The sequence below is a fragment of the Embiotoca jacksoni genome, unplaced genomic scaffold (assembly GCF_022577435.1).
Source record: "Embiotoca jacksoni isolate LCO1_2020_lvr unplaced genomic scaffold, fEmbJac1.0.p SCAF_22, whole genome shotgun sequence".
NCBI lineage: Eukaryota > Metazoa > Chordata > Actinopteri > Embiotocidae > Embiotoca > Embiotoca jacksoni.
In genome coordinates, this window is record NW_027185363.1 from 8159583 (window position 1) to 8221401 (window position 61819).

At 39.3% G+C, this 61819-nt stretch overlaps 4 protein-coding genes across 8 annotated transcripts; 3 read left to right on the forward strand and 1 right to left on the reverse strand.

Moving 5' to 3' along the window:
* Positions 1–2190: 2190 nt before the first annotated feature.
* On the forward strand, positions 2191–8587 carry tcea1 (transcription elongation factor A (SII), 1). Of its 2 annotated transcripts, none has more exons than XM_069157712.1 (10): positions 2191–2621; positions 4020–4082; positions 4169–4274; positions 5281–5380; positions 5543–5688; positions 5769–5825; positions 6170–6324; positions 6423–6569; positions 6749–6820; positions 8167–8587. In XM_069157712.1, the coding sequence occupies exons 1-10, from the start codon at positions 2547–2549 to the stop codon at positions 8173–8175; spliced, it is 930 nt and encodes a 309-aa protein (XP_069013813.1). In that variant the 5' UTR covers positions 2191–2546; the 3' UTR covers positions 8176–8587. The 2 variants fall into 2 exon arrangements, with proteins under 2 accessions (XP_069013813.1, XP_069013812.1); XM_069157711.1 differs by having other exon boundaries at positions 2193–2621; positions 5540–5688.
* A 1769-nt stretch (positions 8588–10356) lies between these two features.
* Positions 10357–22739, reverse strand: rgs20 (regulator of G protein signaling 20). The gene is given in 7 exon segments (XM_069157713.1): positions 10357–12966; positions 13622–13856; positions 13952–14026; positions 15040–15051; positions 15963–16129; positions 19062–19089; positions 22561–22739. Coding segments are annotated over 7 exon segments (885 nt in total). The 3' UTR covers positions 10357–12777.
* A 1658-nt stretch (positions 22740–24397) lies between these two features.
* On the forward strand, positions 24398–45931 carry atp6v1h (ATPase H+ transporting V1 subunit H). Of its 2 annotated transcripts, XM_069157714.1 has the most exons (14): positions 24398–24473; positions 25192–25350; positions 26242–26341; positions 27019–27108; positions 27897–28010; positions 29059–29163; positions 30385–30444; positions 31402–31499; positions 32461–32653; positions 35974–36152; positions 36570–36695; positions 38362–38463; positions 40063–40176; positions 45539–45931. In XM_069157714.1, the coding sequence occupies exons 2-14, from the start codon at positions 25247–25249 to the stop codon at positions 45606–45608; spliced, it is 1455 nt and encodes a 484-aa protein (XP_069013815.1). In that variant the 5' UTR covers positions 24398–24473; positions 25192–25246; the 3' UTR covers positions 45609–45931. The 2 variants fall into 2 exon arrangements, with proteins under 2 accessions (XP_069013815.1, XP_069013816.1); XM_069157715.1 differs by lacking the exon at positions 30385–30444.
* A 137-nt stretch (positions 45932–46068) lies between these two features.
* oprk1 (opioid receptor, kappa 1) lies at positions 46069–60605 on the forward strand. Of its 3 annotated transcripts, none has more exons than XM_069157719.1 (4): positions 46069–46081; positions 54574–54897; positions 55904–56256; positions 57855–60605. In XM_069157719.1, the coding sequence occupies exons 2-4, from the start codon at positions 54653–54655 to the stop codon at positions 58391–58393; spliced, it is 1137 nt and encodes a 378-aa protein (XP_069013820.1). In that variant the 5' UTR covers positions 46069–46081; positions 54574–54652; the 3' UTR covers positions 58394–60605. The 3 variants fall into 3 exon arrangements, with proteins under 3 accessions (XP_069013820.1, XP_069013817.1, XP_069013818.1); XM_069157716.1 differs by lacking the exon at positions 46069–46081 and adding an exon at positions 53481–54410; XM_069157717.1 differs by lacking the exon at positions 46069–46081 and adding an exon at positions 53481–54410 and having other exon boundaries at positions 54577–54897.
* The last annotated feature ends 1214 nt before the right edge of the window (positions 60606–61819 follow it).

Genomic DNA, 61819 nt, shown 5'->3' on the forward strand with positions numbered 1-61819 from the left:
AGACTTTGAATTTTGGCCTTTTAAACCGTGGCTAATTGCATCAGGAGATGAGAGGTGTGTCACTGTACTGCAGTGGACGGACAGCCATGCCAGTTACCAACTGGCCCTGACTGATAGGAGCTGCTAATTCCTCCCATCAACATGTGCAGTGTCCTGGATGATGGGGGAGGGATTTGTGTTCAAAGGAGGTCCTGTTCAGGTCACACAAGGACAATAAATAACCCTTTATATTATTTGTTCAGAGAATGATTGATCATAAAATAAAAGTGCGACTAATATTTTTTCAGGCGCGTTACTATTACCTCTTGCTTAAAAACAGTATGGATTTCTGTTAGAAAAATTACTCAGAGGCTTGGTTCAAAATCAAACACATCGGACATTTATTCTTGCAAGAAGGAACACATACATGCACCCTCAAAGAGAGGTGTCCAGCAAAAAGGGGGGGCCTTCCCTCCTCTGTAGGTCAGCTTCTATACAGTGGGACAAACAGTAGATCATCACACCCATTCCCTTTGTACCTGCTTTTGTATGGTAATACAGAGTTGGTTGTAGGGCACAGGGGAGTCGTCAATTAGATGCGGAAAGAATCACTTGCAAATAAGACAGAAAACGAAGGAAACTTTTCGGGGCCTGCTTGACAAAGAGCCAGAATGCAAACAAGAGGAAGAGACAAATCTTTCCTTTCCATCATATCCCTCCTGTTTATACAAAGTATAACATAACATGTACATAAAAAGGAAAAAAACAAAAGAATCTTTCCATCATATAAAAGAATTTTTCTATCAATTTGCCACAGTATTTGACCATTTGGTGATACTGTATTTTTTATTCACTGTAATTACCAGCGTACTACATTTTTCCTTGGTTAAATTATTTAAATCATTTGCGATGATTTCCTTACCTTCAATCACATGCTGATATGTTTGGATTAGGAAGATCCAAATTAGTGAGTCAATCAGTGCTACATCAGTGCAGTATAAGATCAACAGTGTGGCGTCACTGTGGCCTGGATCCTTACTCAAAGGTCATTGGTTTCATTTTTGCCTTCATCAAAAGCCAGAGTCCAACCAAAGGCTCCCTGAACAAGACAGAAGCTCTTTAATGGACTTTTAATTACACTCAATGATACATTGTTAATTGCTGTTTGGAGCAAAACTAACACACACTGTATATTGATCTGTTTAATTTAAAGAATAAAATTGTAAACGGCACCAAACTGACAACATAACTGTCAAAACAAAATCCTAAATCCCTGGTTATCGTCTTTTTGGCTTAAAATGAAGCCATGTACAGTTGCGATTCATTGTCAGCAGTTTCCCATGTCCGCTCAGTCCTACAGAATATGATGGATTTTTATTTTTCTTGTTTTTTGATTTGATCTTCAAATGAATTTACCTCCTTAGTCCCATGAAAGTTATTTAATGGATTATCTGAAAAAATACATATAACTCTGCATTGATGTTTTTTCTTTCTCCTCTGAGATATCCTGTGACGCCTTATAGGGATCCTAAACTGGAAATGGTATTTTCAGTTTGTGACAATACTCGGGCTTCAACTTGTTCTTATTTTTCTACTGATTATCTTAACTATTTTCAAGTCAAGTATCAGTATTGTCATTATAACAACAGTTACTATTAGTAATAAATAGATATTTATAAAAAAAATTAAAAAAAAAAAAAATCTGAGTGAGTTCAAAGCCACTGTGTAATACTTGCTTGGTAACACTTCTCAAGTGTGTAGTTGGTAATTGAAGAGAAAATAGTGATCCACGTCCTGTGGCAATTTCTGAGAGCTCCAATTAATATTTTACAATTGGTTTCTTCACCTCCAAAATTCTATTTAGTACTTCAACTGACTTTTAATAAGAACAAATATTACATTTGAGAAGCTTAAGTCTTTGGATTTGGGCATTTTTGCCTAATTAATTAGTTAAAATAATCATTATTTCTATGCTTTTTGATTTTCTGTCAGTGGACTTATCAATCAATCAGTACTTTGTATAGGCTCTGGATAGCAACCATACGAGTAAGTCTTTTAAGCGTATCCAAGAGAAGAAAACAGCCATATTTGTTTGAAAAGTTGAATGGTCTTCAGCAACAGTCTCTTGTTTGAACCAAGATCCAAGTGGTACTTTGGCGCTCTCTATCGACAGTCTGCGATACTGACAAAAAAGAAAAAAAAAAGAAAAATGCAGGCTTTGTGTTGGTAGCAGGAGAATAGATATTTGTACAGAACTTTACAAAGTATAGATTTCAATTGAGGTGCTCTTAAAAACGTAGTCTGATGACGACAGTTCCAGGTGGAGGGAGAGGGGGGGATCTCTGGTTCAGAGCTCGATTCATTCCCCTTGATCCCCCGTCTCGTGCCATCATCATCTAGTTGGGTCTGCTACACAGCGTAGGGGCCAGTGTGCGGTCCCGGTCCGCCAAGTAGACGCCGCCGCCGCCACCGCTTTGACTCCAGCGGCGTGGTCTTTTGTCGCTAATTTTCTTCCTGGTTCGCTCCAAATACTTTTTTTTTTTCACTGCACCGAAATCAAGTCCAACATGGGCAAAAAGGAGGAAGAGGAGATCATCAGAATTGCGAAGAAGATGGATAAAATGGCGCAGAAGAAAAACGGGGTGAGATGACTTGAGAGGAGCGGGGACTTGAACGGTTTACCTTGCCCCGCCGGCTCAGCCGACCCGGGCTTGATGTCGATGCGTTTTGAGTTTCACTCCTTTGTCAAACGCAATTCTGCATCTGTTTGTCATTTCACCAGAGTCCCGGTTCAACCATTTAAGATCGCCAGTTAGCTCCGCGGCTAATACGCCTGCAGTTTATCAGAGCTAGCAGGTCTGTTTATGTTCTATGGGTTGCTAGGAGTTAGCTACCTAGCATCTGCTAGCTTTGTGCCTCGCATTTTGTAAATTGTCAGTTTTAGATTTTTTTTTTGTTGTTGTTTTTTTAAATGGCTTCGCGTCGCATCCTTAAGTACATTGGAGTAAAAAAAAAAAAAAAAAAGTACCCCGTCACTCTTCTGGTGTAAGCGGTGTTTGGGGAGGAGGGGGGGGATTGTTTTTAGCGGCTAGGTAGCTAACCCATGTTGTGTTTACGGTTAGCCGCCTAGCTTCTGTAACTACTACGTTAATGAACGCGTGTGTGTGTTGTATCAACTCATTTATCGATTATTTCCCCCCCAGTTATTCATTTGGTTTTAAAATGTCAGAAGATAATGAGGAGAAAAAAAAAAAAAAAAAAAAGTTTTTTTTTTTTTTTTTTACAAATTTATGGAGCTCAAAGTAAAAAAAACTTGGGAAAGCACCAAATCATCACAACGATTAAACTGTTGTTGTTTTTACAATTTCTCTTATTTATGGTTGTAGAATAGTTGTTTGCCAATTGACTTAATTAAATGTGTTGGTGTTTCCCCTTTTAAACATAAATGTTGAACACTTTACAACCACATATCGGTTGTTGTTGTTGTTTTTTTTGCCCGAATAATAACTTGTTTATAAATCTTTGAGGGCTCAGTTTAGTCCAGCTCACTTGCATCTGAAATATTTCTGCAGTAACTCTATGAAGAATATTGCAGTATCTGTTATACTGATGCAGTAGATGTTATCTAGTATTGATGGAGCAGCTCGGGGTTTGGGGAGGCTGACATGCTCTATACTTTCAAGACTAAAGCTTATAACTTGGCTTTAAGATGAAGCTTAGAGTTAGTGCAGACTTTAATGACTTTGAACCCTCACCTCGCTTTCCGGGCGTTGAACACGAGTGCGTGTCGTTTTAACATTTCCGTTAATACTGACATTTAATTGGTATTGATATTTCTGTTCTGAAATTGATATTTTAATGACGTTCTTTGTTTTTGTTTGCCACAAATGTTATTTTAAGATGTATTGGGACTATGTACCATGGTGATTTTACACTATAAAAAAAGAAAAACAACCTGTTGAATTGAATTACTTAGTGTGTGAGATGGGTTAAAATGCACATACCTAAAACATCCTCCCTCCCTCCCCTCTCCTCTGCAGGCAGGGGCTTTGGATCTATTGAAGGAGCTGCGCAGTGTCCCCATGACTTTGGAGCTGCTTCAGGTATCTTCGCTCACTTGTTCTGAGGCCTTACTGTGGACACAAGCAGCGCTGAAACTCCCAGGCTCTGACACAATGTCTCTCCACAGTCTACCAGAATTGGGATGTCCGTTAATGCCATCCGTAAGCAAAGCACAGACGAGGAGGTGACGTCCCTAGCCAAGTCTTTGATCAAGTCGTGGAAGAAGCTTCTGGGTGATTATCATTTTTCGATGATAACCATACTTAAAATTGTGTGATTTACCGGAGAGATTTTTGCGTGACTCAAGCTGCCTCATTTTATCAAAGCCAATCAAGGTATGTTTTTTTTTTTTAAATTTTTATGGGTAACCTGTAATCATAATGAAGCCAAAGCCAGTTTTACATGTTTTTTTTTTTTTTTTTGTAACACATTGCACTCCAGGTGCACCAGCTGTCAAAAATATATTGTGGCTCTTTATTTAACATTTGCTGACACCTATTCTCAACCCACGGCGTTGAGTAAGTGAGCTGTTCAGCAGCACAAACAAATGAGCAGCAGCCAGCAGTTTCAGTCCAGATTTCAGTGAAGACTTCTCACCAATAGCAAGCATCAGCCAGAAAAGGTCAGAGATAAAAAAAAAAAAATTGGTTTATGAGGTTAAATCTACGTGTGTGCAGGAGGTTAAATTGTACTTTTATGCAATGCAGGGGATTATATTCAAATCTCCTCCATTTTCATTTGGTTTTCACCACAAATGCTTTGTTACTGTATTAACTTCATGTGCAATTTTCAATTACCAAATTACTAAACCGACACATATCGCTTATAATACCGTGTCAGCTTTTAAAGTCATCATGCTTCAACTTCAGTGATATTTTACAGCTGGATTTCAAAGTTTCTTCTTTTGTGAAAACACTAATGCATATTTGCATATGCTGGTTTGATTCTTGGACCATTGTTACATACCTCCCCCTCTCTCTTCGTGTTTAACATTGATAAATCTTTAAGAAAAGATCCACGCTGACAATTCTGTCTCCACAGATATCATAAAGAAACACGTAACACTATTATAAAAAAAACAAAACGTTGAAGGCTTTTTTTCTTCTTTTTTTTTGTAACACAGCACTCTTCAGCTGTCAGGTCAATGAAAATGTTGACGTTTCTAACTTTGCTGTCATTTGTAACAGTCTCACTTAGTTTATATTGATGCCTACTTGATTTCTATCACTTGTGCTCCAGATGAGCCTGGAGGTGATAAATCTTCAGATGAGAAAAGGAAAGAGCAAACAACGCCTGTAGTTTCTCCCTCACAGGGAAGCCCGGAGGCAAAAGAAGAAAGGTAAGGAGAAAAAAAAAAAAATATCGCTTTTATATACGTTTAGCATCGTTGACCATTTGAATGAAGAAATGGAAATACACTTTCTATACTTTTGAAGTTTTGTTTTCAAATGTGTTTTGCTTCATTAACTGATTATAAAGTCTGTTATTCCTCCCATAGCAGCTCCAGCAGTAATTCCAGCAGCAAGAGCGAACCCACCGAAGTTGCTCCCAACACGTTAATCAACACCTTCCCTCGTGCCCCGGGCACCTCGGACTCGATCAGGCTCAAGTGCAGAGAGATGCTGGCCAATGCTCTGCAGACTGGAGGTACCAGACTCGCCTATTATTGTTTTACGCATGGTTTCTCCACTCGTTTTGTCCACCCTCTGATATTTTGTCTTTTTCAGATGATCATATTGCTATTGGTGGTGATTGTGACGAACTTGGAGCACAAATTGAGGAATATATCCTTTACACTGAATGCGTTTCAAGTTGATGCTTGTATTTTTTCAGGATGTCATGAGATTCTGGAAATTGTTACTACGTTTTCAGTGACTATTGTTTGTTTGAATACCAAACATGTGAAGAATTGATCAATTTAAGAAGCTAAAAACAAAGAATCGTAATCATGATTGGTAAATGATTAATCATTTATTGAAACTGAATAATGAACCTGTTAATCCACTGAATGTATCAACACGAACACCTTAAAGGCCGGATTGTCCGTGTAGTTTTAGGTCTTGCTTTTTGTAATTAGGCATGAAAAAAAATATCATTGACAGAATTGAATTCTTTGACTTGCCATCACGCATCTTCCAAGAGTTTAAGAACACAGACATGAAATACAAGAACCGTGTGCGGAGCCGGATTTCAAATCTGAAAGATGTAAAGAACCCTAATTTAAGGAGGACCGTGCTATGCGGGAGTGTAACCCCCGAGCGGATGGCTAAGATGACTGCAGAGGTCTGTTGGCTGTTGATGGACTCGATACTCGATCATACGTTTTACTTTCAACGTAGACGGGTTTAAATTTGTTTACTAAAAGAGTTTCTGCTGCGTAGGAAATGGCCAGCGACGAGCTAAAAGAAATGAGGAAGAATTTGACCAAAGAGGCTGTCAGGGACCACCAGATGGCCACCACTGGAGGCACTCAGACGGATCTATTTACCTGTGGCAAATGCAAGGGGAAGTGCTGCACCTACACACAGGTAGAGTTTGCCATTTGTGGTAGCCTATATGCTTGATGGCAAAAATTAGTGTGCATGTAAAATGTGTGTATTCTGCGATTAGGTTACTATTCCATGACTTAAATGGACTAATGAATGACGTTGATAATTTAATTTATTGGAAAAAAATGGTTTATTCTTATTTCTTTTGTCATTCCCAGGTTCAAACTCGCAGTGCTGATGAGCCAATGACCACATTTGTCTTCTGCAATGAGTGCGGAAATAGATGGAAGGTATGTGTCCTACTGCAGGTTTTCTTCACGCAATCTTTGAAGCCATTATCCCGTAGACTTCCGTCACTTATCCGACTTTAGCTTGTACTCCTGAAGTTGTAGTGAGTACAATCATTTCATTTAGCTGACGCTTTTATCCAAAGCGACTTACAACACTAGGGTTCAGTGTCTTGCTCAAGGACACTTAGGCATGTGGACAGGAGGAGCTGGGGATCGAACCACCAACCTTCCGATTAGTGTGCAACCCACTCTGCCGACTGAGCTACAGCCTTCCTACCGACCATCAATAGTTTTCAAAGTTTTAGGTTCAAAACTCCAGTCTGGTCTCTGTCCACCTTCGATGCAGACTGTTAACCTGCATTTACATTCTAAACCACCCGCCATGTTGAGCATATCAATGTTTTATGAGTTTGGGGATCTTGATGAAGGACATACCATACAAACACAATCTGCCTGTTGTGGTTTTATGGTATGTCATAACATTCTCTGAGAAAAGAGAGGACAAAAATCGAATGTGGTTGATTTGCGGGGAGGCTGTGGCTCAGTCGGTAGAGTGGGCTGCACACCAATCACAAGGCTGGTGGCTCAATCCCCAGCTCCTCCCGTCCACACACCCAAGCGTCCCCGAGCAAGACACCGAACCCCAAATCGCTCCCGATGGTGTGTTGTAAGTCCCCTTGGATAAAAGCATCAGCTAAATGAAATGTAATAATTTGTTGATGGAATTTCTTTCTTGCCCGCAAATGATAATAATTTGATGGTAATGAGTCGCCACTTCCAAACATGGATTTATTGACATCATTAATCAGATGACCAAATATAAATGGTCAAAGGATACACACACTAGAGTTCTCGAGTCTGTCGTATGATAAACATTTAGATGCATTTTGAATAAATAACTGAAATGAAGCAAAGAAAATAACTGCAACTTCCTTCGCCAAAACCAGCTAGCTTCTACTCCATTCAGACCAACACAGGATGTGGATTAAACCTTCTTCGGGGTCTGCCTGTCTTGTCAGCGTCGCAGCGAGTTGATTTTTGCATGAATGGGGTCCGTGGTGACGACGTGGGTTTGACTTATATCTGACGTGAACGTGCACCACCGATTGAATGCGTTTGCAATGCTTCGCATTGTTCAACGCTCTAAAAGCACGCCTTAATTTGCGGTCATCTTTTTCAATTTACTGAATCGATATTTGGTTTTAAATTGAGACCAATAATTGAAATCAAATTACAAGTTTAGCAAAGCCTCACGACTATACTTTTGAGCTGCTTTTTAGTGACATGATCTTTAGCGACCAAATATTTTAATATCTGGGTATTCATTTGTGGGTTTTGTGTCCTAGTTCTGCTGAATCTGCACGCCTCATCGACGGCACTCTGACAAGTAGCAAAACTCCCGGACCAGGTTGTGTCTATCTATCTGCAACAGATTGGAGCTTCGTATTCTGTGGTACATGGTACACAACATGCCATACAACAATGCCACTGCAGTTACTGTTTGAATAAATACCTTGTTCATAGATTGAGCTCATTGCCAGTTCCCCAATGCCCCTCCACCTCAAAATCTTTTACTATTGTTATTAGTTGTTTCTCACTGTCAAATATATGCGATCGATCTTGTCTCATTCTCTTTTATCTGCATTTTTTATATGTAGTTTTAACACTTTGGACAATGTTGTTTTGCTTTCCCCTCACAACATTGCGTTGTTTTATTTAATTTCCCAATAAAGTGTAATCCATTTGATTAAAAAGAAGTGCTTTTCACTAGTTGTCTTTTATGATGCGCCTTCAGTCTCTTCTGGTTATGTAAATCTTTAACATTATACTAATGCAATTACGGATCTGAGAGCACAAACATTTTGTGTGTGTGTGTGTGTGTGTGTGTGTGTGTGTGTGTGTGTGTGTCGGGGAGTATATGTTTGTAATTGGTGGAATATTCATCACATCAAAGTGAATGCTGATGTGTGCATATTAATCTGCCCAGTGACAGGATAATGTCATTGGCTGGACCAGGGACGATGCACAATTGTTTCCTCTTTCCTCATGTTTTTTTTTTTTTTTTTTTTTTTTTTTTTTTTTTTCAATGGCCAGGTGCAACCACTCTGTGTTGTTGAGCTGTTGTGCTGCCTTGCTGTCACACAAACTGACCAGTTATACAAGATTAAGACAGTTTTAATCATTTAAAAATTTTGATAGTGAGAAAGACGTGTTGATCAAAATGTTGTCTAATACCTACTCATTTAACACAAGAACAAGTGTGCAACATGATTTTTCTAATTCTGTTCATGTTAACTGCCTAACTTCACCTGTTTGTGTGTATTATCTAGGGTCAGCTTCTTGATGAAGTAGATGTACCTCACGTATTTCACAAACAACATAAACTGAATTGTAAATTTCTTCACCTGGACTCACCTGATGGACCAGTTTGTTAAAATACAAACTAACGTGCTTATTTTCTCTTTATTTTTCTCAAATCTTTTTTTATTTTTTATTATGAACTGTTGGATAGTCACATTTCTTGAGACCTCTGACGAAATGAAACACATTACTCTTAGGTTGAACTGCACATAATTCAGACATGTACAAAAAGGGCTTATATGGATATCTTTTAAAAGTACACTGCAATTTACAACTGCTCCATTACAACTAAAAGCCATGCATTAAAATATTCTACTAATGTAAATGAACAGAATAATTATTTGACCAAATTTATTTCCGTGTATGCAGTGGAAGCATTGATGTCTGAGCAGCATTCGCCTGTTAAAAGTTGCCACGGTGGAGTTAGTTTTAGGAAGGTATATGTCGTGCTTGTAGGGTTTCGGGAATCTCTGAAGTATCACAATATAGATGTGAAAGAAATATAGATGTGAAAGATCATGAGATGGATTTTATCTTTTGGCTGAACCTTGTTTAAATGAAACCTTCTCAAAAGGTAATAAAGGGAAATGTGATAAGAGCAAAAACTATAAAAAAAAAAAATTCAAAATGCCATGCCTAAAGGTTGGACACATACAGTATATTGTATTTTCTAATGTTAACATGTGTTTTTATGCCGCCAAGCCGGAACAGCCGAAGCCGGAGTTTCTGTGAATTGAGTTTGAGCGTACGTACTTGTGTTCTATGATCGTAAACGTTATATCTCAGGGAAGCATTAAGGGAATTTCTTCTGTAATTTGGTACAAACATTTACTTGAACTCCAAATGTTCTCCAAAACCACTTATCACATCCGAGCCATTATTCAACACCATAACTCGGGAACAGAAGGGGAGATTGTGACCCAATTCCAGAAGTGGTTGGATACCTCATCGGTGACACTAATCTTTTGTGTCCGGGTTGAAACTGGTGATTGTTTAGATTGTAGAGAAACATTTTGCTGATTATCTTATAATTTATTTAAAATCTCTTTTATTACCGATACCATATGTGATTTGGCTGGAATTTCTACAAGGACAGTAAATGAGTCAATTTCCCAGGTATTCTTTAGTACTTACTTGTGTTATGCGGTTTAATGATCAAATCATTCCAGAGTCAGTAAAATTATTGTGCTTTATTTTAGCTTAATCGAAATGCCCACAAGTCATTATTTTCTTGGAGAGTAGCAGAAAAAAAACTAAACCATATACTGTAAACATTCACATTATTTGTCTTTTCAAAAATGTATTCTTCAGTAAACTCAGCGCAAAATAACACATTTCATATAGTAAACAGAAAAAGAAACAACATTTATAGGCATCACTCCAAACCATTGGCTTAGATTGTGTTTTGAGGTTGATCTGCGCGGTGTACCCATCAGCTCAAATTGCACATAGTAAGTTAAAGTTAACTCTAAGACAAGTAGGAGTGCCACCGTGAAGCAACCAGCCATATCCACCGATCTTTGTTTGTCCTCAGCAAATAAAGATGTGCTGTCGTCGCCCTCCGCGCTACCAAAGTGAACTGACGTAGTCACGACTAAGGAATCAAGACAAAACACACATGATAATTTGGCCAATGAGAGGGACAATTTCCAGTAAACTGGCTTCGTGCTCCAGTAACCACACTAATGGCAAGAGCCTGAAACCAACTGTTGCCCATGAGAAAGATGTCATAAAACTGAATGTCAAGGCACTTCCCCATGTGAGGATCTTGTCTTTGAGTGACATTTTTGTGAGGCAACAAAGTAATTCAACTAAAACTATCAAGAGTACGTAAAAGTATTTAACACTTGGCAACTCCAATTTTAGTCAATGGAAACACTCTCAATAAACATATGAACACAGTTTACATGGTAGCTTTGGTGTTGCTGCTAACCTGGCCTGACCCCAGTGTCAATCCTGATCATAAGTCAATTTTATTTACAGGATTACATTATTTATCCTGTGATTTTGAAGTCAAAATCTTCTGAGATGATTCAGCTTGCTGTTGAAAAGAATCTGACACTGATGCTTTAATTTAAAGGTCTGCGATGTCTTACTAATTTCCAGCAGGTTCTCTGAAAATAACTTTGTTTCGTAGTAATTATTGCCAGAATAGAGAGTTTAATTGGTACTCTTCTAATTAATCAATTCCAGTTAATTGCCAGCTTAACCTTCAGCTCCATTAGTCTGCTCAGCTAAATGTGTCCACAGGCAAAACCTTTAAGTATAAGCGGAGAATGAAATACTCATATTCACTTTCTAGCAGAGCAATTGATGAGAAGTTCAGGCACATCCCTTATCTTCTCATCTTACTCTCTGCATGGAAGCAGATCAGACTATTTCTAAAAATGCTCAACTTTAAGTTTCCACTAACATATAAATAATGAATAAATTATTATTTGGGTTTAAAAGAAGCAGTTTCAATGAAATTATATTTTTTTTTACAGGAAACATCTCGGAGTTATTAGGAAATTACAGACCCATAAAATATATATATATATTTTTTTTTTTTAATAATTTCTTTCTCCATTTTCCTGACAGTGTAGTATAGATTACTTAAATAGAATCTATACTTGTTTTTGTTTTTTTCTGTATTGTCGGTAGATATGAATAAAGAAAAATACTCTCTAAGGTAAATATAATTACTTCGGTTCTTATGTCACACTGGTAAAATTATATTAAACTATAAGGTGTGCAGTAACACCTGATTGAAAAAAAAAAGAAGTGTCTTAAATAGGCAGTCTTCTGTGGTTAGGATTGAGTAACGAAAGTTAAAACAGCCTTCCATCATTGATTTGAGTTTCTTGAGGAAACAAATTGCACACCGTGACAAGAGCTGGTGTCCTTTCCGTTACTTCACTGATAACCACACTTGGAGTATTTTCAGTCACGTACAGGTTCTACGTGAACTGGAGTTGCCAAGTTGCTGTCACAGGTACCAAAGTGTGAGGTTAGGGAACGAAACGTGGAAATCAAGGGAAAATCGTACAGTACCCCACAAAGCTGCCTGCAAGTAGAGCTAACACGTAGCCTTTGACTTGAGCTTTGATTTTCATACGCAGTAAATAGAACCAGGCGTTTCCACATAAAATACCCACAATTCCATTTTTACTATTTACAAACTCATAAATATATAGCCTACAGTAGGATTCATCCCCCCCACCCCCTCCCCCCACCCCCAAACAATCATACAAAAAAACAACAGACCATAAAAAACTCTGAACACAAATAAAATAGATTATTTCTATCAAAAGAAAGAAAAAGAAAAGAGAAATAAAATGTATTCATATTCCTTTGGAGAGTTTTGCTATGTTGATCTGTAGCAGTACTTGTGATGTCGAGCCCTCGGGAGATTTTGAGACCTGAGTGTCTTCGGTCAGGTGCAGATCACAATAGCGCTGAGATCCCTGGGAGGGGCCTGGTTCATGTAATCCTACACTGAACATACAAAGAAAATTTAAAAAAAAAAGGGGGGTAAGGATTGGGGGAGGGGGAGATGTGAGGAAGGATGGGGGGGGGGGTTAAAGAGAGTTAAACGATCACAGGTCATCACCACCCTAAGATTCGGGGGACTGCTCTGACAGAGTGTTAAGCAGGTTTTTGTAGGCTGAGGAGTTCATGTAGCGGGGATACGAGTCTCTTTGCATCAGTGTGTAGATCTGCAGCTGGGCGTCGTCGAATGTGTGCAAGGAGGGTTCCTGCATGTTCCTGTTAATCGACTCACGCACACGGGAGTCAAGACTCACCTGCGAGTAAAGACAATTCACAGTTAGGAAGAACCGTGTGTTCTTGCGACAGAGATTTGAGAAATAGGATTGCTGTATTTCTTCCTGAGAGTGCGATGACAAACACAATACGCATACCAGATCTGAAAAGATACCTGAGTACAATTTTAGTTTGATCCATACAAAACACAAAGTCTAGAAAACAGAATTAACCATTTAGCAGGGGGTTTCTGTTTCTGTCTGTTTCTTGGCTGGGACCAGTAACTTCCTGGAATCTCTGCTGGTTGCCTAGCAACTGCTCAGAACTGAGAAATACTCTGGCATATAACCTCCCAATATAACTTCAGTTTTTGGATGGACTAAATAAACCGGATACAATGTGTTAATTAGTGATCGTTAGGCCGAGTCAGGCAGCTGTTCCCTCCTGTTTCTAGTCTTTGTGCGAAGCTAGGGTGTTTACTGGATGTAGATTCATATTCGTAGTGCAGCCACGAGAGTCGTGTTGTATATCCTCATCTCCCTCTCATTAAAAAAAAAAAAAAAAAGTAAATAAAATGCCTAACTCTTCCCTTAATATCAGGGGAAGTGAGAAGAGACATTGGTGAGACATCCTGAAGTTTGAACACTTGAAACAATCACTACTTTAATAGAACGCTTAAATAAAGAGCCGTCAGACCTCTTTAGGCGAGAGAATGGAGATGTAGTCCTCGTAGATGACTCGAGCCTTCTCCTCTATCCCATTCTTGTTGGTCTCTTTGCTGAACTCGTCGCAGGCCAGCCAGAAGAGCATGTTCTCCTCGCTGAACTCTGTGCGAAGAAACTGTCGGAAAGCGTTCCTCCCCGCTGGGCAACACATCAGCTTGTCAAACGACTGCCCCCATAAACACACCTCCTCCAACGTGGGCTTAGGACTGCACACAGTTCGGGAACATGAGTGACTTCAAAATTTAGCACCAAAAAAAAATATTCAATACATGGGGTATTTTTTACAGTGACATCAACTGACCAGTCTTCACAGTCTGCGGTCCCTTCCTTGACGTCATAAGAGGCCTTTCGGTTCCTATCATCCCGGTCTTCATTCCTAATGATAACACAGACATAGAATCACACTGTGGAAGTACAAAATACACATTTTACAACCATAGCCACTATGGATAAAATATTATTTTCTTCAGTTTTTATGGACAATTTTTGTAATTTCTCATTAAAAAAAAAACCTCATGCATAGGTCTCAGTTCTTTCTTCTTTTATTCTGTAGAAATCATCTTACTGTACATATATATGATTTAGATTAAGTGCAAAGTAAACATTATGTAACATAAATATCCTTTCACTGTCATACGCAAGTCTACGCAGACTGGATTTTGTAGGAATGCAACTAATTATGAATTCAATCAAGATTACATTCACAATTATGCAATTCATTGTTATTATATAGCAAAAAAAAGGAAAAATTGCCCATGATAATTTCCTACAGCCCAGAAAGATATATTCAAATAGCTTGATTTACTTGAACAACAGTCTAAAACCCAAATATATTAAGTTAAATATAATATATGACTAGAAAAGCACCTCATATTGAAGAAGCTTTAACTAATAATTAAAATGTTGTTTGTTTTGTTTGAAATATTACTAAAACAATAGTAATAGTGGACTGTTTATTATATATAATGCTGTACATACTGTATAAATTCAATAGATGCACTTTAAACCACCTGCACCTGCAGTGCCAAACTTTTGTGTACCCCCTCTGCAAGCCAGAGTAATTACAAAAATTCGAGCGACGTGTGCTTACGTCACAGACTCTGTCGTAGCCTCCTCTATCGTGGCTTCAAAAAAGTGGATAAAGTATTTGGAGCATTAAAACCCCTGTAAAATGATTCGTTTCACAATCAGAATTTGATCTATTTGGTCCGATAACATTTAGGTAGCGGAGCTCATTGAGCATGCCCCGTATGCATTCATCCGGCGAGCACGGGAATGTCTCACCAGACACCAGATTAAAAAAAAACTTCACATACTGTGAAATACAGAAAGATTTATCATTCGACAAGGACTTAAAAAGTCCCGCATTATATGTACAAATAGAGTGACTGCACTCTTAGACTACATGTACAACAACCCTTTAATACAGGGCTTAGTAACAATCGCACCTATTTGTATTACGTTAGATTATAGTAGAATTTTTCATTAATTTTCAATGTCGATCTTTTCTCATTATTGCGCAAGTACTCAAACAACAAAATGCAGTTTGGCATCCAAACCAATACGATAGAATTTGACATGTAGGTGCCTCTGGTATGAGTGAGGTATGAGAGGAAATAGGGCAAAACAGAATTCTTTACAAAAAAAAGGTGCTCCATTAAATGAATAAGGTGTGTTATGGTATACATATATACACACATGCAGGTACAATATATACATAAGTAAATATAGCCTAAATAAGAGGGACATAATATATATATATATATATATATATATACATATAAATATTTACATATTCTGTTGCTTGTTCATTTCTTGGCTGTATATAGTAACCGTATGTTTAATTTTGCTTATGTGTTTTTCTAGTTCCCTTTTTTTTTTTGCTGTAAGTCTGTATCCACTCTGTCCTGTGAATTTTTCCTCTGCACTGAGTGAGTGTATTGAATTACTAAGAACTAGAGCCACATTTTCTTGTCCAAAACAGCTGCTTTTTTTTGTAAATTCCTACGCTGTTTTGGCCATAATATTACTGAACAGTGGCACCGCTCATAGACTGCTTGTGATTCTATGCCAAGCAGATTCATTCCCAGCAGATATGTAGGTGATTTTTTTTTTTTTTTAGTTGTGTTTTACGCTGTAATGAGGCTTCTGCCAGACAAACATCCACGGATCGCATGCCAAAATGTCAGGGACATAAGACAGAAGCTGGAGCCTGCTGTTGAGACACAGCAGCTCAGACTGTGCGCTCGCGTGCAATAATGTGGGCCATGCTGAGCCACAACGAGTGAGCTCTCAGTCGGTGGAAGACCTACCAGGAACAGCTACAGCAGCAGCACCAGCAGAAGCAACATGCATTCGAGCCCCGTGGGTTGGCCTGGCCCGGCTGGTCCTGCTGGGCCGGTGCAGTTCCCCCCGCTGCCGACTCCTGCTGCACCGACATCTGCCTCTTTCGCATCTCCATCCGCTCTGATCCCATGGGCTACAGACAGAGGAGAGGGGACAGAAAGGCACTGCGTTTACATTTCTGAATATTCAACTAAGAATCCGTCTTGCAAGAAAATATCTTGGCCTGCAATGGATTTGAGTGACACAAATCAGTGTCAGTTCAACACGATTAGTGATGGCAGCCCTGGCTGCACTGTAATATGACAGAAGAGGTGATGGCAGTGTTAAATTCTGAATATGGATCCAATTTTTTCCCCCAGCAACTTCACCTAAATAAGGATGAATTGAATTCATTTATATTTAGCTATGTGTGTGTTATATGTGTGGGGTTGCTGATGCTGTGTGGCTGAAGCAGGTGCTGGCATGCCCAAAAGTCACACTGTAAAGGAATGCTGTTTTCTCTTTTGAGGAAAAAAGTATGGAAGAATAATTAGCTGATTTTGATTCCCCTGCTGCCAAACATGCAGCCGCCAAGAACATTTCAATCTTTCTAATCTCAAACCAGCTTTGTCTTCCCTGACACACTCTGACTGCATGTGAAAAATAAGGATGGATTTTAGACCATGGGTTCAATATCCATAATCCAAAATTTGAAATATCCCATTTGTGAAAGCCTGAGTGTAAAAGCAGTGCATTAAAGGATTTGCAATGCTCACTAGACCCAAGTGGAGCAATAAATTAAATACACTTCCAAATATTGTAAACATTTGTCTTTTTAGGATTAGTCCTTGTTAAGCGTCAGATTGTCATGAACCTTTAGGCTTCATTCATCATGCACATGAGGAATCACTGTGTTGTAATTGTGATTATAGGTCTCTGGTATATTCACCAGAATCCCTTTGGTTTGTAGGTCTATAGACGGGCAATGCTCACAGAATGACTTCTTGTCTGATTTTAACAAATGTGTCATCACCAGGTCAGACACTGCCAAATCCTGTCAGATCATTTATGTAACAAAGCTGTCGCTTCCAACACACACGGCACCATCCGGCTACTACCTGACACAAGAAACGATGCTTTAAAAAAATGTCTGAAGATTTGGTTCATGGGAGCGGGGGCCTGAAGGCGCAGCTTGCAAATCTATAACCGCAGCATCTTCCTTTCAGTGAATACAATACCATTTGGTCATTTCTAAAATGGATCCGCGTTTTCACTCAGATTCGGAGCTGGCTTCAGCTGCAGATTTCGTGCGTCTTGCCAAATGGCATATTTTACGCGTTAGGTGTCGGGCACTTCAAAGCTGACACATTTGCAGTACGCTACGGTTTGACTCAACAGCTATAGACGATGAAATGGGAGTGGGGGTGTTCGTATCCATTCAAAGGATAAATCATGATAACACCAAATAAACCACTATTCTCCTCCCAGTCTTACAGCAGCACAAACGTGAACGACACTGGGATTTAATGGCTCCTGAGCGAGTTAACAGCAGAAACCATTGCATGATGAAGTCGCACATCACATCAATGGAAAGTGCCACCATGAAGAACCGTAGAGCTTCATCGCCCTGGACAACCACCGAAAAGACACTGCCTAGATCTGTTAAAAGCTACATAGTGACATGCCATAAATAAAAATTAAAAAAAATCTCCGGAAACGGCCTCAAACGCTCCGCTCACAAAATATCCGTGCAATGATTCATCGGTTTGCTACCAGTACTTACAATTTCACCATGTATGCACAGCGAGAAGAGGTAATTCTTTGCCTTGATTACATCCGATGGCACATAAGGCTTTTTTTCCCCCCGACCGGCTGCTTCAAGTCAGTACGCATGCGTCTTCTCTCCAACTCGTAGTAGACCAGTGAGGAGCGTAAACCCCGGCAGTATGGCACAGTTTTACTGTGCATGTCCTTTACCCTTCCTTATATTTCTCGGACTATTCAAGGAGTAGCTGGACGATGTCAGTTTATAATAAAGAGGAAGAGACACAAAAACAAAATTAAGCATACTAATTAACACACCAGGCATAAAAAAAAAAAAATCCTCAAACTGAACTTGAGCTATTTATATTACTGCTGTTTACAAAGTTAAACATATTTCAAAGACCTGTCAGGAATATTACCTGAAAAAAAACATGATTTTGTTTGCTAAAACCTGCGCAATTGAGCTTTTGCCTGAAGTCGCTGTCTACGGTGCTGAAACCGTTAGCACCACATTCAGCTGAAGGATAGCATGACTTTGGCTGTCAATGTTACATAATTTGTGAGGTTCAGTCTGACATTTGTCTTGAGAGTTAAGTGTTTTTAATTAATTTTAACTTACCATATGCATACTTTACATGCATGTACAAAATCCAGGACGTCCATATTTCAATGGATACACCGTTATGTACAGTGCACACACATACTTAGACATGGGTTTGTTGATTTTTGTTTTGTTTTGTTTGTTGATTTTCACCTGCATTTAAAAGCTTCACCGGGAAGTGGGGCTGCTTGTTTCAGCTACACACCGCATGAACATTACATTTATTGCATCACTTCTCCCTGCATAAAAATAATATAATTATTGTATTGCCCTTTTTACATAGAAACAAATCAAATCATTGGCTGGTATTTCTCCTATAAGACTTATATACAGTACATCCTGCCTCATTCCCTTTGAACCTCACAGTCTACTTTATTCTTTTTCAGGTTATTGAAAGGCTGCTGTGTGTCTTTCCATCTACAGTGCAGGCCTGCAACCAAAAATGATGTAGAAGACAACACTGCCATCTGAAGGTAACTCAAGCACTAACACAGTGTGTTCTATATGCACATCATATGCAGGCATCCTGTATTGACCTATAGTGCTTTGATTGTCATGTGAAATTGAGAGAACCACAGCTATTTTTGCGAGATATTATCTCTTTGATATGACTCCTAATGATTTTACAGACATGTAAGATTCTTATACTGTATGAATGTTGTGCCCATTTGACACAAAATTGATTTAGAATTAGGTGGGATGTGCATTCTTCACATATAACCTTAAATGTAATCTAGTCCTTATTGATACTTTGTTTGTTAGAGTGAACCCCATGACTTGATTTGTGTAATCACCACAAAGCTTTCTGCACTCAATACCTGTCTATTTCGGCAAAACTCGAATGTAACATCTATTTTACCAACTCAATTTACACCAATGTATTTGTGCTGTTGCCTTTCAGGGAGACGTTGCCAGTCAAGTCCACACTGTGGAGTAAGAAGTGCCACAAAATGGGAGCACAGACTCTCCATGGAGAACTGTTCTTGCGCTGTCAGCACAGACCTAGTACAGTTCTATTAAACTGCCGATGGACCCATTTCATCTGTTCTGTTATCTTGTCAAAAAAAAAAAAAAAAGTGGGCAAAGATGAGATTTACTTCCTGTCCAGATTAATTACTTTCTGACTGGGCTGAACTGCACAAAACATCCGCACATCTTTTATTTCCCCCCTGAGATATAAACATGTGACTTTCTCCACAGCATTTCATTTAACACCTTCCCTTGTGTTCATGTTATGCAACACAGACCCACAAATAGCCCTGTGAGATTGATACGTACACACGAGCAACAAATGATACTTATGCTGCTGTGATTTGATGAACACACACTTTTCCCTCCGAGGGCACAATGCCAAGTGGAGGAGGGAGGACATCTGAATACATAAGGTCACAGAGGAGAGCAGGACGACAAAGCTGTGTGACAAGATGAATAAAGTCTTTTCAATATGTGATTAAGGGGATTCAAATCACTGTCTAGCTCAAAGGAAGATAGAATTAACTTTAGATTCAATCACTGGAGCTCCACACTCAGATAGATATACACAATTTCTCCTTTGATAATGATACGTCTTATGTGCATGCTGTGTGCCGTGCAGCCTGTTTACCCATAACATAAACACCTGCCATCACTGACATAGTTTTCTGCTTCATTCGTATAACAGTAACCTTATGGGCATGCTGTATTCCCATGTTCCACAAAAAGGGTGGCTACCAACTTCAACAAAATCCTGCATGACATCTGTGAGCATTTTGAAGGTGAAGATGTCCAATCACAGCAACAAAAATGGAAACAGAATATAGGAGAAGTAATTTTCTCTCCATTTGATATTCAATTTAGTGCAATTGTTTTGGGATAAACACAATTCAATTCTATTGTGCTCACTTAAAGAAATTTTAGAGCCTTGCAGGAGAAACATTTTTGTAACTTTGTGCATGATATCATGAGGAAGTTGCAGTTATAATATGTTCATGTAATATATTGCAACAGTCCAGTCAGTGCCATTGTTGGTTCCTAGCAATGATTCACGATTCAGAAGTTTTGTGCTCATACAACATCTACATGATGGTGGCTCCCTCTTGAGGCTCCTTGAGATGACATTTTTTTCAGTGAGTCACAGATTGAAGCACTATGTGGAGAAAAATAGATTAATAAATAATAATTAAAAAAATATATAATATAAAACAATTAAATGATGATGAATTGCAATAAATTGATTATCAATAGAAATGATTAAGAATGAATATAAAATATATGTAGGTCTACTTCAGGCGTGAACAAGTAAGTTTCAGCTGTTATTTTGGAGGCTGCTTGACGTCCTCCCAGATCATATTCTATTTATTATGTTCTATAATTCTTTCATCTCGATTGTTTTATGTTGTGTGTATTCTATAGGTTCTATAGCGTGTTCTTCCTTGAAGACAGATCCTTCTTCAGTTGCTCTCCTTGAAGTTTCTTTTTTTTTCTTTTATTCTTTCCTGTGAAAATCTTTTTGAGGAGGAGTTTTTCCGCATCAATATTCGGGGTCAATAAATTTGTAAATTGTGATATCTGGCTATGAAAGTCCTTCAAATTGGCTTGAGAAAGTTACTTAGCCCCCAAATGTGCACACAAACAATATGATTATCTTCTTTAAAAAGTTCACTCAGTGGAAGGAGACCTTAGGTCTTGTTGCTCTGTTGACAGGAACTCTGAAATTAAGGTTAAGTCTTGGGATCTTTTTCAGGACATGCCAATTGTAGAGTCTGTAATTGTGTCTGTTATAAAAAGGAATCTTTAAACTGATCGTTACAATTGGAGCATAATTAAGCGATGACTTGTGAACAGATTAAATCATTTCTATAGTTGAAAATGCTGTAGGTGCGTGTCCACCAAAGGGCAAAGTGTGTACAACAAACACAAACTGAATGCATAGCCAATCACATCATGTGCCTGATATTAAAAGGTGGATGTGAACGATCATCACTGTGAGAGATGAGATGGCACATTTAGTGTAAAATCACAGTTATTCTAAAATAAAACTAGGTCAGGGTGAAGAGGAATGTCCATGGTTCGAGTCTGGTGGTGGACGTTTAAACTGACAGCTCCCTGTTTGTCCAGTTAGTTTTGTAACATCTCTTTAGACAGCTAGAACCTCATTCACTTTCAGCGGCACACCGAGATCGAAAACGTCACGTAACTATGAACATAGTTCCTCTGAAAATCAACCTGAAAAGAGGTTTAATCAAACAGAATAAGTGGAAACACCTGTGAAGGAGTGCAGGGCTTCGTTAATGTTATTAATTACACCCGTGCTTTCCCCGCTATTATAACTTAAAATGTCTCAGAAGAAAAGATTCTTTAATGGACTTGGAACGAAAAATGGCTTTTAAAGCATATCTGAGTTTAAAGCCCTGACATGATCACCCACAAATATTCACTCTCATGGCTCGTCACAATCCCTTCCCCTCTCCCTACTACAGGAAGCCATCGTAAATCTTTATTTATCCATTTACCAAGAATGATTCTGTTGCCAGACTCCAAAAATAATCACATTGTAAGCATCTGAATGTATTCACAGCACTCGGTTTCTTAATAAATATTGCACTGAGATGTTAATTCTGGCTGTCATACATTTTGTCTGTCGATGTGACTGACTGTGCAACTTTGTTTTGATTTCTAATGACTTGTATTACACTATTTCCAGACACACTATCTTCTTCTTTTAATCTTCTTAAGCCTCGTTCAGACAGGAAGTAGTTCCCTAAATAGAGTTTTGGCATGAGGCAAAAAAAAGGGCTCCAGAGGCTTTAAACAAGAGTAGTCTAATAACAACAACAAAAAGCAAACACGGATGTTTCATTTACTGAAGGTATTAAGAAGGGTGTGTGGAGACATATTAATACTATGAACTTCATGATTATAATTAGGCTTTCAAAATGCATCCTTTTAACAGGACACTTTCAACAACGGACAGGTTTTTTTTTAATGTGTGGTTGCTATTGGAGTAATAACAAATAAGGGATACACTGATTAGCGTGCTGCCAAACAAATTATACCTGAAATGTGCATACTGGGGAGTCTCTAGTAAATTGTTGTAGTTATACTTAAATGGATGGTGACTCTATTTGCCTAATTAAGAATACCTCCAAGGTAATAATCAGTAGTAAGTTTAAGATGGTTAAGGAGGCTATTATCAAAATGCTTAATGCGGGAAATACTGCATATCCCATACCTCAAGGCACACTGTCTCCTGTTCCTCTTGGTCCGGGTCATTGTAGTTGACTGAGTACCCCGCATCATGCCGGCAGGACCGGGCCAGTCCCCGTATCCGCTGCCACATCAGGCCCCTGGTGCGTCTGATCCCCCGCAGAGCAGACGTGGGCCAGATCTCCCACTGCCTCACCGCTCTAGCACATGGCATGCTCCAGCCATGGGGCCTCACTCGCCACGTGAGGCTCAAGTCTGTTGGAGATCATAAGAAATCCACACTTCTCTCTCCTTTCCTCTATGTTTTCCTGGCGTCTGCTCTGCAGCACATTGTGACGGGGAGAGAGAGAGAGAGAGAGAGAGAGAGAGAGAGAGAGAGAGAGAGAGAGAGAGAGACAGAGACAGAGACAGAGAGAAGGGGGAAACAAGCATCAGTGACCCTGACGGAGAGAAGAGTGTTTACAAAGGAGAGGGCAGAAGGGGATTAGGACAATGTTCCCACTGAATGCAATCCTGATTCCTCTCTGCTTTACTGCGTCTCACCAGCTTAGGCCAGATTAAGCCTGGAGGTCTTAGTGTTAGATGGACAGAGACGAAGACTAGTGACAGGCATGGAATCATTTGTGATTGTTTATGCTCCTTGATAACTTCCTTTCTAATACAGTAGATTAAAACACATTGGTAGATGGACCTTGTGAAGGAAACATATGGCCACAATGTACATGCAGCACCATTAATACAATCTGCTGGCAACTGTGGTGCCAATCTATTTTACTGGCAGGGGATTTTACTGAGGAGCCTCTAACATGTTGTATGTGTGGCTGTGTTGCTCATTACAGGCTCACACAGATAAACACTGGTCAAAGCTCCTCAGGGTGACAAATCAACTGACTTACACTCTCTATCATCCACACGAGTGTATTTGTTTATTTATTTGATTGGCTGGAGTCAAGAGATGTATTTGCTTCTTCTAGCTCATCAGGATATTTAAAGTATTACTGACTGTATTTCTCAATATCACAGTTTTAAATCTGTCTTTGCTTCTTTGTCCATGTTTTTTTGTTTTTAATGGTTATTGGAGTTTCTGTCTGTGGTTTGACAGCAAAAGCGCAGACAAATATACACAGGCCTCTATGTAGGCTATATGTAACGGTAGTGGTGGGTTGTCATGTGTGCCTCACCATCCATGTGCAAATGCCCTTTATTTAGCTATGTTTTCTATTTACCCTGAATTACAGAATTGATTGTGAATATTTGTTTAATTAAAGGCAACTTCACATATCTTTGGTGAAAATAAAAACACATATTTTGATAAGGTCATGTTTTGTATGCAAAATCCTAATGTGAAAATTAACTACTGGCTTAATGTGTAGTTTAACTGTAAAGGAAGGAAAAGTAGCCCACAGCATGCCTTGAGTTGCCTTGGAGTAAAAGTAACCTATAAGATAGCATGAAAAGAAAATACTCAAATAAAGTACAAGTAGCCTATCTCAAATTTGGACATCTGTGCAGTAACTGTAGCCTACTTTCAAAACGGTTTCATATATATATATATACCTGCCCATAATTTGTCTGTGACACGCTCCTAAAGTAGGCCTACATCTCTCTTACAGGTGACATCAACTCAGGCTTTTTTTTTTATAATTTTTTTTTTAAATGACGTATCTATATTTCAATTTTTAGTCGAAATATGACACCTTCTAGTTTTGTTTGTCGCCTCTTCTCACCTCCTGTAAATGGTTGGAAACCTATCAATAGCCTGAACGTTTATACTATGGTACCAAAAGTATTTGCGATATTCAAAAGTAAAACCGCATCTGTCCTCTCGAACTTCTCTGCTGCGGTCAGACTGAGGCGCACGTGACCCGACTGACTTGTCACATGACAGACCGTCACATGACTGACCGTGTCGTAGGCAGTCAGCTGTTCGGACAATACACTTAGCGGGGTGAGTAAACTCGAGTTTTTTTTACTCCGTTTTTCGTTGTCATTTAGATTAGAGTTGGGCAAAAAAAAAAAAAAGAAGTCTTTTGTCCAATTGTGTCAAACTAAACGTGACTGTCTGTTACAGAATGTCTTCGAAGCTATATTAGCACGGCTATCTTAGGTTAGCTCCCTGAGCTTATTTTGCTAACGGTTGCTAAGTATCCCTCAGCTGACGGTGTTTGTGTCGGTTTCGCAGTTTCGTTATGTTATAAGTTATATTTTTGCTGCAACCTTTATACAAATGTAATAGGTCGCAGGCTACACTGCGCTGTTCTCGGAAACCCCATATCGTGACTTGTCGTGACATTGGGTTAAGCTAGTTATGCAGCATAACCTGCTGCTGGCTGGTTGTCAGCCTGCTGAATAAAACGAGAATTGATCCCCTAAAATGGAAAATGAAGAACGCTTAATATATGTTCACACGAAGAAATATCTTTTCATATTAATACTCGATTATTTTTTTGTTTTTTTTAAAGTCAGTGGCCCCTGTTTTCTACCTCTCTTCCTAGTTCAGCTTCTCTGAATCAGCTGACCGACCTAGTGTGTAATAAACACTGTAGTTTTCTGCAGGTGGTTCTGCATCTATTGTGTTTGCAATCCTATAACACCACAACCAAACCTGTTATTTTCTTTCTAACGTGGCGTGATTGTGCTGATGTTAAATATCTGTTTCTTTGCAGTTGGGTGTTGGATTTTTTTTTATTCAGACGTACGCTGCAGGTTATATATCTCCAGATGGATATCCGCGGGGCTGTGGACGCTGCAGTCCCTACCAACATCATTGCTGCGAAGGCAGCTGAGGTTCGGGCAAATCTGGTCAACTGGCAGTCCTACCTTCAGTAAGTTCACATCACAGCTGTGTATCATATATAATAAATACCTGCAGTCTTAAAACAATTCAGTGGAACAACGCTGTCGTGAATTCTTCTTTTGTGGAGCTTGGTGAGATCGTATCTGTACTTCATGTTTGCCATCAAGGCAGTAGTGGTGGATATGTTGTACTGGACTGCATTATATGGAAAGGTGTTGCTAGTATTTTGTCCACCCCACGTACATAAATGTCTCCTCTGCTGCAGGAAGTCTGCTTCTCGCGAGAGGGCTGCATTTGACTTTGTGAATCCATATTTGGATAAGCCGCAAATTTTTCATATTTTGTTGTGATATTTTATTTAAGTCAAAACATTTTTATCAGACAGTACGTCAGTCTCTCTGAATAAAATGGTGGAATAATTGCAAACTGTGTGGTAATCTAAATGCAGCTCTTCTAGTTCCTGGATTGTGATTCACTGTCTTAAGTGATACTTCCTCTTTTAACTGTTATCTTTCAGTGCAGCAGCTCTGATTAATGACCGACAGTATGATTTTATTCAGGTTTTAAGAAGTTTGGACATACTATACATGTTTTCATGTAACTTCCTACGTTCGTAGAGCCTGGTGTGTTTTGTCTTGAGAGCATTTGCGTGTACAGGTTAATTGACATTATTGTTCAAGCTGCCCCTTGCAATTTGCAGCAGCATGCTATTGAACAAGTACAGCCCAATTTTCTAGTGAGTGTGTTAATGGCATGCCTTTGTGCTTCAACAATAAAGGGAACTTGTTGAATAACTTGTGATTAACCAAAAATAAACATCCCCTTTTTGTAGCCAACCCATTATCGCCCTTGCTCAAATCAAAGCAATCATTTGTCGTTGCCAGTGACAGTGGCTGTGTTTTGATTCATTTTCTCGTAGGAGTCAGATGATCTCCGCAGAGGATTGTGAGTTCATCAAGAAGTTTGAGGTGGCCAACTCTGAGGAGAAACAGGTCATTCTGACCAATGAAGGACATCAGGTATAGAGGAGGGATTTTACACTACCTGTGCAGTTTTGTGTTTTTTTTTTTTCTCAGTCATTGAATGCCTCAGCAGCTCTATAGATTTGTTGTCATCAACATGATCAGATGCTCACAACTGAAGCGACATCTAGTCGCATTCAAAAGTTTTCAGGTAAATAATGGCATTGCAGCATAAAACACAGGCGTCTTCCTTCATTCATTTCTCGTGCACTCACAGTAGGTGATTAAATGTACAATTACATTCACATAGTAAAACACATGGTAACATGTAAATGGGAGTCTGTGCAAATTTACAATTTAGCAATCAATAGCTATGGAGGCTGAGGGTGTGTTTGTCATGCTGAAAGATTTCAGAGTTGTACAATTCTGCCTCAGGAGACTTAAATCACCTGCAGTGTCTGTCCTGGCTTTTGAAAGGTACTGGTTCATATTTCATTATTTACCTGTACCCAGTACTAACATGCCCTCCCCAGTGCAGCCTCCTGTGTTGTTTTGCTCTTGTGCTTTTGTTGCTCTGAAATCACCGTTAAACTGTAAAATCACTGCTAATTGTGAAATTAATTCTGTTGTGTTTGGATTCTTTTCAGAGGTGTCAGGCAGAATGAAAAGTAAAGGCAGTTTGTTCAATTTGTCATTGCTACAATAATGCTGTTTTTTTGTTTGTTTTTGTTCAGTGTGCAAAGACCTTTCTGAACCTGATGGCCCACATCTCCAAGGAGCAGACAGTCCAGTACATCCTGACTTTGATTGATGACACTTTGCAGGTACACAGACAGACGCACTGGCTTTGGACAAATAGGACATGCATGTCTATATATATATATAGACATTTTTAGGAGGCAGTAGGATTGTTCAGAAGGCTTGAATTGTTCAAAGATCACATTGTTTTACCCTCGCAAAGAGAGATTTGATTCAAACCCTTGCATTGCATTCAAAACCTTGGCCAATAGAGATTTTTTGTAATAATCCAATACAAATATTGACGTTCTCCCTTGTGCTTGGATTTTAGATGCAACTGAAAGCGGATTTAGTAATTATTACAAGCCAAAACCAGACAAAAAAGGGCATTTTACATGCATAGAAAGCAGTGGATTTACAGACTTGCTATATTTACAGACGGTGTTCATTTTTCCACTTAAATTGAGGTGAGATTTACTCGCCCCCTTTTTTTTGTTAATTTGTGTTTCCTGGAGGTAAATGAATTCATGATTTACATATTGCTTTTTTTTTAAAATGAATGAAAACTGGTTTGTCAAGAAGAAATTCAGTGGGCTTATTGAATTTTTTTCAACCGTAAACAGAAGTGCCACAAAGCAAAGCTAAAGTAAATAACAGATTTGGTGAATATGCAGTTAAAACCAAAAGTATGATGATCTGTAACCTGTAGAGGTACATCTGATTTATAACATCTAACACATTGTTAGATGTACTTTATCTGTTCAGTAAATGATGCCACCTCAATATAATATAAGTTTTTCCTTTTAAAGCTTGTGTAATATCCAAGTTTAAAGTGCAATAACTTATCCAAGACTGGATTTAAATTGTCACTCAGGAGAACCATCAGAGGGTGAACATCTTCTTTGACTACGCCAAAAAGACAAAAAACACCGCCTGGTCCTACTTCCTTCCAATGCTGAATCGTCAGGATCTCTTTACTGTGCACATGGTGAGTTAAGAGATTTGAGTTTGGAAAAATGCAAACGCAAGAACAATCAAAATCCAAGCTGTCCCTGCAAGACGAGCCTGGTTGGTGCATGTCATTTATGAGGGACATTGTCATTCTGTAGATCAAACATACAGTAAGTGCACAGTTAGCGGTGATCCAGGTGTGAAAACATCTGTTGTCCAGCCGTAAAACGGTGTGATAGTTTCAGGAAAAGATCATTGAGTGGGATTACAGTGAACAGTGAGTAGAAGACTTAAAATCATATTTTCACATCTACATATAAGATGGTGTCCTTCATCTAATTTTTCACAGAAATTTCTGTTTCTAATCAGCAAAGCATAAATAATTCCTCACAATGCAACCCTCCACTTTTTCCTTGATGAGAAGAAATGTCCCTGCCACCATTTTCTAATCAAGAACGGCCACCAAGGACTACGATAGGGCGCACACAGCTTAATTCAGAATGCCAGCCAGACGGCATCCAGCAGGTGGGCACGATGTGACCCCAAGTCTGTGACACAGCACTTAACTCAATCCAACTGTCATGCTGAGTCATGCTTTTAAGTTACAGCTTCAATGTTTCTACCCATCCTCTCCTGGCAAGGAGGAATTTGGAGAGATGAATTTGTTCTCGTCTCATCACGACACCGAGGGCACTTTACCAATCAGACATTTTGTATGCGATAATAAACGGGGCCTCAGTCACTTTAGCACTTAGATTGAGTTGCAGATCCCGATTTGTGTTTTAGAGGAGCTTTTTGAAGAGGTATTAGAAACTGGAGGACTTATTGGTCATGTGTGCCCTGCTTTCACGCTTTTTTTTTTTTGTATTTCTCCTTTTCCTTGGAATTCAAACCACAAGATCTCAGTTACACTTAAAATGGAAATTCAACATGCTTTTTAATTGCTGTCAGTGTCATAAAAAAGTAACAGATATATGTCACTATGTTACACTATGGTCTGTCATTTTATTGAGGCCTTGCTGTAAATTCCTATAGATAGCAGACAGAAGCGATATGAATGTAAAATCTCCTCCTTCACGTTTTAGGCGGCGAGGATCATCGCTAAGCTGGCTGCCTGGGGCCGCGATCTGATGGAGGGAAGTGATCTGAACTACTACTTCAACTGGATCAAAAGCCAACTGAGTTCTCAGGTACATGAAGTAGAATTTTGTTACAATAATGTCCTGTGTTGTTTAAAAGTGTTTTTTTTTTTTTAAATAATCTCAGTTAAAGAGGTGATTTTAACTTCAAAGGCTACCCAGAATGTCTTTAACTACATGTGGAACCGACACAATTTTGTTTTGATTTTATTTGTTTTAAAGTGCCTTTTCTGCAACAAATTGTCTGCTATGTTTTTTTTCTGTGTTTAACAACAGGGCACTACAATACAGTACAGTGCATCTGTGAGTATTAGTAGTAGTAAATGACGCTGGATACGAGTTTCGGGTGAATGAAAGGTGATTGGGGAGACTAAAATCAGTAAATTTATTCTCGTCATGATTATTAATTTTCCCAATAAATATTGCATGTTTATAATTAAGTCTGGAGATTATTTTCATTGGAAAAAATAAATATGGGTTGTTTTGCAACTTAACTCCTTTAGGTCACATGAATAACCAAATCATATTTAGTGGCTCTACGCACACATGGTATAATTGAGATAAGATTAGAGTTAGAATTATTCACTGTTTTTCTTTCTTTCTCTTCAAGCCATGTCATTGGGTATCATTTTCTCAGATATTAGCTTATCGGCCTCCAGAGATACTGGATTCTTCTTTCTCAAATGAAGTTAATTTATTGCTTTTTTAATCATCTACATGGCAACAATAATTTGTCATTTCTGTCTGAATTCATTTTCCCTTCATTCAGTTCTGTTGTTTGGGCTCAAAGTGTGAAAACCTTGTCTGTATTGTTGTAATCTATTCATTCATATTGGGTTCGAGCAGACTTGTTAGACCTTGAGGTGACAGCTTCTCTGTAGGTGCTGACTGTGCCTTGGCAGACGTATGCACTAAAGAGTGGGATGATCAAACAGCCCGATATTGATTCCTAGTTTTCTTTTCTGCATTGTACGGCACTCTTTCTCACATTGTCTTCAAATCAGATGTGGACAGCTCTTTCAAAACCATGATTTTGTCCCGTCTCCCTTCATTTTAGACATTTCGTGTCTTCGCAAAATATGTTCTTAAACTGCTTCTTGAAACTGCATTTAATGTTAATTTCTCTCCGCAGCAGACAGGCAACGAGGTATCCGCTGTCCCCGAATTGTATTTGTGGCCAAGCTAACGACATGTACTCTGTCGTCCACTGCCACTGTAAGCGATGGGTTGTGAACAATTTAGCACCTGTTTCTTTTGTTTATCTCTCATTAGAATCTACATGGTACAGGTCCAGAAACAGGCATGGGAGCAGGAACTATTTCTCCCAGTGAAGTGAGTATGAGTGAAGTGCATCTCCGGTCACCGTGGCGCTTCCAAAAAAAAAGCACAAAAAGCAGGGTTTGCGCAAGCTCGAATCTGTCGGCTGTCACCGGACTTTCACATCTTTTCTTTCCTCCCTTTTTCTCTCCCATCCTGTTCTTGCACTCCAGTTTTTCATTAATAACTCCAGACTGTTGGAGCCATGAGTCTGATGACGAGCAATTTGAGAAAGCATTCTCCATTAGGACAGCATGATGTTTGCTGCCACTGGTTGTTTTTAACCTGTACAAGTGAGAAATTGCATGCTGTGAGCTAATTCTCCTTCATGCTGAAAGCGCATGACAAACAGCTTCTTCTGAACACAGAATAACGAGGGAAAATTTAAAGAGCATTTGCACAGCAGCAGCATCCGACCATTTACTACCCCATACTTTGTCAAGCATTGCGTAACTATTCTGAGAAGCGTGCTCCGAAATATATGCGAGACCGCTATCTAATAACTGATCATCATCTTTTCCTCTGCATTTTCAACCAGGTAACCTCCACTCCTCTGCTCTTCTGTCTTCACTGCTGCCTGTTTCTCTCGCTGGACTTCTCTGCTTTTATTCGGCCTCCTCTAATTAACAGATTAATGTGACCTATTCTCTCCTCTCTAATCTCAATTTACATTGTTCTGCTCAGGTGTGATGGGACGCTTTTCCCTTCTGTCACTCTGCATTGTCCTATTAGTATGTGTAATAGCATGTGTTCATGTATACATATGATAGACTGCATGTGCAATGCGGCAAGGTTGGATAGGTGATGGTAATGCAAGTTTTGGACTGGGCCTCGTCGATGTGCTTATGATATCTCCGCTTGTCAACTTCTTCATCTTTCAGAACTTGACTTTCTAATGTGGTGTTTGTCCTCTTCATTAAATGACTCAGGCTGCTGCTCCTGTCTGACTGAATGTTGGCCTGTCATTTGCAGAGCTCTCAGTATGTCCAGTGTGTGGCCGGCTGCCTTCAGTTGATGCTGAGAGTCAATGAATATAGATTTGCCTGGGTGGAGGCTGATGGAGTCATCTGGTAAGTGATGATCTCCTTTTCACAAGATTCCTTTAGTTTTTCAGCCTAGAAAATAATTAGTTAATTTCAAACTTTATAACTGAGCATTCAAAGACGTTGATCGAGCCAGCAGAAACTGGACCCTTAAGGAAATTGCATTTTGTTTTAAAAAGTTAATGACTTGATAATAAGAAACTTATCGTGTTATAAAGACCTTCTGTGGCTTTTAGTGCCACCGCTTGGGAGGTGGAATCTGTGCCCAGATGGAAGCAAATGAATGCCAGTGTGAAAAACAGAAGTCTTTTTGTCTCACTGACTTGACACATGGACCTAATGTGTCATGCTTGTGACACATCGGTGTTCAAATCAAGAAGAAATAACCCTGAAGATGCAGAAAATTACCCACAGTGTAGAGTTGTGTTGTTTTGCCATTGAGGTGATCAAAAACCTTGTGATAATCTTTCTGACAGGTTCATAGCATCAACTCGCACTCATGGATGCTGTACATTCTGTAGCCACATGTCTAAAGGGAGAAGGTCGTTGAAGCAGTGGGAGACTAAAAACTGACAGAAGGCTCAAAATTCCTGATTCTGTCAAAATAGCATGTGGTACAAATTATGAAATCTTTCACCTGACCCCTGACTTTTTTTTTGTTTTTTCCTGAATATATATATAATTGTAAAACCAGCCACATTGCCTAATATATGTGCGATAATTATGATCTACAAGATCCACATCTGTGCACTTAACTGCTCGTTGCTGTCATTAGCACTGTACTCTGCTTTTGGAGCAACTCTTCCATTATCTAAAGACTGTCTGAACATTTCATTCTGAGCCAGCATCAAACATAATGAAGCTTCAGCATGCTGGTACACGACTGTAAAAGCTCCTCTAGTAGTAAACATTTAGTGGGTATGAATGTGCACCCTTTTCCTCTTTTTGCCCGTTGTTATTCATTCATATGATTTCTTTTCTGTTAAAGCATCACAGCCGTGCTGAGCAACAAGTGTGGCTTCCAGCTCCAGTACCAGATGGTCTTCTGTGTGTGGCTCCTGGCCTTCAGTCCTCAGCTCTGTGAACAGTTGAGACGCTACAACGTGGTGCCGGCCCTGTCCGACATCCTCCAGGAGTCTGTCAAGGAGAAGGTCACTCGAATCATTCTGGCTGCCTTCAGGGTTAGTGGAGAATTTCGCATTCATTGTGTTTTTCTCTGAAATGCTATTTTTCATCAAAAAATATTTTAGCACACTGACCGAATTGTTGCCCCACTTTCTTGGCCATTTGCCTGCGAGACCTAAACGTGATTCACTCGCACCACTTTCATACTGAGACCTTTACTCCTGCTTGGCACCAAACTCGCAGAAATACGGAAATGAGTGTAGCAGCTAAAGAGACAGATATTCTCCTCAGGAGTTGGAGACCAAAAATGAAGCTAGATGAAAGTGCATAAATACATGAAGAAAAAACACTCTAAATGAATAATAATGTTGTTCCATAACTGCAATATGAGTAAAAAGACAACTGTTCTTCTTAAAAAAGGTGATTTCAATATTGTGTTTTCGCTGATTTCACTACCACCAATTGGCAAAACAAAATCTGCTGTTTCAAGGTTCAAAAATATCCTCAACAAAGTTTGTCAGTCCTAATTTCATGTCGGTACTTTTATGTTAATAGAGAGCAGTCATTGTGCATTTTTCAAAATCTAACACAACAGTTTGAACATTTGAATTTGATTAGGCTTTCCCTCAACAAGAAGAAACCGCAACCGCAACTCGTAAACAACAGATGAGGCAGCCTATGAAACGACCAAGCCCGTAAATGAAACATAAATATAATTTATGATAATGTGGCCCTTTCAGCTTCCTGCCTTGATTGCGCACAACATCTGTTGAATATTTAATCTCGTTCTAAAATGTGTATCCTGGACTTATTGTGTTGTTCTGTATTCCTGCCAGGTAATTAAATCCACATAGTTTGCTCATAACGAAGACTCCATTTATATCCCCACACTAAGGTGATTTTTTTTTGATCTGCAGGAAGTTAGTGAGTCTGACAGGGCAAATCTGGAACATCTGGGGAATACTCTGAAAATCAATGTGATGACTTCCAGGTCCTCCGAGGGCTTTTTGTATTATGTTTAGGAAGATTATAGAAAGTGTGACTTGATTACACACACGACGCAGATAAAAAAACACGGTATAATATTTCTGATGACGGTAATAATCCTCTGCTGTAACATAAAGCTTTTATTTAGCGGCCAACCTCATCACACATTATATCCAATACCAAACGAAATATTCATGTTGAATTATGTTCCAGGGGAAGTATAGATTTAAATGAAAATCCTCAGTCATAGGCTCCCGTTGTCCAACACCAGACAGCCTTGCTCAGAGCACATCGGGTGTGATAAATGGCATTGATTTCATTGTCAGCGGTGTTTCAAACCCGATTTTCAAGAAGGGATTTGATGTTTTTTGTGCCTCTCTTTCAGCCTGTTTCCATCAGTATTTCACTGCTGTCGTCGTGACCCGAGTCGAACATGCTGCAATGTATTATGTTTGCCTTGATGTGTTTCTGGTTTCAATTCCCCCCAGAGCTCCTTCATCACCTCTCATGTCAGTAGAACTGTCACATCAAGCAATTGTAAATGGACCCACAAAGAATGGGGATCTATTTTTAATTGAACCAAGAAGTGTGCAGTTTACTTTGATTGCTGTATCACAGCTAATTAAAAACAACGGCGGGCAGCGAACGGAAACCCTGAAACGTCTTGACGTTAAGTGGGTTTTCCCAAGAGTTATTCAACTTAACCTTGCAGTGTGTATGTGCGTGTGCGTTTGTGTGTGTTTGACATCGTGGCTACAAAACATTGTTCCCCACCAAAAAATGAGGAACTGTTTTATTGAGACCCAAGATGGTATTTGACTGCATATTTTGACAAAGTGTAGTTGGAATTCTGTTTTGATAAAATACTTTTTACGAAAAGCTTGAACATTACTCTGCATGTTGCTGTTTTCCCAAATGTCCTAATTATGGAAATAATTCTGCTCACCACATGGGACCTACTAAGTGACTTAAATTACCCCGAACATCTGGAAGTCCTTGAAAGCATCCGCAAAGGCAGCACTGCTGTGTTTGTGATGTGTTCGGTTTCACCTAAATGTGGTACTAAAAGTTTCATGTTTAAAACAAAAAAAAAATACATAATCAACTGCGGTCCAGAAACATGAAATGTCTTGTTGCCATATGCCTTCAGTGCCAAGCAGGCTTTAAACATTTTCTGTGGCTTGGCTTATTTGCTGTATTGTGATATGTTGTCAACATATTCCTATTCCTATTCAGCAAACACATTTTTGTAGATATGCCCTCAATGGTGGCTTTAAAGAGTCCAATCAGAGGATCGAGTGGTTTCCTCTTTCTCGGTCTCGCTGCTTAATCAACTTTTCTTTTGAGTAACTATAGGGCAGGGTGATGTGGACAAAATCACAATGTTTTTGACCAAATACCTCTATAATTATATTGCAATAACACTGTGGGAATGAATGTTGGAGCTTTCCCAAAATAATCACACCAGATTTTTTTTTTATAAATAATCATCAATAATGTGGATATAATGAATAAGTACCACCAGTCTAGTACAGTAAGTTCAAGTTTTGCAATATGTGAACATCGTGTTCTTGTTGCTAAGCACCTCTGTTCCATCTCCTTCACATCCACAACACCTGAAATTGAATCCAGGTTTAATAGGTGTGCTCTGAAATGTACTATATATCTGCCCTGGAAGAAATCAATGACTTTAATGTTATTAAATATTAGGAGAGGGTAATATGGATTGAAAAAGTCTATATCACAGTATATTAGATTTTGTATTGTGATTTATAACATTCTCCCAAATCAACTGAGAAATTGTCTTGAATAAAATAACCAGAGCAGTTTTAGCCAATTCCTGACAAGTTCATGTATTTCATCATAGTAAATTAAATACCATAGAGCAGTCCTGCTCATTGATTTCTGTGTTGTCAGCAATGGCCTAAAACAAAGAAATATTCTAGAAACACATTATGAATAGTTTGGCAATGTTTCTGATAATTGATAAATTCATTTCTTTACCCTTTTATTTTCTATTAATCAGTTAATCATTTTGTTTTTTTAACAACATTGATGTCAAGCCAACAGTCCAAACCCTAAAGATATAATTTATGGTCCTTTAAATAAACAAATCCTGACATTTTGCAAGGTGTTAAAAACAGATATTTAAGTTTTGGTCAATAAATGACTCGAACAATCATTTACCATAACTATGAATTCCTTTTCTGTCGGTGAACTGGTTAATTGGCTGATTATTTCAGCACTATACATGTTATTTACTCTTCCATTCACTGATTCATTTGTCGTCCTTTCAAATCGTGAGTATCTCGTTTCTCCACTGAACTGCTTTCCTGTTCGTGACTTTGTAAACGACGTCTTGTCCTCACACTGCTGGTGTCTTCTACAGAATCTTCTGGAGAAGTCGGCAGAGAGGGAGACTCGCCAGGAGTACGCTCTCGCCATGATTCAGTGCAAAGTGCTGAAGCAGCTGGAGAACCTCGACCAGCAGAAGTACGATGATGAAGACATCACGGAGGACATTAAGTACCTGCTCGAGAGTCTGGGAGAGAGTGTGCAAGATCTCAGGTACCCAGTGGACTCCCGTTCAGGAATAATATTCAATCACTTTACAGTTACAAGTCCTTCTCTTGCAGAAAACATATATACGATGTATGTGTGGGATAATCTGTAATTATAAAGAATGCTTACTGGAATTAAGGATATCATAGTGTTGTAAATTATTCTGCTTCATGTTTAAAAAAGAGGCTGTGAATGCAGCATTTTGCGTGAATGCTGCATTGATTATGTGCTTGTGTGACGTCGAGCTACTCTGTACTCTAAATGTGTTCCACTGCACCTCCCAAATCACTTCTCTGCACATCTGATGGGCGAATAGAAAGTAGTTTTTTTTTGTGTGTGCTGTGCGACCAATAAGAGTTCTGACCCTCAGTCCTCTTTTCTTGTTTTGAAATAACTCGTTTTCTATCCGTTTTTGATCTGCAGCTCCTTCGATGAGTACAGCTCTGAACTCAAGTCCGGACGCCTCGAATGGAGTCCTGTGCACAAGTCAGAGAAGTTTTGGCGCGAAAACGCCGTCCGCCTAAATGAGAAGAACTACGAGCTCCTCAAGTAAGATGAAGCGTTCGCTCTTGTGAGGAAGTCAATTTTCTGTATGGCCCTCGAGAACTGGATTTAATGTTACCGTGACGCCTCAGTAAGAGCAAAACAATGCTGCTGAAAGTGCAGGTTGTTCTGATACAGAGGGCCACAAAATATGCTTTACTGCAGACTATGATGCTGCCACCTGACAAGATTAATTAAATACATTTCAAGTGTTTTTATTCTGAATTTAAAACGCAAACTACAACTAAAGGACATGATATTGTCCTTTACTTGAATCTAATTAGATTTTTTTTCTTTCTAATCTGAATATAAAAATGGGGCTTTTGGAGAGTTTAATCATTTAACAAATGTACAAACTTGTCACGATGTTGGCTTTAAAGAATATCAAGGTTACGACTAATGCGTGGATGGCCATGAAATTTGGTTGCTCTGGACGAGATCGGTTGCAGAATAAATCTGAGACGGCATCCTCTCTTTAACTGTGTCCTCACCAGCCAAACTTTGATGTTTCTGTGGTGAAGAGTGAAGAGAAAGTCTTCTCCAAGTTTCTCTGTGTTCTTCTGTCGGTACCCTTGTAGCTTTTATCTGAAAATGTGGGATTTTGGAGTTTAGTCTCACTGCTTTGTTCCCATTTGTTCTCTCGGATTTCACCTTTATTTGACTGTGTCTTGATCAAAGTAACTAGAGTGAAACTGGACTTTTCTTGCTGATGCTGCTTTATCTTAAAATGTGTCCCCCGTTAAAGCAGTTGCCCGCTTTTATTTGGAATAACGGTGGCGCTTCGTTAGTGGTGCTATCTTTCAATTATAAATGAGTCTAATAAATCAAATATGGTTGAGATATTTCTGCTGTTTGGTTGGCAGATTAGATTGAAATATTTCAGGGTGGAATAAGTCCAAACAAAAACATCCACAGTGAGCTCAGCAGGGCTGCAGATCGACAGGCTTGTAGTTGTGGTTTGCCACCAGGGTAAATAACTTTCATTGCCTGCAGCCATTCACAGCAGGGCTCGGTGCGACTACCACCGCTACCATGGGGGAAAAAAAAAAAATCCTAATTTGCTAACAATTAACTCAAAATTCAGTTCTCTGGTAACACCTATTTAAAGTTTTAAGAACCCTGAAACAAATTCAACAGCATTCACCAAAATGTTTGTTGAGTTTGTTTGTGTTTCCAATCAAAAGACTCTGATCACAAGAGATAAAAGATCAACATGTGTTTGTGTTCTTTGTTATTCCAGTAACACACTCTGTTGTGCCTGTGGACTTTGACTAAAAATCCTAATCTGCCCATCTCATTGTCTCATCATTGTCCTCTCTCTGTAATCAGCTCAGGCATCATCTCGGCTTAAATTGCCTTCCTTTTCTTTTCGTCTCTCTTCCTACTCGCTCATGTTTTGTCTCACTTTGAGGCCCGAGGTGCCACTTTTTTCAGAGAATATTTAATGTGTCTTGTGTCCTTGAAGTTAGATTTTAGAGTTTGCGATTGCCTCAGTTATACAATAACATTGGCCTTATCTTTGCTAAGATTTTCAAAGCTTTATCAGACTTTGCCTAGAAGCATCTGAAAATATGTGATTTAGATCAGCGAGAAAACTTTGTGATGCAATTTTTTGATGCAGACAGACCTCCACATTCGAATGCGTCTCCTTCTGCCTTCCTCTCTTCTGTAGGATCTTGACGAGGCTGCTTGAAGTGTCCGATGATCCACAAGTTATTGCAGTGGCAGCTCATGACATTGGAGAGTATGTGCGACATTATCCTCGTGGTAAACGGTAAGATTTTTTTTTTTTGTGAAAACCAATTCTTATCTAAAACTTAAAGCCTCTCTGTACAGTCTCTAACTTTGACAGCTGTTGTGGTCGTGTCAAAAGACAAACAGCAAGACACATTACTACCACAAATACCATCATAAATGATGGAAGGGGGGGGGGGGGTATGTAGGAGGGAGTAGATGTAATTTAAGGTTTAAAAAAAAAAAAAAATTGTGAAAAACCATATCAGACAAATAATTATTCAAAGTAGAGTATTTTATATACATCTTTAAAGATGTGTAGAGGAGATTTTTAAATATACAGTTATTAAGTTTACTCCATATGAACAGTGGCCTCTAAATGTTACTTGAACATCAGAGGAAAGCAGCTCTTGGTCTGCACCGGTTTTCAACTTTATTAAGTCATAAAGTCAAACAAATGCTGACATTGGAATTATTTGAAAAAGACAAATGAATGAATAAAATAATTGCATTAAAAGTAAACACATAATGACTCTACGTACGCAATTTTAATTGCCATTACATTCTGGTCTGCTTGCTCCAATTAGGTAAGATGTTGGTTAACTAATGGAAACATCCTTAAAAAACATTGTGTTTCAGTTTTTAACCTATTTAAAACAAATACATTCTGGGTGTGTTGCAACTACGAGAAGATTGAACAGCAGCTTTTGCATGTGTTTTTAAAAAGGTTTATTGTGCCAAAATATATCTTTAAAGTTTTTTGTTTGTTTAATTATTTGTCCAATAATTTATTACTCTGTTGAAACAAACATTTCAACAATACACCCTGTAAAAAAACAACACAACTTGTGTATCTCAATAGGCTGGTGGATCAGTATGATTAAGCAAAAAAATGTAATTAAATAAAACTTTGTTATGATCTAGAAAATGTTTTGGATGTTCTGCTCTAAATGAAATGTTAAGTTTTGATGAATAATATTGGTTGAAATAGCAACTAAATTAAATGATGTAAAGCTTAAAGCAAGTATTCTTTTCATATTCAGTGAATCCAACCAATGTTATTCATACTGTGTATGTTTAGATGAATTAGATATCAAACTAATTGGATCTGATCTGACAGTTTTCTCCACAGTTGTTCAAATAACCTTTTAAGATTTCAAAACAGTGTTTTAGTTCTCCTCATCCACAATTGACGTTTAGGTTTCCCTTGACATTTATTTTTCTAATGACGCTGTGATTGACAGATCAATAAGGTTTTTTGTTTTTTTTCTTGCTTCATACATCAGCTTCAATATCCTGTTCTCGGGGCTGACATGCCCCATTTCCAGCCTCGCGTTGGTAGTGAGACCCCACAAGGCTCAGGACACTCAAAAAGGATCACCAGTGCAAAGTTCCTCTAATTCCACCCACTTCTCTTTACACATTTACGTTGTTATTACAACTATAATGCAGGCCTATTTTCACAGCATTATATCCTTTTGCAAGGCCTGCGACCCCTTTATATGAGACATAGAAATTTTCCGTCAGGCTTTTTTAGATTCCCTGATGGATCACTGAACGACACGAAAGATGAAAATAGTGCTTGTTTTCGGCGTGTAAAGGCTTTCTCGCATTATTTCTCATAATCCTTCCATTTCAGTGTGATTGAGCAGCTGGGAGGAAAACAGTTGGTGATGAATCACATGCACCATGAGGACCAGCTCGTCCGTTACAACGCCCTGTTGGCTGTGCAGAAGCTGATGGTCCACAACTGGTACGAGCACATTTACAGCCTCGTCGATGTGATGTTTCCTGTTCGATGTTACGCCACTCGCATGAACTAGCCCTTAAGGTTTTCGCTGAACCTTCATTTTTTGACGTGGAAACAACAATCAGCCGCATCTGTATGCAAATCGTTGAAGCGTCTTGCACTCCCTGATACATGTTTTCATTTATTCTGGCTGATTACACATCTGTTGAAGTTGGGCGGAGTTGTGTTGGAAATGATGTAAAATTGATGTAAAATCAATAGACGTCCGTACTAATAAGAATGCTATGGCTGCAATAAAGTCAACGGTAGAGTCACAGAGATGTCAATCAACGCCCGCCAAGGCCAGAAAGAGGTCTAATCAGCTCGGTCATTTCAGATGTGCATGAAAGGGCTGGTGGCAATTTTGAGTTTTAGAGCGTGTCGATTTTAGCCGTCATATTCCTCACAAATACAGGCAGGAGAGTATGTTCGGCTTATCGCAACCCGTGTTAACAATTTTGTGACATCACAACTTGTATGTAAGCCAATCATGGTCCAATATGCAACTTGCACGAGCGTGATGTGGATACTTGAAGCTTTCTGCGCACATACACTGGAAATCTTTTTTTCTGACTCCAGCATTTCACTGTTGAAATGAAAAAAACAAAAATATTTCCATATTCATAGATTCTGATAAACAAATCAGACAAACATTATTTCATGCATCAGTGTTTTTACGTCTTTAAACATGTCTGGTGGGCTTTCAGTTCTTACTTCATATCTGTGAAGTTAAAACCGTTGACAACTTATGATCAATCACGAAATACAGGGAAAATAAATGTGTCTGCTTTACAGATATGCTGGACCTCTAATTTACATTAGCAACAGCGTATATTTTGTCTTTTTTTTTTTCTCCACTTCAGTTTTACAAAGTAACTTTTAAATTGATGTCATTTGCAAATGAACACAGTTGCTTTCAGATTTAGATGTTTGTTGGCTTCTACTTGTATGAAACTCATTAACTTCAGCTCATGTTAATGTATTTGGGTAAACGTCAGTTGATAAGTACAGCAACAAGGAAAGTCGATAATGGAGTGCTAAAGATATACTTGCGGTAATTGAATTCCTGGTATGCGTCCATCAAAGCACCGATAGTTTTATTTTATAAAATATCTCGGTGTAATTTGACGTCCCCTCTCTTCAGTCTCCCTGCATCTACACCAAAAACAGGCTGCGTTGTGTCTGTGTCTTTAAGGTGCATTGATATCAATGAACCTTTCTTTTGATTGGCTGACTCTTTTCTAGCTGATTGCTCCGTCTTTTCTTCAGCATAAAAGGTTGGACAGCTGGCCATACTGAGGGAGGACAAATGACTTTCTCTGTGGACTTTCACAGTATTTAAACAGCACCTAGACCTGCTTTAGATTCCAAAAAAAAAGAAAAATGGGAACGTGACTTTACACAATATGGGACCTTTAAATTACCACTCACTTTATTTTCTCTTGGTCCAAACCCTCTTTTCACCCATCGCCTTTGTGTGCTTTTTCTGTCGACCGGATTGCTTGGAAACAGTAAAAACCAACAAAGCAACAAGTGGGAATGTGTTTGCTCTGCTGCCAATATCTTAAACACACTCGCTCAACTCCCAGAGCCGCTGTGGACGGTGGATTTGTGTTTAATATCAGAGAGGAGTGCAGCTTTCCTTTCTAAGTAATGTTCCAGTGTAAACTACGCTGAAGTGTGGACAGAAGTTTATTTATTCACTGAGGTCAAAAGGTTTCCAGTCTTGTTTTTGGTAACCAAGAAGAAAGACAACCACATTTGTATTATTAGACTATCAGTAGGAAAAAAAACAAAAGGTGTATTTCTGCTCTCGTGTCATGTTTAACATTTAAATTTGTCTTTGTATATTTTCTGGAATGAATGAAAATAACTTAATAGTTAAGTTATAGAAAGATTATTATTATTATTATTAGGGTAAAATAGGAAGAAGAACAATGTAGTACTAAAATAAAGCATGCAGGTAAAAAAAACAAAAACAAAATGAGGGCTGCATACAAATGTTTAGCCGTAAAAAACAACGTGAAGCCATTGCTGCGTCGTCAAAAAGCCTGGCACACAGATCGCATTTAAGGACACACATCAATTCTTGTATTTTCTTTAACTTCTACTTGTCAGAAGACATAATTGACACAGAAGCTGTGAGGGCAAAATCCCTCATTTTGAAGTGTTTAACACAATAAATGAAACGCTGTGCTTTAGTTATCTTTAACATACTAATCGTGAAATCCAAGTTAGTGAGGGGATCTGAGAGAACGCAGGCCCAGCGGTCTCTGATAAATGATATTGTTTTGATACAAGCTGCATGTAAGTTCAGGGAAGATGACTTCCATGTCCTTTTCATTGAAAAGATCCAGCAATTTAGGTTCTGTTTGGGTTACCATAGAAGGCTTTGCGCTGGAAACAAAGTCCACACATGGAGGAGGGGTGGATCATTTAAGTGTGCCGGCGACGTGGAGGGACTCGAGTGTCGAAGGTTTTATTGTAGCTGCAGGCCAAAGAGGAGTATTTGGAAGAAGGATAGAAAAGAGTTTGCGAGGTCTGTGTTTGATGAAAGAAGCACCCAATTTATTGAAGCACTCAAAAAAACAAAAACAAATCCTGATTGTCATCCACTTGGAAACAACTTTCGCTCTTCTGTTCATTTCTGTGTGCTTTTAATGAGAGATCAGTAAAAGAGTTAAATTAGAGAATCCTTCCGTTATTTTTCTCAACAACGCCAACCTCTCGTGACGAACACAACTTCAGGTGATGGCATGCTAGATTTAGAAATGCTGACGCAGATGTACAATGATTGTTTTGTTTTTGTAATGACAGAATAGACTAGAGTTTCGAAAAGACAACAGTAAAAATAGAACATTGTTTTCATTTTGTTTTTTCTGTGTCACGAAGTGTCAAGAAATGATCTGCTCCTACATTCTTTGCCTCCATGAAGCATAAATGCTCCTGTAGAATATCTGCTTTTTCTTTTCTTTTCTTTTTTTATGCTGAGGTGTCATTTATGCACACAGTGGAGATATTAGAAAGTAGTTCACTGCACCCACTATCACCTTGAAGGTGTCGCCTTCTGGTTTCTGAGAGGATCTTCATGTCCCTACTTACCAGAGTACCCTGCTGTCATGACAACAGCACAGAAGAATGTGTCAATACAGTTTTCTATCTTTGTGCCCTTTGGTTCACTTTGAAAAGTCGTCGTCTTTAAAATAGTTCCGGATGCTGAATACATTGTGAGAGAAGGTAATTATCCAATAAGCTGCGTATGGACAACCTGTCCTTGGGTGGTACTTGTCTCTGTGTTTAGACTGAACTGCAGAGCTCTCTAGCTGACATTTTCATTTTAAATCACTGGATTACATTGTATACAACAGCCCGTCTTTTATGACCAACAAAATAACCAAATATGTGTTCAAGATCACCGTGTACTCTTTTGAAAAAGCCGGAGGCAGTAATTGTAATTTGACCTTGTTTAGGGACTCAAGGGACAAAATACATTCATATTTCTCTGCTCTGCACTGTGCTGGTATTCAGTCAAAATGAGTTTTTTTTTTTTACTTGTCAAATAACTCACTTTTACATTATAGTTGATACAGTTTGTCAAGCACACTGCATGCGCTACTAGGTCGATTTTATGGGCATATTCAGGTCATTTTAAAAGCAGTAATGTCATTATATAGTCCAATCCAAACTTCACATTTACACAAATGCTAACAATGCTAACCACTGTGCCACTGTGCCGCCCAGTCTTCCATTATCTGTGGTGTTTGATGGAGTTTAATTGATCGAAAGCAGGTGTAATATACCCCAAACTATTTTTTCTTTCTTCTTTAATTAACTGTACGCTAATCAGTGAAATCTCCTGGTGGGAGTGCAGACTTTGTTTGTTCGGGAAATATGTCCTGTTTATTTTGTTAGGGTTAGTCTTTGACAACCAGATAAACACTTAGGTTCAGGGTTAAAGCAGAGATGAGCCATATTTGGTTGTTTCAAGGAGATAATTCAAAAGACAAAAGTACATAAAAGTGTTTTAGAAGTTGTCGGTAAGAAAGGCTATTTTGCAGCTCTGTCTGACGGCTGCTTTCTGCGGCGTATTAATTCACTGCCGGGATTCATAATTAAATCAGTGTAAATATTGAAAAAATGGCATCCTCGAAAAACAGAAGTAGGGAATTGTTTTATAAGGAAACCATAACAGTTCTCTGATGGTCTGAGTATTTTCTGTTATTAGTAGAAAATATTTTCTACTATCAAAGTAGTAGCCTGCCTTTTCCGTTTTTAGGCTTCTGAGAGGCATTTGATATTTCAGGTACCAATAAGGTGAGTGTCATGGCAGCATATTTGAAAATGTTACTGCTAAGAAGAAACCTGAAGGAGAATTGACCTTTCCAAAAAAAATTGCATTATATTTCAGCACTACACCGCGTCTGCGTCGCGAGAATCGAGAGAAGCTCCATCAAAACGTGCTCTCGTATTAAATGATTAAGGCTCTTCTTATTCCACCGAGACCACAAATGGATTAAAGATAAACTACGTTTAATTTAGAGGAGTAGTCGGAGGCTATTACCGCCTTATCTGTATCTCTAAAGCTCACCGATCATATCATATTATATAGCGGTCGTTTAAGCCGTACAAAAAAAAAAATGACAATTTTTGTTGATGCCACAATTTAGCAGGGATTCACTGCTCTCGGCAAGCAAATAGTCTGACACAAGGCTGAAATGATAACTCACTTAATCAATAGTTACTTGCCAGGAAAAATCATTGACGTGTATTTTCCGTGAATCATTTCAGTCATTTTTGAGAAAAGAATTGCGAGAAACGGACAAAGATTCTCTGAACTCGGAGAAGATTTGATGCTTTTCATTGTAATATATCGTTATAAACTGAATATGTTCGGTTGTTGGGTGCAAAATAATAAATTTGAAGACATTAAGTGTTGCTTTGTAATGATTTATTGGTTAATCAAGAACATATGCTTCAGATTAATCGATGCTGAAAAGTTGCATCCAGTATTTGGCCAAAAAAAAAAAAAACAATCCATAAAAACCACAACCTGACAATTTATTAACTTGAGTTATTGAAATGAAATGAAGTTTAAAGGTGGTCCGACTTTGTTACATTTGGAACCGGCTGGCTGTCCACACGTTTCTGTTGTCCATGCTAAGCTAAGCTAATTGGTGGGAGTTTTGTTTATCTTTTCACCTAATTCTAGAAAACAAATAAGCATACTGTCAAACTATTCCTTTAAAGGATTTAAATGACCTTTACTTGCACTATAACCCTTCTTCTGTTAAAACCGTAAAGTCTAAGTTGCACTTTTCTCTCGCAGGGAGTACCTGGGAAGACAGCTCCAGTCCTCCGATCAGCAGCAGCCTCCGGCTGTGGCAGCTCGAAGCTGAACCATTCCTGTGCATGCGTGTTCGTGTATTATTATGTGGATGAGTGTGAACTGTGCGTACTTTGGTCATTTTAACAATCAGCTCTTCATTTTGCGTAACGACCTGAAAACCGAAGCGGTGTGGTTTCCTCCTCCGCCCGCGCCCCCGGTGATCCTCGATGTCGATTGATGTGACTGTTGTGCTTGGTGTCGTGTCCTCTCAGCTCAGTGACGTGCGGTGATCGAAGTCGCACTTTATGTCTGTGCTAATGTACAAAACTACAAGTTATTTAAGTCTTAACCTGTAAAACGCTGTATGAATCACAATAAAGATGCTTATCTGTGGCCGTCCCGCGTTGCGTCTGCATTTCAGAAGTCGTTACAAATGCTGAATAGCACCGAGATTAACTACGTAAGAATGTTGAGTCTGTTTTTTTCCAGAGATCACACTCGATGGATTTCCAAGTAGTTGACAGCAGCGCACATCAAGACGGGGTGAGTAACCATTTCTTTCTTTTTTTTTTAAAGGTTTTCTTTGTGTCCTGTTTGCATATATGTGCTCTAAAAGAAGAAATCAAATGTGGTCAGGATTAAAATATGGACGATGGAGGTATTGTGAAATGATTTTTTTTTTTTTTTTTCCTTTCGTATGACTTTCAACGGGACTTTTGTAAACAATGTGCCAACAGATCATTCTCAATGTTTTTATCCCCACCAAACCCGAACAAAGAAACAAAGAGGAAATACTAGTTTAAAAGAATATTGAAAAGTTAAAAATAAAACACCTACATTGAAATGTATTTGCTTTACCTCAATTTTTCACACATTTATAAAATAAATACTGTATATATTACATGCCACTTTCAATGACAATCATTTTCTATCTTCTTATAGATTCTGTTGGACTTTATTTCAAATAGAGCTGCAAGAATTAGTTGATGAATTGATACTTGATTGCCAGTGAATTTATTTTCAATTTTCTGCTTCTATACAGCGGGCTGCGTTAATATTTGCTGGTTTCTGTAGTCGTCTGCAATTGCAGAGGGAATATCTTTGGTTTCTGAACTGTTGGGCAGACAAGTCGTATGAACATGTTAACTTTGGCTTGACCTAACATAAAAAAAAAAAAATTAATTAAATAAATAATCAGTCACTCCGGTTTTAAAATGTATAAGGACTACAGGAATAAATTACCATTCAGTCATTGTAGCCTTCTTGGTCTGATCCTTTGTTGACAAATAAAATCTTCAGTCGCCTGTTAAATACTGTAAACTTATGATGTTAACAACATGACATTTAATCTTCATCCAAAATTCACAGACGTATTAAGGTTGTTTCATGGATCTTCTAAAGCTTTGGATTTCCGTCTTAACAAGACAAAAAGCTTCTTGTTATGCATTTAACATGGTTTACTGAACCGAATTGGACAAACTTCTTTCTTGCATTAATTTCTGTCTCGTGCACAATAACTGCAGAGCCCTGTTTTCACCCCGTCGCACTGAAACGGCAAAAAAAAAAAAACACCTGCAATATTTTAAAACCTGCTTCTGCCCACGATCTTCCCCTAAAATTAGCATATCCCATTTTTTGTGGATGAGTGGCTCATGAAAGAAAACAATTTGGTGACTATCTTATACAGGAACTTGGGTTTCAGATGCTGATTTGAGTTGGTGGAGTGTTCCCTTCAGAATTTGAATTGAATCGGAGGTGTTTGACCTCCGTTTCATTTGACCTTTTCTGCACATAAGCTTTTCACAGCTCTCCCCTCGGTCTTTCAGCTCATGCAGCGCGCACACAGTAACTCCAACAATCAGCTGTAAACCTTACGATGCGACAGGTTCTCCCTGTAGTTAGAGGAGACAGCCAGTTGAATGAAGCCTGCCTTCTATCACAGGTGTTGATAAGGGACGACATCGGAGTTTTAAAAGTAACTTACAGAAACACCGCCCAAGGCTGTTTTTGGTTTTTTTTTGCGCCGGCTGCACCGGGTTCAGGCGCTGCATTTCATTTTTCTTTTTAATAAATCCCTGAAGGAAAAGAACGCACGTCTGTCAGTGTTGGCACATTTCTGTGGAAAGCCATAACTGTAATAAGTCTCTCACACTTGAAATAATTACTTTTGGTATCTTGACATAACAGACCCATCTTCATTAAATAGAAAATACATTTTTATGCCTGATCTTAAATCTCTGTTGTAAACTCTTAGAGTCACTGACAAACTAGCCCTCTTTGAAACAAGATGTTTACACTTTATAGTGCAAATTCCAACATTCCATACTGTAATAAAGTCTCACAAAGTCACAAAGTCTTGATGTGAACTAACACCAATGAATTGATCACGAAAAACTGAGATAGAAAGCAGTGATCCTTGCAGTGACTGAAGCTTTCCCACTGAGGACATGCAGCTTCTCTCTGACTCAAAATTTATCATAAACATTATACAAATTACACATTAAAAAGTGATTAAACTTCCTGCAGTATTATCCCAATACAACTCAACTGAAACAAACAATTATTCATTAAGTTAAAGCATCATCATATTTAACCAGGAGTCCCATTGAAATAAAAAAAAAATAAAAAAAATCTCTTTTTCAAGGGAGACCTGAAATGATATACACCATTTAACTTTGTAACAGCAGCGATAATTAGTGATAATAATTGTGACACTTTAAACTTGCGTATGCCACAATTATGGTTTAAACTTTTTAAGAACTAAACAAAGTACGAGTGCTTTAACAGATGCAGAAAAGCTCATTTAGCTGCAGGGATTTTATTTCCTTCTTTCCCACTTTGAAAATCAACAAAATGTAGCGTTTGCCCTGCGGTGGCCAAACTTTTACATCCCGTACAACTGGGTTAGTATTTACAGCACAGCTACTGTCTGCTGTACTCACAGCTGCTGACACGTGAGGCAGCCAGACACCCAGACATGGCAGCAGCGTGCCCAGGGGAAATCTGCTTACAGATGCCTTCAGTGCGGAAGTTAAACTCCACGAGGAAAATAGATAGTTTTGCAACTCTGAATCCCCTGCAGAAATCAAACTGGCTCAAACAGGAATTAAACTCTTCCTTGAAAACAGAAATAATCTGCTTCGACGTTCCAGCCGACACCTTGCGATTCTCCCGCGTACGAGGTTTTAACCTTGGGAGAACCTCCATTCGACATCAACACCTGGTCTGTTGGGCATGTAACCAGTTCTTCATCTTTTGTTCGGAGGCGTTAAAAATCAGCTTTCTCCCTTTTGCAAACTGATGCAGTCATCCCTTCCTGCTTTAAAAAGATGTGGAGAGCTGGGACGTACGCACAGTCAATATTGATGTAGAGGCTCAGCGCCTCTGGCTGCAGTCGCCTGGCGCTGCTTTGCTCTCTGAGCACTATTTACAGTGGCTGGCACACTGTGGTCTCAGTGCATCCCCACCTGCAGCTACTCAGTGAACTCTGGACTCTGAAACAGATGCGTTTTCTTCCTCCACTGTGTTGTTGGTTGTTTTTTTTTCATTATTCTTTTCACTATGCTCCCTGCATTTGTTGTCAAGGCGAAGGGAGAGGCTGGTTGTTTGTGTGCACAGTCAGCCTCTGAGTTTTGGTTTACTAATGAACCTCGCCTGAAGATATGGCCTTCGTACGTCTTATCTCAGCCTTTCAATTTACTGTATTCCCTCTCTCTTGAATATCTCGTCAATATCCAGGTACTTAAGTTTTCCAACTCGTGCTCCCGAATTGTTTGAGTTGGACATCTTCATCTGCTCAGCCTTGCACATTATCGTATCCACTCACCAAGAGAGGAGCATTGTTGCCTTGCTTCATCGATCAAATCCCTTCGCTCGCTTAACTATGGGTCAGGGACTGCTCGTTCCCATAGTGACAATCAAAACAAGACTCTGCCGACAGCCACGCAGCGTGACGCTCGATTTGAGGCTGCAGCCAAGGAGAAACACAACTGCACATGTATTGTTTATGCTGCTCTGTAAAGCCTGACATAAATGCTCCTGTGTGCAGCATTACGTTGGGGATACATATTTATCTCGCGCTGTGAGATCAGCCGTGTTGTATGGATGCCGGAATTCCGAGTCCTAAAGATTTCAGAGCCCGACTTTCTCTCGTTCTTGACCGAGTGCAGGTGCACAGCAATCATTTTCCTGCTGAGCTGTGTGCAGTCACACTGGGTTGGAATTTCAGACACTGAAACATTTCATAAATAACAATTTGTTCTTGAGTGACTTGTCTGTTAACATGAAATCTGACTTTAAATGTTCCATTTAATGGAGATTTTTCTCTCAGATGCCTACAGTTAGGAAGCACTGAGACTGTCATCCATTTACCTAATGCTGAGTGATGGCAGCTTTATGTATACTGTAAATGCAAGATCTGAATTCACTTCCCAAAATGCATTATTTACCAAGTAACGTTTTTATTCATGTATCAGTGTCTCAGTTTACAATTCTGTCACTACTGAAAAATCCCTGCTGTCTGGCTAAAAACAAAAGTCTCCCAGATGCAAAAGAGATCCAAAAAAGTGAGATATAGAGATATAGTAGAATATTTCAGCCCTATAGAATGTATCTGAAAGCATGGCTGATGAGGAGAAAGGTTGCAGAGAGTGTTTATAATGGTGGTGACGCAGGCTTACAAAGTAACCTGAATGGCTCTGGGCACTGCTGCTCTTGAAACCACTGCCTGCTTTTGACCAAATTTAAATGACCCTTTAATTTTAGGACACATCATTGTGCGCCCCAAAAGAACATTTGTTCCAATACGATGTCAGTGCCAAAGTGCCAAACTGCAGCTGAATCCTGTAAAGGGACAACACAACACATGCCGATCACATTTTCACAAACCAGTCATTTTCATCCAAATCCAAATGTAATTAGTGGATGTATGCTACTAAGGTGTCTGTGATGCTCATATAATTGTTTTCACATGTATGGATGGACAGATAAATTAGGCAAGAATTGGCATCTGGCGCACAAGACCAGACAATGCCGGATACTCAACATGTCTCTCCCTAATAGTTAACAATATTGTAATCGTATCTGTGCTCTTCCTGAGAATATTAATGCTTAAGTCTTTAAGATCCAGATCGATTACTGAGCCAGTAATTTGCTGCAGCATCATGTGGAGGAAATCCGCTCTAGATCTGGATCTGACATGAGAGTAAGATGAACGATTCCTGAGATGTTTTTACTTCTTAATAAAGGAAATGTGTCTCCAGACGTAAAGACTTCAAGCTCAAGAAAATGTGCAGAGTAATTCTCCATGTATCTCAAATTAAGTTTTTTAAATAATCAACTTTCTTAATACCTAATATTAACTGATAATATCATAAAACCCTCAAATCCTTTCAGTCATTTTTATGAGTCGATGAAATGGTCACATTTTGTAGAAGCATTTTACTTGCCGGACAGAAATGAACAAAAGCCCGTCACCCCTCTTTTCTTTGATTTTGCCCTTTCAGGATATTCCAGACAAAGAAGCCAGACAGGCGGCTTTAACATCTTCAAAAACTGAAAGTTGGTGCCTGACGCATGTGCAAAGTTTCGTGAGGTTTGGAGCATCGTTTCACCTTAAACATCAACTTCCTGTGTCACTGCGAACATCAAACTTTGCCGCATCGCCACGGTGACGGCCTTCAAAAAGTCGCACGAACTCCTTAATATATTATCATCGACATGTTAAGGCTATTCTCACCCGAATTTAGGTTCAGTGATCAACCAGCTCGACGAAGCATGTGAAAGTATGAACAGTTTAGTTTCCAGCAGGGGGCGCTATGACTATGAGCAGAATTTGACCATACCGATGTCTTCAGGCCCGGACAGTTATCATACATGTAAAGTTTGGAGAAGGTCGGTCCATGTACATGAGATTTACAGCAATTATAGTTTCATGGCAAGACGCTTAAAATGGCCGCCACGCCACAGGCACACCGATCAACGAAAACAAAATATTGATATAATAGCGGAAGAATAATAAATCCTTGGATAACAATAGGGCTTTCGCACCATTCAGTGCTCGAGACCTAATAAATCTAAACCATTGAATATCAGATAGGATCCTGAGAACGTACAGTCGCTTTAGAAAGTATTCAGAAATCGTCACTTTTTTGCACACTTTGTTGTGTTTAAGTTTTGGGCCTATTTCACGCCAAAGCGTGTAATACACCCGTCAGTCCACGAGAGGATACCGCGTCAGGGTAATGTTAATTCTCGCGTGAAAAATACACACACGTATGACCAGGGTCAAAGAAGAAGGTCATGCGATGACGTACAAAGACTGATAAAGTCCATGAGGGGAGGAGATCGGGAGTGGATGGATGGAACAAACGCATGGCTTTACATTGATTTCTTTTAAGTATGTAACTAAGTTACTTCCACAGCGTAACTTATTCACCTTATGTGGCATGTACTATGGAAAGTTACATATTTGAACCCAAACATTGATCTTCCCTAACCAAGTAAGTTCGGTGCCTAAATCTACGGCACCTTACTTTTCACGCCTGAACAAGGCAAAATGTGACACCAACACAATATTCTCTAGTGGCCTGATGAGTGTATTACACGCTTTGGCATGGCACCAGGTTTTTCCCTTTAAGTTATGGTCTGTAACTTTACAGTTTTGATTCACTCCTATCGCTCTCATCAGCCTCTTTTCCAGCGGGCAGCTGTTTTCAGCAACAATAAAAAAAAAATAATCAATTAGGTAAAACTGGATCTACATGATGGAGTTAAAGACAAGACAATGAACTCATAAACTGTCTTCTTAGATTACTATAATATAAATATGTGCCTCTTTCCCTTTAGTTTCATTCCTAATAGTGGATTCCAGTTTTCTGCTGTTCATTCTGTCTCTTTGCTCAGTGAGAAACACACTTCAAGTCTAATATTTTCTGTTTCAGTGAACTGCTCCAACGATGGATTTACCTTAGGGCTTGAAGCAGGTGAATCTGTACTCAGCATGGCTTAGTGTGGGAGGGGAAGGCAGATATTTTGAAGGTGAATCAATAATCATCAAATGGGTATTAAATTGTAGTTGGAAAGAAATTCTGTTTTAAATCCACATTTTGTTGCTTGAAGGAAGAGAGAGTTTATTTTTTATCTCAAAAGCAGCTCAGAAATTGAGGCAGCTGTTCTTTTCTGTTCATCTAATATAGCAATGAATGATCAACAGGACACTGACGGCCAATTTTCAAATTGAGAACGAAATGAAAAACACCGAAATGAGATACACTAGTAATTGGCTGGTGAAGCACACTTGAATGAATGTTTTTTTTGTTTTTTTTACAATCATTTGGGAAATCCCCCAAAAAAGGGTAGACTAATTTTAATGTTTTTCCCTCAATGTTGTGCACCTGTTTTCCTCATGAAACAATTATCAGAAGCCTTTTAACACCTCGGGTTGAAAAAGGGGAGACAAACGCAAAAGGGAATTTATTCTTGACCCTGCTTCACTGGAGGTTGCATAACAAGCATTTTCTCCTCCTCTGGTACTAAAAAAAACACACCAAAAAAAACGAGTGGCAGATTGGCACCGTGTCATTAAGATTCAGGGTAAGTACTGTATGTGATTCACTCGCCGTTACCCTCAGTTTCAAGTAGCAACTCTGTAAATTTGCATCAAATATTTGTACAGACAAACACAAGCCAGCTCGCAAAGTCAAGCCTGTATGGTCCTTGACAATAGCAACACACCTACAAAAAGGCTTTGTCATTCAAGCAACATCTGGCAATGATGGGTCTCTAAGCAACAACTGTGCATGAAACGAGGGAGAGGAAGCGGTGCTGGAGTCTGTCTCCGTTGGGGGAGAATAAAAAAGGGAGGGAGAGAAAAGCCTGTGATTTAAAAAAAAAAAAAAAAAAAAAAAAAAAATCAATGGGAAGGGGGGGGGGGGGTTGTAGATTCTCTTTTCATTTTGACCTTTCAGTGCCCTTAGTATTTTTGTGACTGAGTCATTCATTTTTGTGATTGTGATTCATGGTTTAAGTAAATGTGGAAAACTAAAATTGATACATCTGAGGAAATTGCCAGCGAGTAAGGTGTACAGCTATTACGAGCTCTCTGAAAGCTGAAAGGCAATTATCAGAAGGAGACCCTTCTTCTCTTGTAGCAAAACTAAATATGACCAAAGTGGAGTCGGAACATGTTTTCTCTGAAGCAGTATAGCCAAAAACGCCTTCCCTTTGAGTGCCCATCTCTGCAAATGTATTGCTTATCAATTTGTTGCTGCTGGCAATACACAGATGCAATCGTCCGAAGACTACTGTCAGATGTCCTTCTTATACTTCATGCCTTTTCAACATCGAGGACTTTGCATTGCTGCATGGCTACTTCTCTGGAGTTGCTAGGGAACATTCTTAAGGCGAGGAATTTGACCAATTTCATGAACACCTGATTGAAGCACAAAACTATATTCTGAGGACAGTTTGGGTGAAGGTGGTAAGCAGATGGGTTTGGTCAGAGTTTTTACAAGTCTGAGGAGTCATTCGTTGATGCATTGTGCCGGAAATAATGCAAAATTTAACCAGGCTTGATTTTCAGCTGACTGATTCAGATGGTTGGAGCCTTTGTGCCGGCTGTATCCTCTGTCATAGCTCTTGGTTCAGCCTCTGATGTCACTGAATGAGCAGTGCGGGCGTTCAGTGCGCACCTTCGGGGACGCAGCGGTGGCACAGGCAGTGCATTTTCATGATCGTTCACGAACTGCTGAGAAACCTCTTGTTTCTGCCACATTTCCCACATCCGGATTTTAGTTTGTGATTGAGCGTCTAAGTATCTACTCCTCGTCCGACTTGGTTTATTTGAATGAACTTTTTGGAAGCAGAAAAACAGGTAAGTGGTTTTACACCATTTTGTTGTGATGCCCTTGAGCGGGCTGTTGCGCTCCTTGATCGGGCTGTTGCGCTCCTTTTCTCTCTCTCTCTCTCTCTCTCACAGAGCCTGATAGAAGATTTGTTTTGTCTTTTTTTTTTTTTTTTTTTTTTTTTTTTTTTAGCAGTCGTCGGAAAATCAGCTGTCTTTGTACCAATTTAAGTTGTGCGGTCAGCTTACGCCCAGCGGCAGCTCTCAGCTCCATGGCGAGCAGCGTGGTGCACATCTTCAAAGAGGACCGGTGTCCCTCGGGCCAGCCCGGGGAGTGCGTCCCAAACTTCACATGGCAACCCGGCTTATCGGACATCTTCAACTACACTCCCAACGGCACCTGGGATGTTGAACCCGAGCCGATGTCGCCCATCATCCCCATCATAGTCGCCGTGTACTCCGTGGTGTTTGTGGTGGGCTTGGTGGGCAATTGTTTGGTGATGTATGTCATCATTAGGTGAGTTTTCAGCTCGGACATTTGCGTGCATGTTGTGTCAAAAAACAATGGCAGTCACAAAGTGCGTATTTGCGCGCGTGGAAATTGTCCTACAGCGATAGACATTGGTGCGTATTGAACAAGTTAATGACATTTCTAAGTGTTTGTTCATGGGCTGTCATGAATGTATTTAGTTTGGAACTCCCTGCATACTCGGCTGCAGGATTTAAACAAAACAAAAAAAAAAAATCGCCGGCATCTCGTAGAAAAGGGAGGCTTAAAAGGAAATAACCGAATTAAATTAGTTTACACATAATGGATTTTTAGTTGTTTAAGCCACTATGGTTTCCTGGGGTAGCGTGTGTATTTCTGTTTGGTGTTTTTGTCAGTAAAATGATTTTCTATTTCCTAAGAATATAATGCGTTGTAGACAAATTTGCAGTGATTGACATAGGCTAGACGGTGTTTCCTCTAAAAGCTCATCTTTTCCATTTTGGTTCAGTGTAAAGGTTTTTTTTAAAGATCTTTACATTTTACAGGTTGCTTTTGAATTCAGATAATAAAAGTGGAAAACGGTTATTTTCCTCCCTTTGCTTCCTTTTCTTTTAGTTTTACTTTGTGTAAGCAGGCTGGCTGTTGAACGTGTAATATACCCTACAGTCCACTAGAGGACAGTGTGGCAGTATCAAGGCCATAGATTGTATATATAAAAATGAAAATTAGCTTTTGAGTCTGAAAAGTGAAGCCAATGCAGAAGTGTTTAAGGGTTTAGGAAAACAAAAGAGTTCGGGGAAAAACTGTGTTTGTGGTTGGGAAAAAACACGTGGTTAGCGTTAAAACTGCCACAAAGACACACTGCCCTCTAGTGGACTAGGGATGTATTACATGCTTTGCCATGATACTGGGTTGAATCCTTCTCTTTAAAGGTGATTTCATTTCTACACCTTTCAAAAGACTGAAACAACAAAGAGGTAAAACCGAGACGAATGACAATCAAACCCATTTACTATTTTATCTCCAACTGCAGATACACCAAAATGAAAACTGCCACCAACATCTACATCTTCAACCTGGCCGTGGCCGACGCTCTGGTCACCACCACCATGCCCTTCCAAAGCACCGACTACCTACTCAGCTCCTGGCCGTTTGGCGAGGTGGCGTGCAAAGTCTTCATCTCCATCGATTACTACAACATGTTCACCAGTATCTTCACCCTGACCATGATGAGCGTTGACCGCTACGTGGCCGTGTGCCACCCTATTAAGGCCTTGGATTTCCGCACACCCGTCAAGGCCAAGATAATCAATGTGATCATCTGGGTGCTGTCGTCAGCTGCTGGGATCCCTGCCATGGTGCTCGGCAGCACTAATACCCATAACGGTACATTAACCTCGCAAACCTTCAGTCTTTTGTTTTAAACTGTTATGACTCAACTTCTGATTTTTAGCAGGGTTTTCTTCTAATGCTTCACTGGTTTATTCCTGACTGTGTCTGAAGAGACAAAATATCCGTTGCTAAGGGACTATTGTAGTCCATTTCCAACTTAAATATCCTCTACATTCCAGCATAATTGCCTTTAATTATATGAATTGGCTTGGCCACTTCAAATTCCATGGACAAGATGATCAGTATAGGTTTGATAAGAGTCTGCATTAGCTACTTCGCTAGATGAGGCAATGACAGGCATAATGGGTGTTTCTTTTTGTACCGTCTGTCTGACATCCATGATTCTAATAAACCTCCATAAGAATAATGCACTTTACCGAGACCTTTGAGGCAACCTCATGAATCTAATTCTGGACTTAGATTTCTGGATTGACAACTTTACTGCCCAGGAGCTGGCATTGCATCTTTTAGTCTTGTTACTGGCACGGCTCCAAGGAGACGGAGCTGATTCGTTGATCCACTACTTTGGTCCAGACTGAAATGTTCTGGTCTAACTATTAGTGGCTTTTCATGGACATTCATGGTCCCCAAAGGATGAATCCTAATTAATTTAAAGACCTTTTTTGATATTTAGAGAAACGTCTGACCTCTAAAAATGGACATAGTCTCTGGGTCTAAAAAGTGAAGCCATTGCAATGTGATTGCATTGAGGGCCACTAGTGGCTGGCTCTAAAAAAAAAAAAAACTCTGGCACTAATAGACTCCCATTCAAAAAGCGCCAACTTCTCTCATAAATTACTAATACCTCTTCAAAAGGGTCAATATAGTGTCATTAGCTAAATTAAACCTTTCTGATCTGTTGTTTTGGTGGTTCTTCTGACAATAATTCCATCTTTAATTAGATATTTGGCCTGAAAGAGAGGTATGTTTGGGGGCATGCCTGGTTTGATTGACATGCATGTCTGTGGTGCCGTTGGGTTTCTGGTGTAGTATAGTGTTCTCAGTTAGATCGATCCCTTGCTGCTCCCCAGTATGTTCAAATATGGTCACTTCAGGCTCCAAAAAACTAAGATTGCAATGGCAAAAATGTCGGACTAGAGGTTTCAAAATGGCAGTTCACACACCAACAGGTGACATCATGGTGGGTTGCAACTTGGTCTCAACTGGACCAAATAACGACTGAGTGGATTACCATGAATTTTGGAAACATACTTATGTGCCCCTGGGGATGAACTTTATTATATTCAGTGATATATTTGATTTTTAGCAACACCTCACTTTAATTTCCTTATTTTGGCATTTATTAGAAGTATGTAAAAAAAAAAAATGTTTCATACATCTCCCATTAAGTGCCATCTCATACCATTATCGTAACACCTGAACGAGTAATTACATTCAGTTGTACTTTGCATTTTGTATTATTCCCACTAAACACCACCATGTTTACATACTGAAATTTAGCGCCGAGCAGCCCAGTGCAGATTCACAGAGCTACATGGCTGCACACTCTGCGGAAGTCTTTCTGTTTTCTGTATCGTTGTATCTGACTGGTCAAACCTGTTCCTCTAACTTTGCTGTTCTGAAACTGACAGGGACTACAGAGTGCGCTTTACAGTTCCCTGAGCCCTACTCCTACTGGGACACCCTGATGAAGATCTGCGTTTTCATCTTTGCCTTTGTTGCCCCCGTCATCATTATTACTGTCTGCTACACACTGATGGTCATGCGGCTGAAGAGTGTGCGCCTGCTGTCGGGCTCCCCCGAGAAGGACCGCAACCTGCGCCGGATCACTCGACTGGTGCTGGTGGTGGTCGCCGTCTTCGTGGTGTGCTGGACGCCCATCCACATCTTCATCCTGGTCAAGACGCTGTCAGTCAACGTGCCAGAGACTACGGCCGTCATGGGCGCCTACTTCTTCTGCGTGGCACTGGGCTACACCAACAGCAGCCTGAACCCCATCCTCTACGCTTTCCTGGACGAGAACTTCAAGAGGTGCTTCAGGGACTTCTGCTGCCCCAGAGCCCATGGACACAGTGACTGCCACAGGGTGAGCCGCGTGAGAAGCACCCTGCGGGACCACACATGCCCCGCAGAAGCTCGGGGGGATATGAGGCAGGCCAGGCCCGTATGACTAGCAATGGACAGGTCCTCGATGCCCTATCAGAGCTGGGAGGACTCCAATGACCTGGGCTTGACTCAAATCACCACTGCCATATGAGCAAGAGGCCAGAGAGTGGGCTGGATGTCATTCCTGTATCCAGCATGTCAGTCAAAGAAGGATAAGCCTGGTGCTTATCTATATTGTTTCTAATAGTCAACAAACTCCACGACAGACAAAAACAAACAATCCAACTAATTTCACAGGCACTACTCTGAGGCCATAAATACTTACCAGCACAGTAAAAGTAATTCCCCTGCTGAAAATAATCCTTGACTCATGCACCATTTACTCTTGTGTGAGTACGTCTTTCTAAAAACTATAGTGCAGAAAGTATTTAAGACTTTTTTTTAAATCTAACTAACTACACAGTATATGTGACTTAATTTTAAAAAAGATGTATGTCTTGAATAGGCCTAAATTGGCTTCTGTTTAACTTAAAAGTATTTGTTGACAAAGAGAAAAATACAGAATGACACGAGACTCGGTTTTTAAAATTAACTTTAGATTAAAAGCCTTTGAGATAGTGAATGTCCAAGTGCAAAGATGCCCCTGGGATTAAATCACTGAATATTATTTTAGATTCATGACAGGCTGTCTGAAGGAGTGAGAGGACGTGCTCTTTTTAAATTCACATTGTCTATGTCATCAATGCAAAGATGACAAAAGATGTCCAAACAAAATAAACCAAAAGTATTTGACCACATTCACATTTTGTTCATATGACCTGTATATTATAGACTTAAAGATCATGAAAGTAAATATTACAGTATTCAGATGCACAAAAAGTCTGATGTTTCAGGCACAGAATGAAAAAAAGTGATTGAACCTGGTTACTTTGGGAACAATGTGCACTATGAGCATTCTTTTAAACTGAATGTGTTTTACGTGAATTGTAGTGCGGTGCTTTGCTGTATTGTAAATCTGTGAATAGCCTTTATCTTCGAATCGTCTCACTTTGACAGTAAAAATATGTAGGATATCTAATAAGCTCTCAGGGATCATCCGCTGTGATTCACGACTCGCGCACTGAAGATGCAGAATCAAAGTATTTTCTCCTTCATCAGACGGTTGAGTTTGACGAGACTTCTTTGTCAAAACATCAGCGGCCGTCGTTCTTTATAGCTGAACTTAGGAAGAAACTATTATTCCACACCTTGGGACGTTTTCAGCTGTGATGCTGCGCTTCATCTCGGTGATGCAGAATATTGTGCGCAAAGTCACAACCACATGTGAAGAGGGCTCCAAGGCAAAAGCCAACATAACACGGCTTTCAGTTACATGTGTGACTACTGTAACTTTCTGCTCAACATGTCATCTTGTCAGCTTAATAACCGAGAGCGTGCGAGCTAACTGACAGCCTGGAATGTGATATTGAGGAGTTAATTTAAATAGTAGTGCGTAGCCTTCTCAGCTTTATCCTGTGGTTCTTTCATCTTTGAATGAAACAGTTTGTTATTTGGACTAGCAGTCTGTCAATGTTAATGTTTTTGATGTTGGAAATTAAATTTACATCATTTCACCTGGTACGTACCACTGTTTGATGTGACGTATACAACGTCTTTGTTTCATCTTGTAAAAAAAAAAGAAAGAAATGATGCAACTAATTTACTGTCTTGGTTTCCTGGATTATTGTAGCTGTAATTGTCGTCACTAGGTCAACCAGACTTAATAAAACAAATTCTTATTGTAGAGCTAATAAGTAATATATTTATCTGTTTAAATCTGATACAGTAGTTATAGCAGAAAATGTGTTTTTGTGCCTTGTTTGTGTGCCTTATCTTCGGCCACTAAATTCAGCTATTGTACTCATCTAAAAGATCAGCAATTAACCTCATCCATTTAAGAAAGTATGGTATATCCTGTATGAGCTTACTGCTTACAATGATTGTAGCATTATGTAAGAAATGTAGTCTTACAGAGGAAATACCACTGTTAACTATTATTGCTCTAATACTGCAGCTTATATGATAGCATTCTGTATTCAGAAACAAAATCTCAGACAAATTCAGCCCTGAGGTCAGAGCCTTCGTGTTTGTATGATGTGCTGCCGCTATATCTGTTGGATATTTTGATGTATCTTTTATCTTTGAGTGTAAAAACCTGCTTCATACATGCCCAATTAAGTCACAATAAAGCTGTCAAATGTGAGGTTGGTTGAATTAAAAGAAACCTCTAGATCAGAGGGAGGGTTTCAGTTCGGTTCTTAGTCATATCCATGTGGGTTCAAGAAAGAAAAATATGATGTAGCGTCATAAATTGTGTTGCTATGAGCCTGTCGCCCACCTCTGTGGTGATTCTGTTTTTTAAATCTTGTAAAATTTCCATCCAGCTCAGATACAAAGTTAGTGTTTCCATGGTGCGAACACTGACTGAAAGGCAGCGGTCCAAGGCTTGTACTAATTGTGAGGCATTTTGTGTCTGTGACCTTGCGGAGGAATTTACAATGACTGCAAATTCAACCCCTGTGTGAGGAGCTTAAGGATATGTTGGTGCGGTTGTGCTTCGGCTTTAATTGAACTTTTTGTTGGGCTGGTGTGTGTGGAAAACTTTCTGAAGGTGGGTGTATTTTACAGTAGAGGGCCGAGCCCGCTTAGACCTGTTGTTTGCTGTGAAGTTCAGTGTCCAACTTAATAACGAATAAAGTTACTGTTATTCACTCTGAAACGCTCCAAGTACTTCTAATGACAACAGCACAAACACATGCAATGTTTGAGCAGCCCAGATCTTCGTTTTAGTCCAGTTCTGTCTGTATTTAGTCCTTATTTCTTCTAACTGCATCTCTGTGACTCCCTGGTACATTCACTTTCATGGGTTTACTCTTATAGCACAGCAAAACCTGTCAAAGATCAGGGTGGATGAGTGGTTGAGCAAAGCGTGCGACTTTGAGACTGGACATCACAATTTAAATCCCATCTCCTTGTGTGCAAAACAGCAGAACAAAGCAGCCAACTGTACCTAAGACTCTTGTCCTCACAGTGACCAAAGGCTCCAGGTTCACTGTGCAGTCAAAATGACCCACAGCTGTGTTCAACCAAGTTCTATTTTATTTCTATATTTTTATATTTTTTTGGGATCATTGGTGATCATTCTTTAAATAAACCCTCACAGCCTCCTTGTCACCAATGATCCCAAAAAATATGAAAATAAAATAGAACTTGGTTGAACACAGCTGCAGGTCATTTTGACCCGAGGACAACAGGGGGGTTAAGTTAAAGTGTGTTTGTTAATACTGCATGCACCACCAAAGGGACATCATTAACTGAGACTATCGGTTTATTATTATTTCAGAGATGTGTTTGGTGACTTTGTATCGCTAATCAAGTACGTTAAGGTTTGTAACCCTTCAGTTAAGGTTAGCGTTGCTAACACAAATTGAACCATGAAGGATTTCTTAAA

Excerpts from the sequence above, each read along its gene's own strand:
- tcea1 (XM_069157711.1), top strand. The coding sequence starts at position 2,547 with ATGGGCAAAAAGGAGGAAGAGGAGATCATCAGAATTGCGAAGAAGATG. Across the intron at positions 2,622-4,019 it reads TGGCGCAGAAGAAAAACGGG|GCAGGGGCTTTGGATCTATT; the intron begins GTGAGATGACTT and ends TCTCCTCTGCAG. Across the intron at positions 4,275-5,280 it reads GTCGTGGAAGAAGCTTCTGG|ATGAGCCTGGAGGTGATAAA; the intron begins GTGATTATCATT and ends CTTGTGCTCCAG.
- atp6v1h (XM_069157714.1), top strand. The coding sequence starts at position 25,247 with ATGGATATCCGCGGGGCTGTGGACGCTGCAGTCCCTACCAACATCATT. Across the intron at positions 25,351-26,241 it reads AACTGGCAGTCCTACCTTCA|GAGTCAGATGATCTCCGCAG; the intron begins GTAAGTTCACAT and ends ATTTTCTCGTAG. Across the intron at positions 31,500-32,460 it reads GAGGCTGATGGAGTCATCTG|CATCACAGCCGTGCTGAGCA; the intron begins GTAAGTGATGAT and ends TTTCTGTTAAAG.
- oprk1 (XM_069157719.1), top strand. The coding sequence starts at position 54,653 with ATGGCGAGCAGCGTGGTGCACATCTTCAAAGAGGACCGGTGTCCCTCG. Across the intron at positions 54,898-55,903 it reads GTGATGTATGTCATCATTAG|ATACACCAAAATGAAAACTG; the intron begins GTGAGTTTTCAG and ends CTCCAACTGCAG. Across the intron at positions 56,257-57,854 it reads CAGCACTAATACCCATAACG|GGACTACAGAGTGCGCTTTA; the intron begins GTACATTAACCT and ends TGAAACTGACAG.